This window comes from Microcaecilia unicolor, chromosome 6 (genome assembly GCF_901765095.1).
Source record: "Microcaecilia unicolor chromosome 6, aMicUni1.1, whole genome shotgun sequence".
NCBI lineage: Eukaryota > Metazoa > Chordata > Amphibia > Gymnophiona > Siphonopidae > Microcaecilia > Microcaecilia unicolor.
In genome coordinates, this window is record NC_044036.1 from 300,295,129 (window position 1) to 300,367,217 (window position 72,089).

Sequence of the window (72,089 nt, forward strand, 5' to 3'; positions counted from 1 at the left end):
CAGTCACTTCCCTTCTGCGTCAGCTTACTTGCCCTCTCTCATCACCCCTTACACCCCAACAAGTACACTATCAGGCTTACTTTCGAAAGAGAAGGACGTCCATCTTTCAACACAAATCAGAAGATGGGCATCCTTCTCCCAGGGTTACCCAAATCGGCATAATCGAAAGCCGATTTTGGGTGTCCCCAACTGCTTTCCATCGCAGGGACGACCAAAGCTCCCAGGGATATGTCAGAGGCATAGCAAAGGTGGGACTAGGGCATGCCTAACACATGGGCGTCCTCAACCAAGGCACAAAAAGGTGCCCGAACTGACCAGATGACCACCAGAGGGAATCGGGGATGACCTCTCCTTACTCCCCCAGTGGTCACTAACCCCCTCACACCCTCAAAAAAGAACTTTACAAATATTTTGTGCCAGCCTCTATGCCAGCCTCAAATGCAATACTCAGGTCCGTCACAGCAGTATGCAGGTCCCTGGAGCAGTTTTAGTGGGTGCAGTGCACTTCAGGCAGGCGGACCCAGGCCCACCCCCCCCCCCTACCTGTTACACTTGTGGTGGTAAATGTGAGCCCTCCAAAACCCACCACAAACCCACTGTACCCACATGTAGTTGACCCCCTTCACCCCTAAGGGCTATGGTGGTGGTGTACAGTTGTGGGTAGTGGGGTTTGGGGGGGGTCTTAGCACACAAGGTAAGGGAGCTGTGAACTTGGGAGCATTTTATGAAGTCCACTGCAGTGCCCCCTAGGGTGCCTGGTTGGTGTCCTGGCATGTGAGGGGGACCAGTGCACTATGAATGCAGGCTCCTCCCATGACCAAAGGGCTTGCATTCGGTCGTTTCTGAGATGGGCGTCCTTAGTTTCCATTATCGCCGAAAATCATAAACGACCAAGTCTAAGGACAACCATCTCTAGGGATGACCCAAATGTCAAGATTTGGGCATCCCCGACCGTATTATCAAAACGAAAGATGGACGCCCATCTTGTTTCGATAATACGGATTTCCTTGCCCCTTTGCTGGGACGTCCTGCGAGGGCGTCCTCAGGAAAACTTGGGCGCCCCTTTCGATTATGCCCCTCCAAGCTCTTCTCAGGCTACACTCCTGACTCTGCCACCATCCTCTCAAACTAGGCTTGACACCACTGATTCTAATATCTTTAGCTACTTGGAACTATCATCTAGAACACATCGGCTGCAAGCCTTTCTTCAAGAAATTCAAAACTGTTCTCAAAACCCGGCTGTTCTACTTATCCTTTTGTTGCAGATAACCCCCCTCTCCCCTTACTTACTTACTTACAGTCTCTTTTCCAACTACCACTAATTTTCTCCCAACTTTTTTCTCCGTTTCCTTTCTGATCTTTTGAATTATATTTTGATTGTAAACTGTTTAGCAGCATCGTGTATATCAAGCCTTTTAAAATTAAATAAATAAATAATAAATAAAATACCAACTCTAGGTGAAATGACATTTAACAGATATTTATTGATAAGTTATTCAGAAAACAATTACCGCAACCATGAGCTTTTACAGCACAGAAGCAGGTTTGCTACTTGTGGTTGAGATGAAACACTACAGAAATTCTCCAGATCTTAGCTGATCCTTTCCATCAGTCCATTGATCTGAGGGTAATATCCCTAAAAGAACTGGAGAGGAATATCCACAACTTTACAAAAGACCTTCCAGAACCTGGAGGTAAACTGTGGATTCCAGTCTGAAGTCCCATACAGGTAAATAATCTACTTGGAAAATACAATCGCAAATGCACTGTCTAAGAAAACTGAACAATCACTACCAAGATCAGAATGCAAGAATCAGAGGCTGTAAGGTCAGTGGTGAAATCCATGGGGAAGTGCATCCAGGATGATGGATGATGATGTTGGGAAGAATTTAGGGGATAGTGGACTATGAGTTCTCATTTCAGAAGGGCTTTGGGGGAGTTGGATACTGATATCTGGGGGGCCCAGAGGGTTTTATGGTGGTTTTTGCACCTGCCCCTTAGTTTAGACCCACGTCTAAACTAAGAGTGGGGATTTGTGAGTCCTTTGGGGCAGGTGCAAAGCCAGTGTGGGGATATTTTTGTTACTATAGATGTAGATTCCCAGTTTAAAACGAGAAGTACATGACTGTTTTTGAGGCATGGCCCCTTCAAATCTCTTTATCCTGGGGAATAAATACAGCTTTCCAAAACTGCTATTTGCACACATATTCAGTCTAGATGTATTACTGTTATGGTTATCACACATCTTGATAAACCATCATTCATTACACATCACAGTGTTTCACATACATAACATAGCCTCCCCAGCTGCAAGCCGGACCCAACAAGCTTCTCCAGGTTAAAAAGACTGCGGTAGCCATAGCACCAAGCACCCAACACAACACAAAAAAAGCCCACCAGAAAGTAGGGCAGCATCAAAGAACCTTTCATTTCTGTAGCAGTGATGGCACGGTCTCCCGTTCACCCTCCCCCCAACTCACACACTGCTGATAGCAGTCTGCACTATAGCGATTACAGCAGGCCTACCTCGGTGACTCAGAGAGAGAAAGAGAGAGAGAAGGGCAGGTGCTGTTCTGATGCACTGGGGTGGGGAAGGGACAAACAGGAAAAGATGCAAAAACATGGAGGGGGAGGGGAGTTATAGATGTGGACCTGCTGGGGAGGTGAGAGAATACGCTATGCTGGATGGAATGGAAGAGATATGGAAAGACACTGGACCCTGGGGGCTGGGAAGAGAGATGGAGAGATGCTGGCCTCAGAATAGGGGGGAGGGACAGACAGGAAGAGGTGCTGAATGCAGGAGGGAGATGAGAGTTATGATGGACTTGGGTGGAAGAGAAGCGGGGGAGGAGAGAGAGAGAGAGACAACTGGACTGGGGAGAGGAAGAGAGGGGAAAAGATGCTGGATGGAAAAGAGGGGAAGAGACACTGAACACAGGAGAGAGAAATAATAGACAGTAAAGGGGGTGGTGGAAACTGAGAGGGAGAGATACTGACTCCAGAGTAGGGGATGCAGCCGCAGGAAAAAGGGTAGAGTCACAGAGACTGAGAAGCAATGCTGGGCATGGAAGGAGCATAGGGACAGGGACACAGAGGGAAAATACACTTATATATATAGATACACACATACATATATATACATACATACACACACTGACATTGCCACTGTTTAATGTTCTTGCCACTTTATTCTTTGATGTATGACATATATCTAAATTTAATAAAAGGTATTACTTGCAATGATTTTATTGACCTTTCTTTCTGCATGTTGTCAGACAATTATGGATGTACGTCCTGCTCTGGCCTTTGACCCTGCTCCTGACTGCCTCTTTTAGCCTTCTCAAACAGCTAGGCCACCAACTAGTTATGATAACTGTGCTGCTATTTGCACAACTAAATGCTTCTAAAATGGCCTCCTCTATGTGCCTTGTATATTTGCACTGGCCCTTGGAAGAATCTAGTGAGGACTGGCATTTTTACCAATTCCTTTTTTGAAACGAATAAACAGAACTCTTCTGTGTACATTATAAATAGGGTAATGGAAGCGGTGACTTTTTTCTGAAAATCAAGGACTATTTAAAATCCTTTTATTTTGTCCTACTTTTTTTCCTCTTGTTTCTCTCAGTCTTCCTCTCACTCTCTCTCTTCTTCCCAAGAAGCTGACTGTCTGAAGTCAAGTTGTTGCCCATACTTGACTTGTTTATAGCTATCTCTAGTGCCCAATTAAGATGAGCTAATAGATTTGCGAGATCAGCACCTCTGTCTTGGCGAAAAGCCATATGCAGTGCCTCACACACACTAGAAATATGAGGCATGAAATAGTTTTGACGTTATCGGCAAGGCATAGAAAATGTGGACTGCCACTTCACCTGCCCTCCATGGCATGCCCATTGCTGAGCAATGTTTTTTGACAACTTAGATGTTTTAATGACAGTGTTAATGCATTATTTTATTTTGACAGTCTCAATAGCATTTGATAAATGTTAACACAGCGCAACTTGTTTGTCACAGATGGTGAAGGACAAGGTAGCAGATGTTTTGTCAGTTTTATAAAGGTGACCTTGGGAGGCCTGAGTTGGAAATCAGTTCTCCTATGAAGAGCAGGAATGCAATTTCTGTACTTTTTCAACTTTGTTTTTTGCAAGCAGAATATTTAGACTGGCAGCATATCACTGTGCAGTAGTACACTACACAGATGAAAAATTGGGAGACCACCGTTCTAATTTCACCACCATCATTTATTTTGAAATCTTCAGAAAATCAGTGGATTAATATCTTTCACTTGATCCAGCCAAATCCTTCATGGCTTCTAGAAAGGTGAAACACCCTTCTGCTGTATTGTCAGCTGCCATTTGGAGTAGATGTTAACAATACAACCTGTCTCTTTGTTCAGCTAAACATTCGTACTCATGAACTCTCTCAAATTATGCAGATGCATTCAGAAATTGTTCCATGTCCTCCTCTTACGATCCTGCACTAACTAATGTCTGAGTTTGATTTTCACCTGGCTATGCTCTGTCTTTTCTTAAATTCTGTTAGGTATGAAGCTATCCATTTCCCATCCAGTTTGCCCTTCACCTCTCAGTACACATCTTAGGGGTACAGTTTGCTTCACATCTCACTTTTGTCCCCCAAATCAACATTCTCATCTGTACCTCTTTTTTTGCACTGTGCTGTATCTTCACTATACAGCCATTTCTCCCATTTAACTTGATTTGTATTCTTGTCTTAGTCCCAGTAATTGCTAGACTGGAGTACTACAATTCACTTTATAATGGCCTTCCTCTAAAATCAATTAAATACAGCTTATACAATCTACTGCTGTCAAACTCCTCCATAATACAAGAAGATATGACATCACACCAGTTCTTTCTGCCAAGCACGGGTTACCAGTATCCGCAAGAATCAGATTTAAAACTTTGATCATTGTCTTCAACAGTCACTTCTCTTCTGCATCAGCTTACTTGCCCTCTCTCATCACCCCTTACACCTCAACAAGTATGCTATGCTCCTCTACTGCTACTCTCCTGACTCTGCCACCATCCTCTCAAACTGGGCTGACACCACTGATTCTAATATCTTTAGCTACTTAGAACTGTCATCCAGAGCACATCGGCTGCAAGCCTTTCTTCAAGAAATTCAAAACTGTTCTCAAAACCCGGTTGTTCTACTTATCCTTTGGTTAAAGTCCTTCTCTCTTAGGGTTGTAGGTAGCCCCCCCCCCCCCCCGCCCCCTTTACTTACTTCCAGTCTCTTTTCCAACTACAACTTTCTCCCCCCTTCTCCCAACTTTTCTCTCTGCTTCCTTGAGAACAATGTAGTTTCCTTTCTGATCTTTTGAATTATATTTGATTGTAAACTGCTTAGCAACACCATATCTAGCCTTTAATTAAGTAAATAAATAATAAATAACACACTAACTATAGGCAAAATTACATTTAAGAGATATTTATTGCTGTTATTCAGAAAAGCCTGATAAGAAAGATGATTGGGACTTGGAGAAGGAGGAGCCATCATAAACACTGTGCACAGTCCTGCCTACAAAGAACTAGGCCAAGGATTTCTAAATCTAAACCACAGCCAGTTGGTTTTTCAGGTTTGAGAAGCCTCTTGACTATAAATATCAGACTTTTTACATGGCCTCAAGAAGAAGGATGCTGTTTCAGAACTAGCACTGCTATTGTGTACCATAGGTACGGAAAGTGCAGAAAATTACAAAACTGAAGATTTTTGTGGGAATTTGAGGCAAGCACAGGGAAAGGCCATATATAAATAAATATTTGGAGCAGTTGCCATTATCACACCCTTGATCTTCTCATTATTAAAGCAGTGATTGTTGGAGTGAATGCAAAATTATATTGTGGGGCCGATTTCATTCACAGTAAAATCTGTTGTACCCTCACCCACTTTATCACAGAAGGAGTCTGTAAGGAATTATCAAATGAAATAATACATAAAGAGGGGCATTTTCGATATGATGTCTGAATCTGATTTTGAACGTTTTACAAAAAAACATCCAAAAATCCATTAGCAAACATGGCCTTTTTCAAACCAGAAAAGCGTCCAACATTTTGTTTCAAAAATGGCCGTTTGTTAGACGTCTCAATTCCAAGCTTTGAAAATCGTGAACTACTACTACTACTATTTAACATTTCTAAAGCGCTACCAGGGTTGGGCAGATTTCTGACTGGCTTACTACAAACAAACTGATCCTCAATTCCAAACAGTCAGAAGCCTTTTAGTTATAGAGAAAGAATAAACCTCTTCCTTTTCATTTGCAGATTAAAAATTGTTGTAGATTACAAAATCACTTTAGAAGTCATTTTTTGCCCCATTTGTTTCCATGGTAGAAAGGTAGCGTCTCTTCTCCCTTTGCAAAATTAGATCCCTGAGACCTTTTATTGATCACGAAGCTCTTACCATTCTTGTACACTCCTTGATTCTTAATTGGATAGATTATTGCAATTGATTGCTTTGTGGCCTTACCTGTATCAAAGTATTTGCAATTAGTGTAAAATACTTCAGCTTGATTGCTTTTCAATGCTAAACACTCAGATCATATTATCATTTTGCTTGTACAACTACATTGGCTTCCTATCTTAGCCAGAATCAGATTTCAGATTCTTATTCTAACTCATTTACTCCCCTGTTTATAAAGCCGCACTAGTGGTTGCCGGTGTGCTATTGCTGACACAGCCCAATCACTCTGAATGGGCTGTGTCGGCATTACCATGTGGCAGCCAGTAGTGCGGCTTTGTAAACAGGGGGGTTAGCCTTTTACACAGTTAAACCTGTTTATCTTGCATCTTTTAATATTCCATATAATCTGTTATGTACACTCAGATTCTCTCAGGCCAATTATCTTACAATGCCCGCTCCAACTAGACTTTGACTTGACTATTCACGTGATACAGATTTTTATTGTTCTGCTCCCATGTTATGGAACGCTTTCCTCCCAAATTTCCGCATTCCATAAAGGTTCATATAGGAAATTCAAAATTGGCTTGAAGACCTGGCTTTTGCACATTATCTATAACCCTTGTAAAGTGCAATTTATAGTGTGTTCTGACCTCTTTATCTGTACATAAGTACATAAGTATTGCCACACCGGGACACGCCAAAGGTCCATCAACCCAGCATCCTGTTTCCAACAGTGGCCAATCCGGGTCACAAATACCTGGCAAGATCCCGAAAAAGTTCAATACATTTTATGCTGCTTATCCCAGAAATAAGCAGTGGATTTTCCCCCCATTCATTTTAATAATGGTCTATAGACTTTTCCTTTAGGAAGCCGTCCAAACCTTTCTTAAACCCCACTAAACCAACTGCCTTTACCACATTCTCTGGCAACGAATTCCAGAGTGTAATTACATGTTGAGTGAAGAAACATTTTCTCCGATTCGTTTTAAAATTACTACTTTGCAGCTTCATCACATGCCCCCTAGTACTCCTGCTGCTATTACTTGTCTTATTTACCCTATTGTTCACTTGTGAATTGTTTGGCATGTTTTTCTGTCTATTAACATATATGGTATATAGAAACCATTGTCTTCTTTCACTTATTAATTCTTTTTTTCTTTTTTTCAATATGCTGTGATATACACGCTAAACTAGAATATTCTTAAAATATTATTCAAAGTGCTCAGTGGAGTGCATATTACTCAGGCGAGTCAACTGGAACTGTAATATGTACCTTTTATACATCATCACACTTCAGCCCTACCTTACCACCTATAGCTGTAGTGTGCTGCGTGTCCATTGCTGATACTATGCAAATCTTTAGTTGAAACTTGAATGTACTACCTGCACATTGTGCTAATTGAAATAAATACTTAACTGCAGGCAGAAGCAGTTCCGGCACATCACATTATGTCAATATCGTCCATTGGTCACCCAAGTGTTTTTCTGTCTGCCATAATTGTCTGACTTGTATGTTGCCTTGATGTTTTTCTAATGAAGGGTGGTTTCATTAAATACTAAATAAATGTGGTAAATAAAATAAATAAAATCTAAGGGCTTCTTTTGAAAAGCTGTGCTACCGAGTCTCGGTGCGGCAAGCGAGGGAAGACCTAAATCTCAGTAGGGATGTGCATTCATTCAAAATGATTTGTTTTTTTTGTGATTTTTCACCCAAACCAACAGGAAAAAGCTTGAAATTTCAGGTGTTTTCCTGTGTTGGTAATAGTGCACACTCTTTTCAACATTGTCCCCAGAACAATAAACAAATAGAAAAAACAAAAAAAGTGTATAAACGGCATGGTCCTTTTATTAAGCTGCAGTAAAAAGTGGCCTTAGTGTATGTACCCTTATTCAGGTTTTTCCCGTGTACCAGGTGTGTAGCCAGACCTTAATTTTGGGGGGAGGCCTGAGCCCAAAGTGAGGAGCACATTTTGCCCTGCTTTCCCGCTGCTCTTCGCCCCCTGATGCAACTCCACATATGTGGGCTGGCAGGGATCCCCAAGCGCTGTTTGCTGTCACACCACCTGCCCTGCTTCCTCCCATGTGCATGCACAGATTTAGTGAAATTGAGCATGCATGAAGCTTGACGCATGCTCAATCTCATTAAAACTGAGTATTTCGCCCCAACAGGATATTTCTAAACAGGATAAACCGCCTGAAACATTGGATTTAACAGATTTTCTTGAACAGTCGATGGATAATACAGAGACTAGAGCAACCTTAATTGTATCATTTGTTTTCTTGCAAGATAAAGAATCTTTATTGACACTTTATTTTAAAAATATTCATCCAGAGTTTAAAGGAAGCAAAGTCTCTGTGTTCCCAGATATTGCTCGATGGACTCAATAGAGGCGGAAAAAATTCCTGGATATAAAGCAGGAATCTCTGAACATTGGGGCTGTTTTCCAATTACGATTCACCTGTAAATGTGTTTTGATACTCAAGGAGAAGAAATATGTATTTTTTGAACCTGAACATTTGTGCTCATTCCTTGATATGAAGAAACTCCAGGGTTAAATCCAAATATTGAGTTCCGTTAAGTAAGGGGAACCTCTGCTTGTTTCTTTAAACTTTGATGTTTTGTACCACCAACTTCCTTTGGTATAATACCATCTTGAATCCACCTTAATTGTGGACTATCGCAACCAGCTTAGAAGAATTTGCTTGTATAGTTTAGTTTCTTAATTTGAAGTGTTTCTTAAAACTGGTGTATCTTTTCAAAGAATTATCTTTGTATTATTACTCAAAATAATAAATAAATTATAAAAAAAACAAAACTGAGTATTTCGTGAGGAGTGGGGAAGCAGGGTATGAAGCACAGCGGCAAACAGTACTGGAGGAAGGCTTCTGCTGGCAAGGCTTAGGGACTCCTGCCAGCCAAACCAGCAGACCTAGGGGGACCTGAAGCCCCCAAGACCCCCTGCTGCTATGCAACTGCCTTACACTAAGTCTGTTCTTACCTCAGCTAGAAAATGGCCAATTTTCAATTTTCAGAATTAATGGCCGTGTGCTAATATTGCTCTCATAAAAAGTAAAGGACTATAGGAAATACAATTTCTTGCTCTTATGGAAACTGATCCCAAATCAGGAATATGCCACCCTAAATCACCATCAGTTCATAAGGATCTTCACTATTTTCTCATCTCATTTTATATATTCTTGTACCCTTTTTCTTATATTTTTATCTATTTCAATAGCTTTAAATTATAGAATATTTTATATCAATTCCATATGATTTCAACAATTTTTACAAATACTTATCTTAAAAAGCAAAGGGGACTCTGTGCAGCCATAATCATGTTTTGCCTTAACTGTTTCAGCATGCCATCATTTGTACCAGGTTTCAGCAGGCGTAAGTCTGGTGTTAAATGTTTTGCGTGGCGATCGATACTAAGTGATTAGATTGTAAGCTCTGTTGAGCAGGGACTGTCTTTTACATGTTTAGTGTACAGCGCTGAGTATGTCTAGTAACGCTATAGAAATGATAAGTAGTAGTAGTCTTTGGGATTCCGGAATCTTGCTACTCTTTGTCCTTATCCCTTATTTGTCCTGTTTGTCTTGATTAGATTGTAAGCTCTGTCGAGCAGGGACTGTCTCTTACATGTTTAGTGTACAGCGCTGCCAGGGCCGCCGAGAGGAGGGGCAGGGGGGACAAAATTCTCCGGGCCTCCAAGGGGGGCCCGGCGCCAGGGTCAGGCCACCAGCGCTGTAGTCCCCGGTCTAACCTGCCTGCTCTCGGCTCCGTCTGCCACCGGGCCCCCTGCATTAAAATCGGCAGTGCCTCAGCTCCATTTGGAAAGGCAGATCGCCTCCCTTCGGGCCCTCCCTGTGACCCGCCCTCGCGGAAACCAGAAGTTACATCAGACGAGGGCAGGACACAGTGAGGGAAGGCCCGAAGGGAGGCGATCTGCCTTTCCAAACAGAGCTGAGGCGCTGTCAATTTTAATGCAGGGGGCGTGGTGGCGGACGGAGCCGAGGGCAGGCAGGTGAGAACGGGACTGCACTGTCGGTGGGGGGGGGGGCACTGGCAGGGGGGTAGCCTTGCCCCGGGCCCGGCTTAGTCTCTCGGCGGCCCTGAGCGCTGCATATTTCTAGTAACGCTATAGAAATGATAGGTAATACTAATAGTAGTCTTTGGGATTCCGGAATCTTGATACTCTTTGTCCTTATCTGTTATTTGTCCTGTCTGTCCTAATTAGGTTGTAAGCTCTGTCGAGCAAGGACTGTCTCTTTCATGTTCAGTGTACAGCGCTGTGTATGTCTAGTAGCACTATAGAAAGTAAGTAGTAGTAGTAAGTGCTACATGCACCCTTTATAGAATAGCTCTTAGGGCCTTATTCCACAAAGTTTATGCTCCTAAATTACTAGCATAATCTATTCTCATTCATACATTTAGGAGTATAAATTACGGTCCTAAATATAGCCGCTAAAGTGGGGTTGAAATATGGTGGATAGCTGGCTATATTGATGGTGTGCCTCAGGGTTCTGTCCTTGGACCCCTCTTTTTCTCCATCTATACCTCTTCCCTTGGTACCCTGATTTCATCCCATGGCTTTCAATACCATCTTTACACTGATGACTCTCAGATCTACATTTCCACCCCTGAAATCTCAACCTTGATCCAGGACAAAATCTCAGCCTGCTTGTCCGACATTGCTGCTTGGATGTCTCAACGCCATCTAAAGCTCAACTTGACCAAAACTGAACTTCTCGTTTTTCCCCCTAAACCCACCTCCCCTCTTCCCCCTTTCTCTATCTCTGTTAATGGCTCTCACATTCTCCCTGTCTCCTCAGCTCATAACCTTGGAGTCATCTTTGATTCCTCTCTCTCCTTCTCTGCGCATATTCAACAGATTGCCAAAACCTGTCGTTTCTTTATCTACAATATTAGCAAAATTTGCCCTTTCCTTTCTGAATACCTTGCTCTGTTCCCTCTCCTTATCCCCATGGCATACTCACTTTGTTGTCCCCCTCCATCCCCATGGCACACTCACCTTTGCTGTGCCCCCCTCTCATTCCCATGGTATACATTCAGCAGCTGTACAGAGGCCTGTGCAGTTCACATAAACAGTCAGGTTTAGGCTGGTAGAAAAGGAAGTGACCCGATGTGCAGCAGTTCACTTCCTCCTCCTCCTCGTGCCATGCAATCTCTGCAGGGGAGGAGGAGAGAGATCAAGGAGAGACCTGATTCTGGCACCTTTCCAGAATTCTGCATGTTCTGCAGAGGTGGGGAATTCTGTGTAAATTCTGCACTGTGCAATTGTGCAGAATTCCCCAAGGATCAATGTTTCAGATGCAGCAAAGGAGGCTCAGGGAAATGGTTGTACTGTATATACAGTTGGATATTTGGAAATATTTTGTACCATTGTGCTTTTGCTACCATGAAAATTTTAAAAAAATAAACACATAAATAAATGAAAAAAGAGGCACAGAGAGATATGACTCTGCAGCCATCTTGGTTTTTCTCCCTTTACACCTTTAAGTATTTGTCCCGAACCAAACAACCAAAGTAATCAATGTGGCAATGTCAATTTTATGTGACATTCATAATTGCCACGTGATGAGACACTAACCTTTCTGCTCTTAGCCATAAAATTCCAAAGGTTTAATACTTATACTTTTTTTTTTAATGTAAAAAGCAAGTTCCTTCCATGTCCCTGTTCCTTGTAGATGTGCTCTGAATAATGGAGTTTGATAGGGCAGTGAGGGGGCAGTTCAGATAATTGCTTTTCTTATGTAGCTGTGAAGGTCTTTGTGCTGATTAAGATTCAGAAGCTGGTCTGGCTCGTCATGGCCTTCTCTGATGTCCTAACTATCGACCAGTACCTTAATTACTTAACTATTACTTTGACGTAAAAGCTAGTTTGTTTTCTACTTTCTTTACCTGCAAAATAGTTTTCTTTCATCCTGTTCTCATCAGGAAACCGTGAGACTACCATCCATATGACCTCTCTTACTTCTTACTTTTATTATTTATTTGAGGGATTTCATATACCACTTTTCATATAATACATGTTACAGCTTAGTATTGTAAAGAAGGAATGCTTTGAAGATACATTTCATGTACACAATTGCACCTAGGTAATTCCTAGTAAAACCCAGTTCTTGATTTGAAACATAAGTGCTTCTAGACTGTTTTTTAACTGAGAGAGCAGGGTGGTGTCAGTCAATTACCATATATACTCATCTATAAGTTGAGAAATTTAGACTAAAAAATGCCTTTTTAAAAGAACAGGGTTGTCACATGTACAAGACTGAAAAAATTAAGCGTCCCCCAACCCCTTCAGATGCAAAATCCTGCATCTCTTCCCCACCAGCCCACGGGTACAGCATCTCAATCCCCACCTCCTTCACTATGTATCTTGAAAAGTATCTTCCATAGAGACACGGCAGAGCAGCAATCCTCCTATGCTGCCTGCGGGTTGCTCTGGAACACTCTCTCTCCCTCTCTCTCTCTCTCTCTCTCTCTCTCTGCTCCGTCCCACTCCCTTCTCTTCATGGGCAGGATGGATTAGATAGAATACTCTAGAGCAGGCCACAGGTAGTCTAGGAGGATCACTGCACTGTGGCAGCTCTGTAGAAGATTCTTTTGAAGGTGCACAGCAAGGGAGTGAGGATTGAGATGCTAAACCCTCAGGCTGGCAGAGGGAAGAGAGGGAGAGAGGGGAGCAATTCTGGACCCCAGAGGTAGAAAGGTGCTGGCCCAGCTGAGGGAGGAAGGGCTGGAGGGGAGCCTTGACTTACACTTGGGTCACAGCATTTTTGTCTGCTTTTAGTTCTAAAACTGCCCTTGACTTATACATGAAATCAACTTGTACTCAAGTATATATGGGTGCCAGCTGCTCTCCTAGTTTTACCAGGCCTGGCCCTGACCTTCAATCAGTCCACTAAAATAAATATATTTTGTAGCCCATCTGATGCTCATACCCAACCTGTCATCCCTCTATCATATTTCCCATCCCTTCTTTCTCTTGAATTGACATCATTGTACTGCCTCCTGGTGGAATAGCGGAAAAAGTATAAAGTAGTTTGGATGGTTTTCAAAGCTGAATGGCTGGCTATATGACTTTATCTGAAGGCTGTACTGACATTTCATCATCCAATTAAGACACTGTAGCTTCAAATTTGGGGTTTATTACAGATTCTGTCACTGAGGACTGCATTTAATTCTGGAATAGATAATTGTGCTCTGTCATTTGCAGGGCCTAAAGTTTGGAATCCTTTAGTTTCAGTTCATGGCTGATTGTTGGGGTTTACAAAAAAAAAAAAAAAAGGTAAACACCTTTCTGTTTGGAAAGATTTTTATTTTCTGAGGATAAGTCTGTTTCAGGTATATTAGTGAAATGAGAATGACTAAAAAGGGAATTGTGAGACTAAAAGATACTGCAAACCGCTATGTAGATAATGATGAAGAAAAGGCAAATTTGCTAAATAGATACTTTTGTTCTGTTTTTACTGAAGAAAATCCGGGAGAAGGACCACGATGGACTGGCAAAAGTTCATTTGAGAATGGAGTGGATATAGCACCATTCACGGAAGAGAGTGTGTATCAACAACTAGAAAAACTAAAGGTGGACAAAGCCATGGGACCGGATGGGATCCACCCCAGGATATTGAGGGAGCTCAGAGAGGTTCTGGCGGGTCCTCTTAAAGATTTGTTTAATAAATCCTTAGAAATGGGAGAGGTTCCGAGGGATTGGAGAACGGCGGAGGTGGTCCCTCTTCACAAAAGTGATGATAGGGAAGAAGCTGGAAACTACAGGCCGGTAAGCCTCACTTCGGTTATTGGAAAAGTAATGGAAGCGATGCTGAAGGAAAGGATAGTGAATTTCCTGGAAGAAAATGAGTTGCAAGATCCGAGACAACATGGTTTTACCAAAGGAAAATCGTGCCAAACGAATCTCATTGAATTCTTTGATTGGGTGACCGTAGAATTGAACTGTGGACGTGCTATAGACGTAATCTACTTAGATTTCAGCAAGGCTTTTGACACGGTTCCCCACAGGAGGCTCTTAAATAAACTGGATGGGCTGAAGATAGGACCCAAAGTGGTGAACTGGATTAGGAACTGGTTGACGGACAGGCGCCAGAGGGTGGTGGTGAATGGAGTTCGCTCGGAGGAGGGAAAGGTGAGTAGTGGAGTGCCTCAGGGATCGGTGCTGGGGCCGATTCTGTTCAATATATTTGTGAGTGACATTGCCGAAGGGTTAGAAGGTAAAGTTTGCCTATTTGCAGATGATACTAAGATTTGTAACACAGTGGACACCCCGGAGGGAGTGGAAAACATGAAAAAGGATCTGAAAAAGCTAGAAGAATGGTCTACGGTTTGGCAATTAAAATTCAATGCGAAGAAATGCAAAGTGATGCACTTAGGGAGTAGAAATCCAAGAGAGGCGTATGTGTTAGGCGGTGAGAGTCTGCTAGGTACGGATGGGGAGAGGGATCTTGGGGTGATAGTATCTGAGGATCTGAAGGCGATGAAACAGTGTGACAAGGCGGTGGCCATAGCTAGAAGGTTACTAGGCTGTATAGAGAGAGGTGTGACCAGCAGAAGAAAAGAGGTGTTGATGCCCCTGTACAAGTCGTTGGTGAGGCCCCACCTGGAGTATTGTGTTCAGTTTTGGAGGCCGTATCTTGCTAAGGATGTAAAAAGAATTGAAGCGGTGCAAAGAAAAGCTACGAGGATGGTATGGGATTTGCGTTACAAGATGTATGAGGAGAGACTTGCGGACCTGAACATGTATACCCTGGAGGAAAGGCGGAACAGGGGTGATATGATACAGACGTTCAAATATTTGAAAGGTATTAATCCGCAAACGAACCTTTTCCAGAGATGGGAAGGTGGTAGAACGAGAGGGCTTGAAATGAGATTGAAGGGGGGCAGACTCAAGAAGAATGTCAAGAAGTATTTTTTCACGGAGAGGGTGGTGGATGCTTGGAATGCCCTCCCGCAGGAGGTGGTGGAGATGAAAACGGTAACGGAATTCAAACATGCGTGGGATAAACATAAAGGAATCCTGTGCAGAAGAAAGGGATCCTCAGGAACTTAGCTTAGAATGGGTGGCAGAGCTGATGGTTGGGAGGCGGGGCTAGTGTGGGCAGACATATACGGTCTGTGCTGGGGCTGGTGGTTGGGAGGCGGGACTAGTGCTGGGCAGATTTATTCGGTCTGTGCCGGGGATGGTGGTGGGTGGCAGGGATAGTGCTGGGCAGACTTATACGGTCTGTGCCAGAGCCGGTGGTGGGTGGCAGGGATAGTGCTGGTCAGACTTATACGGTCTGTGCCAGAGCTGGTGGTTTGGAGGCGGGGTTGGTGGTTGGGAGGCGGGGATAGGGCTGGCCAGACTTATACGGTCTGTGCACTGAAGAGGACAGTACAAATAAAAAAAGTAGCACATATGAATTTATCTTCTTGGGCAGACTGGATGGACCGTGCAGGTCTTTTTCTGCCATCATCTACTATGTTACTATGTTACTATGTATCGGGCTCAGTTTTCATATTTTGATGATGTTAGTGTCATTATGAGTAGTAGGGATCTGCAGACTGCATTCATTTGAAAGGACACGGGGAATGTAAAAGACATGACTGTTATATCATTTCTAACCAAACCCAAAATGGCAGGTTTTTTTCCCCCCCAGTGTCTTTGAATTTCTGGTGTTGTTTTTCTAATACTTTAATAGCTGCCATGCATAAGCAAGCGCTACCAGTGACCCTTGGATTGAAAGTACTTGTCTTCCAGGGGGAGCTATCCTGCCTCTTGAGACTGGCTCTAGCCTGCCCAATCCTAGCTGTGTCTTGTAATTCTGGTAATCGTATTTCCTGCTTCCTGAAAAGCCCAGTAGAGACCAGACCAAGGTACGCCCTGTTTCTGGAGGCTCAGGTTGGCTTCATTTGCCTGCTTCTCAAAGGAAAAACTGCATGCTTGGTTAACATCCACATCTATGCAATATGAAAGACTTTGTAACTGCCATGATCCTCAGGTTTGTGGTCCCTTTACCTGTTCCGATGATTCCTAAATATATGGCCTTGATCTGCAGGGGCATAGCCAGAGAACAGATTTTGGGTGAGCCTAGGCAAGAAGTGGGTGGACACCAAGTGTTCTCCTCCCCCCCCCCCCAAAAAAAAAAAAAAAACAATATCTCATCTGACGGGAAAAAACTTCTTTCCACCTTGGCAGTCTGCAGCAGGCATGCGCAGATGCCGGTATGGGGGAGAGTAGCGTTTTCATTACCATTGGGGGAAGACTTCAGCTGGCGGAGCTTGGGATCCCCACCAGCTACCGCTAAAACGTATGGTACTGTTGGGTGGGCCTGAGCCTTAAGTGGATGGACCCCAGTCCACCCAGGCCCACCTGTGGCTACGCCACTGTTGATCTGTATTTCAAAGCCACCTGCTTCTAAGATGCCAACAATTGGTATTCTACTCCAGGTTGTACCTGTCTTTGCTTTAGTGTTTCCAGCTTCCTAGAATCTAGCTGGCTAGGAATGGGCTGGCTAGAGCCAGTAGTCCCCCAAGTATAGAGTGTAAGCAGCATCTTAACCAATAGAAACAAACCAGGAACTTAAAAAAAAAGGTAAACGGTATTGAGACCAAAGTGTAAAAAAAAATCCAAAACATTCCTTTTGAGCAAAAAGTAATACCAATCCAGTACCCTCATGAGTCTGCACAGAATCCATACAGAATTAAAAAAAAACCCACTGCTATTTCAACCTTACAAACCAAGAAATTACAAGTAAAAACAAATTTGACAATTCAGAACACCAATATTACAATGTAGCTTTGATTATAAACAAATAGTTACATCAATATTATGTCAAAATAAATAAATACATTGATAATATATGAAAAATACTGATTAAACAGACATTAATAAAACTTGAAAAATCATACAAATACAGACAATTCAAGCTCTTGAAAAAGACCATTAGGTGAAACAGTATTAAACTTGAATATAAACCTCTGCTCTTACCTCAATAACAGTTTGTCCATATCTCTACCTCTCCATGAAGGTCTCGATTTTGCCTTTCCTTCCATACCACACTGAATATCGACACCAGAATTTTTTTTCCTACTCTAAGTTATATGGGGAAATGACTTAGTTTTGCTCTGCATAATAGCTAGGGGGAGGGGGGCAGCAGCAGTTCTTTGGATGTAGAATATATAATTGATTTTAGTACTATATGAGGGAAGATATGTGTACTGAGGGACTGAGGAGGAGACTGGCTTAATGGGAGCTGAAGAGTTTAGTCTCTTCAGTCTCTTGTATCACCCACCCCCCCCCCCCCCCCCCCCCCATCGATGTGACACCTGCACTGTTGTCCTCCCTATTATTATTTTGGAGGGCAAGGCATGGGTAGAAGGTGGTTGATGTTTCTCTTTCAACATTTTGTCAACCCTAATTTCACAGTTATGCAGAATTCCCCTAGGAGTACACAGGGTTCACTCCCTCCCCTTTACCCTGCTCAGCTATCGCTTCCTAGCTTCTTTTCCCCACAGCTTCAGCCCAATGACCTTTGAGGTTTTTGGTTTCCCCCCTCCCGCCCCCCTTTTGTGACTGCTCTACACTCATGAATAACTACAGCAGAAGAAATAGAAAAGCCCAATTCAGTGTGAGGTTGGAACCAATGTGTATTGCTCTGGCATGGATTTTCTTGATTACAGGAAGCCTAGGCAGAAGGAAAGGATGAAGCAATGAGCATTTGCCAGAGTACAAACACCAGCTCTGATTCTATCCTCATCATCTAAGCCGCAGTGAACCCCAATTGCAAGCTTTTCTGGAGTTTTTTTTTTTTTACTTCTGCTGGCATCTTGCCAGGCCAGCTGACACCTGACCAGTTGGAAACCTTTTTGTTTGCACTGTGCTTAACCTATAGCACAGAAAAATTGGACAGTTTTTGTTTAAAAGGCTGTCTCATCTCTTCACCACAAATGAAAACAAACTCATGCAACAAAATTTGTAATTTAAAATATATTAATGGAAAGGCAATTGTACTTCAGTCATGCTGAAAAGTTTACATCAGGAGCCAAGAAGTAAATAAAAGAAAACCAAAAACATCAAAGGTCATTGATTCACAAGAGTAGGCAGAAAGTGACAAATGAAATTGATATTGTAGAGGCCTTAAATGAGTTTTCCCTTCCATGTTCAAGAAAGCTACAGAAGGTGATATTCCAGTGACCATGAAGCATTCCCTGAGGGAAGCACTAGTGAGGGGAGACACGGTAAGAGGTTTTCCTATTACACCTGACTAGATTATCCTGTAATTCAAATTATAAAAAATTGACATAGCACCAGGACCAGATGAAATATCTCTGGATTGCAAGGTAGGTTCCAAGGGGAGCAGAAAGCCTCTGGCAAGGTTCTTTCATTGCTCAGCAAGTATGGGAGAAACAGTAGAGGTCTCTGTGGCTAGCAGCATTATACCATAACAGCATTATATCAAAAAATAAAGTTCCCTGAGCAATACTGAGCACTTGCATGGTAAACAACTTCCCCCTACCCTCAATATTCAGACAGCGGCAGGCAACGCAGTTAGCTATCGCTATTGCCGCTGACCACGAATATTCAATGCCTGGCTATATCCGGCGACTGACATTGAATATCTGGTTTCAGTTTTGTCTGCAGCAACTTATCCAGTTAAGCCGTTATTCAGCACTAACTGGTTAAGTGATTTTTGATGGATTCTATATAGCACACCTAGAGATCTGCGCCGAAATCCAGGTATATTCTATAAGAACGCAAGTAACTTAATTAGCTTAACAACCTAATTAACATTGATAACAAGCAATAATAAGCACTAATTGGCATTAATTAGAATTTACGTGCACAACTCAATGAGCTGCACCTAAATTCTAATGTGCACAGTTCAAAAGGGGCATGCCCATGAGCGGGGAAATGGGTGTTCCATGGGCGTTCCCAAATTTACGTGCATAGTTATAGAATATGGCCCAGTGCACCTAAATCTACACGCAGGGATTTATGCCACATTTTCATTGGTGTAAATGGAGGCACGTAGTTTTAGGCACTGGGATATCAACTAAGCATAGTCTATATACTGCACCTAAATATAGGTGCCACTTATAGAATACACTTAGGCAGAAATGTTTATCATGCAGATTTTTGGCACCTTATATAGAATCTGTCCCTTAGCATTTAAAGATAGGCCTGCTATTTATGTGCTCTATTTTAATCACTAAACCTAGCAAACTTGTAAAGAGTGTTAAAAGCTGGGCACCACAAATTGAGAAAAAGCTAGTCTTCTATAACAGCAAATTTGTGTGCCAAATCTATGACAGAATACTAGTATAAACTGACAATGATGCATTATATGTAGGTACAAATGCTTGTGCCTGCTCTATGGCAGGCACAAATGTTCGTGACTAAGTGAGGCACCATGCATGCGCAACTGACTGTTATATAAAGTGTGTGCTGGAATGGTCATACACCCATGACCCACCCATGCCCCTCCCATGTGACTGCCTCCCTTGCAGTTATGCGCTAGTTGGCCCTTTTACCAAGCCATATTCTCCTGAATTCTATATAGTGCACTTAGATTAAGGCGCCAAAATTGGTGTGGATTCTATAACACCGTGCGTAATTCAAATGGCTTAACAAGCTAATGAGTGCTGATAATAGCACTTAACAACCAACAAGGAGCACTAATTGGCACTGATTAGAATTTAGGCACACAACTTGCTAAGCATATTCTACAACAATGTGCACCGAACTTCTAATGTGGAGACAAAAAGGAGCTTGGTTATGGGTGGGGAAATGGGCAATCCATGTGCGTTCCAAAATGTAGGCGCCTATTTATAAAATATGGCCCAGAGCACTTAAATCTACGTGCTGAGATTTATATCAGGTTTTCGTTGGTGTAAATGATGTACACAGATATCAGCGCTGAAATATCAGCTAAGCATATTCTATAATCGGCGCCTAAATCTAGGTTCTGATCATAGAATATGATTAGTCAGCACTGATTTCACCACCAATTTTATAAGCGCCATATATAGAATTTCCTTCATTAAGGCTATCTTGGGCTTGGCACGTGGCAATTTGGCCCTACCATGGGAACCCAGCAGTAGTGCCAACTCCCACTGCACGACATTTCCGGTGCCAAAAAATTATTTTTAATTTTTTATAACCAGGGGCCTATCCAGCGGTAATCAGGCAGCGCCATACGCTGCTCAATTACAGCTGAGTTAGTGCGGGACCCCTTACCACCTTCTAAATATGAGGCAGTATGGGCATCCCCCAGAAATGACCATGCATCAAGTGTTACACTTACCACACTTCCATATCCATTAAAAAAAAAAGTCCTTTTGCTGACCGTGGTAAAAGAAGGCCTCGGTGCGCAGCAAACCTGCGAGCTTATGCCACCACAGGGGTCCTTTTACTACTACTTGGTAAAAGGACCCCAAGACCACTTAGGCACCAAGTTATAGAATAGCACTTAAGTGCACTTGTGTGCATACCTGCCATAACACCCCCATTTTGGCACAAAACTGCCATAGTAGCGCGGAAGCTACATGCCGAATTGGTGCCTGACTTTGGGTACACTATATAGAATTAGGGGGATAGTGTTCTGATTCACCTGGACAGGGCACCTGCTGCTCAGGCTGGGAGTGTTGCAGAGGCAGCTGTCACGTTTTCAAAGCTGGAAACTAGGTTGTGAGCCCTTGGGCCACTGCCGAGGAGGAGCAAAGGCAAGCAGAGAGATTTCAGAATGGCTAATAAGCCCTGCAGCAGCTGAGGCTTCAGCTGCAGCAATCACCAGGCAGCTACGAGTGCTGTGCAGAGCCAAACAAGACAGACAAATCTGGCAGCCTGGAAGATCCGGACTGAACTGCCCTAAAGTCTGGACCGGGTAGGAACAGCAAGACAGTCTAAGGCAGCTCATAGCAGCCATCGGTTCTGGCCACCAGAGGGCAAGGTGAGCACAGACGTGACAGCAGCCTTATAGTCCCAGGAGGGAACAAACTCCTTGATACTAATTTTGCAGCATAAGCGGGAATTTAAGAGTCTAAATGTATTCAGTAAGATACACATTGTCAATTAATATTGGCTAGTGGTTAGTGCAGCAGCCTGAAATTAGGGAGGCTAATAAACAGAGTAACACAATAATAATGGGTGATTTCAATTACCCTGCAATTATCCGGAATAGGTAGAATAAAATATCAATAATACATAAACAATTCTACCTCTTACACAATAAGATTGAGGGGCACTCTGGCAGGCACACCATAAAAAAGTGGAGAAAAAAAGACTTCAGAACAATCGGTTCCACCTCGTTTTTAAAGGACACACCTTAGATATAATGAGGGAGCCGTTTACAATCATATGTCTTCACAAAAAAAACTCCACGTAAACTTTCAAGGGAACACTGTCATGTGCCACCACAAACCTTGTAGGAGACTTAATTCACTTATCCAAGCTTGGAAAATGTACTTAGCTCAATATGCTGATGTCCTCGCCATTCATCATTCAATCCAGATCCCAATGCTGTACATTCTCAAAATTCCTCAAATCCCGACAGGGAAACCCTGTTTCGCTATTTCATAGCTGCCTCAGGGGAATATTTTCTTTCTTTCTCCTCCAAGCATCTTGGAGACGGACGGAAATTTAAAATGCTTGGAGGAGAAAGAAAGAAAATATTCCCCTGAGGCAGCTATTTTTGAGAATGTACAGCATTGGGATCTGGATTGAATGATGAATGATGAATGGCGAGGACATCAGCATATTGAGCTAAGTACATTTTCCAAGCTTGGATAAGTGAATTAAGTCTCCTACAAGGTTTGTGGTGGCACATGACAGTGTTCCCTTGAAAGTTTACGTGGAGTTTTTTTTTGTGAAGACATATGATTGTAAACGGCTCCCTCATTATATCTAAGGTGTGTCCTTTAAAAACGAGGTGGAACCGATTGTTCTGAAGTCTTTTTTTCTCCACTTTTTTATGGTGTGCCTGCCAGAGTGCCCCTCAATCTTATTGTGTAAGAGGTAGAATTGTTTATGTATTATTGATTTCAATTACCCCAATATTGGCTGGGTAAATGTAACAGATCATTCAAGGGTGGTCTATCAAATTCTGTGTGGAGTGGAATGGGTAGGTATGACTTGCTTGTTTACTCTTTCCAAAAATACTAGGACTAGGGTGCACACAATGAAGCTACTAAGTAGTAAATTTAAAACAAACCAAATAAAATAGTTCTTCACTCAACATGTGATTAAACTGTTGCCAGAGAATGTGGTACTATCAGTTAGCTTAGTAGGGTTTGAAAAAGGTTTGGATAATTTCCTAAAAGAAAAGTCCATAAGCCATTATTAAGGTGGACTTGGGAAAATCCACTTATTATTTCTAGGATAAGCAGCATAAAATCTGTTTTGCACTTTTGGGATCTAGATAGGTACTTGTGACCAGGATTGGCCACTGTTGGAATTGGAAACAGGATACTGGGCTTGATGGACCTTCGGTCTGCCCCAGTATAACAATGCTTATATTCTTATGTTAACCTAGCAAACATGGTTAGATTCCCACTGTAGTTTCTTGTGACTCTGGGCAAGTCACTTAACCCTCCATTGCCCCAGGTACAAAATAAGTACCCGTATATAACCTGTAAACAGCTTTGATTGTAACCACAGAAAGGCTGTGTATCAAATCCCATTCCCTTTCCTAAAAGCGGTCCTTTATTTAATCACCAATGAAACAAGATAGCAAGATGGTAGCTCAACTTGAACCAACCAATAGGTACATTATATAAAACATAACAATATAACAAAATCTCTACCCAAGTACAATAAAATGTTGCTCGAGAAATGCCAAAAAAATCATCTCGCACATTCCTTAATCTTCATTTCCCCAACTGCAAAGGCTTAAAATACAAACTAATGCACGCATCAACCTTTTCCTATATGAGCACACAATTCTGGAACGCGCTGCCGCGTAACCTAAAAACGATCTACGAAGTAGCCAGCTTCCGCAAACTATTGAAGACCCATCTCTTCAACAAGACATATAACAAAGATCAAGACATGTGAAATTCCCCACATGCACCTAGAACTGTCTTATAATGTATATCTTGTTTATCGCTACTATGCTTTATCATTATCATGTAACCCAAAATCCTTCTGTAATACCAAAATCCTTCTTTAATGCCAAATGTCTAAACTGTCCTATCTCCACTATTCATGATGTATTGTAAGCCACTTTGAGCCTGCAAAGAGGTGGGAAAATGTGGGATACAAATGCAACAAATAAATAAATAAATAAATTCAATTGGATATTTTAGCCAACGTAACCTCTAATTTATTTACTCCTCTGCCATGTTTGCAAAAATTGTATAAAGGTTGTAAAGTTCAATGTGAATGATTATTTGTAAATATTGAAATGATCAAATGCCAGTTAAATGAGATTTTAATGAGATGTGAGATGTTTCAATAAAATATAGTAGATGCAATAGAATAAATAAGTTGATATTTGTGATAATGGGGAAATTAATAAAGCTATATTCTGGAATGGATTTAAAGTGATTTTGAAAGCAAAACTAATTGCAAAAGCACCTTGCAGGAAAAAGAAAACAAAGTTAAGTATAGGAACTTAAGTAGGAACGCTGAAAAAAAATAGGAAAATTGCATGCTTTCCTTCTGAAATAAAATTCTTCAGAAATTACATTACAAGTATCATTTATAGGTCGCCTATACCAAGGGATTTAGATCAAAGCGGTTTACAGACTAAAAAGTAGAGCAAACCCTAAATCATGTAACAAGTATACTTCAATAGGAATTATACAATTTATAAATCATCAGCTTATAAATTTGTTAAATAACCAAGTTTTTTACAATTTTCAAAGCCATAAGTAGCTAGGTTCAGATCGTAAATGCATGGGTAGGTTGTAGCAGAGTATGAAAATAGCCATGAGAATTCCAGTTTGTAGGTCTTATCCTGGGGAGAAGGGAATTATAAAGACAGGTAATGCCTTGAGTTACTTGCATAATTCTTTCTATGCAGAGCAATAAACAATGTCATATAGTTTGGTGCTCGACCATATAAAATTAAAAACACCAATCTGATTACTTTAGAGGATACATTTCAAGCAATTATGGTAGAAGAAATGAACTTTGATCTCAAGAGAGTGAATCAAAGAAAGGCAATAAAAGGTAGCCTTATACTAAGATAAAAGCTTCAAGTTTGGTACATTTAAAGTCAATGAATAAAATAAAACTTAGAAAGCCAGCTCAGTTGCTCAGTAGCAGTGCTCTTGCAGGACCATTTGGAGAAACTTGAATTTGATTCCTAAAGCAGGATAAGCCATAGCATGGATGCTGAAGACACAATATTCATCATCATCATGGCTGGCCAGGTTGTGCCGTATCCAGGTAAGTGAAACCGACATTTTAGCCATTGTGTTTCAGAAATCTACAGCATAATGGCTGGAATGGCGGTTTCACTTACCTGGACATGACACAACCCAAATAGGTGCAATGATCATGACACCAGCCATTGGAAGCCTAAGATTACACAGTATTCACTGTTCCTGAGGAGAAAGACCTCCTAGTCGTTGCATAGCAGCTGAATTTAGGGTTCATCATTGCAGAATTCTCCAAGGATCCCTAAAGTAATGGTCATGGCCAAGGATTTTAATGGAAGTGACTGGTCTAAAAGTTAAAAGAGTAATTGCATAGGGGAAATTATCAAGGGACCCAATATTGAACCTGCAGCAGCAAGTAGCTTGCAAGCCGCTTCCAGCCATGAATTGACCTAACCTCAGATATTCAACGCCAGGACATGCAAGGCTCCCAGCATTGGCCAATATTCAGACCAGCGCCAAGTTAACTTTATGCATAAAGTGATCCTTTCATTAAGCTGCAGTAAATTAAGTTAATATTTGTGAATATATATATATATATATATATATATATATATATATATATATAAAATGAATATACACCAATCCTTTAATAAGCAAATATGCAAAAAGTGCACCCAAATGCTTTCGAATAAAGACGATATGATTGTTCCTTGTTGTAAAAGTAACTACAAAAGTGGATAGTAATAGGCATGTATGAATGAAAAAGATAAACCCAAATCCTCTGTATATGTGTGTACAAAAACACCCGTACCCTCTAATGGATAGAAGGTGAGTGAATAATGCTAACAGTGACTGAGATAATCAATATCAATTGTGTATTTATTTGTAAAAAGTGATTCATAGCTGTGCTATTTCTGTAATGCTGTAGTGAAAATGATGAACATTAATGTGCAAGCAAGTGGAACGGCAGAATATAACCAGTACCTGCTGTTATGAACTGTGATAAAAATGTCACAAATCTCGGGTGACAAGAAAGGGAGAAAAGTCCTAAAAGAATAAAGTTTAAGCCGACAAAAAAAAAATGGATATTCAATGCTGGGCTCAGCACTGATCACGTCACTTAGCCGGCCTGCCTCCCACGGGCTGAATATCGGCCGGTATGTGTTTTTAGGGTCATACATATTCATATTTAGACTTTCTACGGAGCAGGACTAAATTTATTTATTTATTTATTTATTGTATTTGTACCCCACATTTTCTCACCTTTTTGCAGGCTCAATGTGGCTTACAGAGTATAGATATGATAACGTTGTTACATGATGTAAAAACAGTCGATCATAAGCAGAGGTGAAAGAGGATTTAGATGGAAGGTGTTAGGTAAGGTCGTGTGAGAGGTGTTTTTTGGTGTACTTGGGTGGTTTAAGGAATGATAAATGTGTATCAGCATGTGAATTTGGGTGCTTCTGGGAGTATATTATAATTAAGTGCACATAGATGTCTACATTGCATTTAATAATAAGCGAGTTCTTGAACTTTCAACAAATATCCCCATAAATTCTATTATAGTTCCCCAATTTTCATGTCTCCAGGTAATTTTTTTGATCACTTTATAAATGTTTCCTTAACTATTGAGTGGTTTGTCTATAGGTTTCATCTACTTAGAGTATAGTTTATGCCAGTCAACCTTGGGTTTTCTGCTACTCTTTCTTCTTTCTAAAGTGAAAAACTACAATTTTATGAGCAGAGAACAGGACCCCAAGGCAGTGCAATTAACAGACTGTTTGAACTGTGTCAGTTTCACGAGTGCATTTATGCCTCCAGTTTCTTTAATATTGCAGCTTGGCAAGGTCAGTGCAGAGAAACTTTTAGTTATTGTCATGCTTATATTTTGACCAAGGCAAGCCTGGAAGGATTCCAGAAAGTTTTCAAGGCTAGTTCACTTTCAGTTCAAACCTCAGAAGCAAGTAGCTTATTTCATGAGATGACTCTAATTACTGGAAGAAAAATAAACATTGGGATCAATATTCAAAAGCAATTCTGTTTAAGGTTCTTCCTCGAATAAGGGACCCTTTACTAAGGCGTGCTGAAAAATGGCCTGTTCTGGTGTAGGCGTATGTTTTGAATGCACGCAGGTCCATTTTTCGACGTGCCTGGAAAAAAGACTTTTTTTGTGGTCGAAAATGGACGTGTGGCAAAATTAAAACCAGTGCGTGTCCATTTTTGGCCTGAGACCTTACCGCCACCCATTGAGTTAGTGGTAAGGTGTCACACACTAACCAGGTAGTAATCGTCAGTGTGTGTAAACTGCCAATTAGCACCTGGTAAGCACCATGTGGTAGAAAATCAAAAATATTTTCTACCACATCTTTTGGATGCGCATCAAAAATGGAATTGCCACCCAGGGCACGCAGTAGCCGGGCAGTAGTTCCAATTTGACGCATGTTGGACATGCATAGGTGCCTTTGCACCTTAGTAAAAGGGTCCCTAAATATGATGAGAGAGATATTCAGTGGCACAAAGGGAAAAATGTTATAAATGGCATGCAAATTTTGGTGCCAGGAAAAATCAGTGCTAAGCATGATTCTGTAAAGGGCACACATCCTTTATAGAATCACACATGGAGGGGCATAACTGAAAGGGACATCCAAGTTTTGTTGAGGACGTCCTCGCAAAACATCCTGATGGAGGGGCAGGGAAACCCATATTATCGAAACAAGATGGACGTCCATCTTTCTTTCGATAATACGGTCGGGGATGCCCAAATCTTGAAATTTAGGGTCGTCCTTAGAGATGGTCGTCCCTAGACTTGGTCATTTCTGCTTTTCGGCAATAATGGAAACTAAGGACGCCCATCTCAGAAACAACGAAATGCAAGCCATTTGGTCATGGGAGGAGCCAGCATTCGTAGTGCACTGGTCCCCCTGACATGCCAGGACACCAACCAGGCACCCTAGGGGGCACTGCAGTGGACTTCAAAAAATGCTCCCAGGAACATAGCTCCCTTACCTTGTATGCTGAGCCCCCCAAACCCCCATAAAACCCACTACCCACAACTGTCCACCACTACCATAGCCCTTACGGGTGAATGAGGGCACCTAGATGTGGGTACAGTGGGTTTCTGGAGGGTTTTGGAGGGCTCGCTGTTTCCTCCACAAATGTAACAGGTAGGGAGGGGGATGGGCCTGGGTCCGCCTGCCTGAAGTGCATTGCACCCACTAAAACTGCTCCAGGGACCTGCATACTGCTTTGATGGACCTGAGTATAACATCTGAGGCTGGCATAGAGGCTGGCAAAAAATATTTTAAATATATTTTTTGAGGGTGGGAGGGGGTTAGTGACCACTGGGGAAGTAGGAGGAGGTCATCCCCAAATGTCTCCGGTGGTCATCTGGTCATTTCAGCCACCTTTTGTGCCTTGGTCATAAGAAAAACAGGACCAGGTAAAGTCGTCCAAGTGCTAGTCAGGGATGCCTTTTTTTCCCATTATGGGTCGAGGACGTCCATGTGTTAGGCACGCCCAAGTCCCGCCTTCGCTACGCCTCCGATATGCCCCTTGAACTTTGCCTGTCACTGCGACAGAAAGCAGTTGGGGATGTCCAAAATCGGCTTTCAATTATACCGATTTGGATGACCCTGTGAGAAGGACGCCCATCTTCCGATTTGTGTCGAAAGATGGGCGTCCTTCTCTTTCGAAAATGAGCCTGATAGTGCCAATTCTTGTGCCTAACTTTAGGCAGCAGATTTACACCTGCTGAAACCTAGTGTAAATGCTGGCGCCCAAGTTAGGTACACTAAGGCCATATTTTGTAACAATGTGTGTGATGTTTTAGAATGCCCCTGTCATGCCCATTGCCACGCCCCCTTTTGAGTTACATGCTATTAGGCACTATGCCTTATAAAATAGCACACAGCTAGATGCATGTACAGATTTTAATGAGTGCCAATTAACTTCAATAATTGGTTGTTAACACCAAATAATTGATGTTAATTAGCTTGTTAGCCAATCAGTTTGCGTGCACATCTTGGGAGTGGCGCCATATATAAAATCTGGGGGGATACGTAAATGGTGCTGCACATTCAGTGTTGAAAATCACTAGCTAGAACAACTGATTAACTCTGATCATTTGGCGAGCAGTTAGAAATAACCTGTACCTTGGTATTTGGTGGCATTAACCCCGATATATGTTGCCATCTTCTCGGGTATATAGTGGCATACACCCGACATATGCTTCCACATTCTAGGATAATAGAAGTTGTATCTGATTGGTTCCATATCTTGTCTAGTGCTCTCTGAGGCTAGTAACCAGTTACATCCATCATGGCACCTCCCAAATGGCTAGACAACTTTTTTCAGAGCAGGAAGCGGAGCTTCTGTGCAGGCTTGTCCTACAGAAGGAGGCAGAGCTGTACCTGACCACTCTGCAGGCATCTGCTGCCATCTGGTGACAGATACGGAAGAGGCTGCACAGGTAAAAGGACTTCTTCTGGCCAATATCACCTTAATGTGTGCAGTCCCCAGTATCCTGTGCTATAGTGTTCCCTGTGATTTATGTAATTTTTAGTTAGATGCCTATTTGTACATCATCAGATAGGACTAAATCTTCATGTGCTCCCATGGTAATCCAGTGGTAACCGGGCATCACCGTGTGCTGCCCAATTACCACCGAATTAGAACCACGCTAGACAAAAAAATTACGGATAGCACCAGAAATGGTGCACACTCAACCCAGAACTTACCACCTCTTTGTAAAAGGGCCCCTCTATGAGAACGATTAGTGTTCTCTAGCATTCATTCCTGGAATGGCTAAGTGAGGCATGGCTGTATCCTGGGAAGATGTCATTGGCCCCTTGATCCTACAAGCATAGTTATTTAAAGCACAGAGCATCCCTCAAGGCCATCCTAGAAAGGAATGTTCTTTCAGTGCATTCTAAATAAGCAATAAAAATGTTCCCTTTGAGATTTCAGGGTACCATGTTGACAAGTCTCATAGTCTGGGCCTTTATGAGAAATGACCAAGAAAGGAAATGTTGTCACCTTGTAATTAGGTTGTTAATGTTCCATCATAATAGCCCAGAAGCTCCATCCCGTAATATGTGCAAATATTACTTTTTCATGGCTATAATTCTAGGGGAAGTATCTCCAAGCACTTAAGCTATTTTGTTGTAATATAACTTGCTTTACTTATGTAATTAATATTAATATCAAATATAGTCACAAATAAAACATGAAATATAGCAAGTCAAAATATTTATAGCTTGGGAAGATCTCATAACTGAGGAATGGGAACCAAATGCAGCCATATATCATGTGGTGACCCCCTCTGGCTGAATGTTTTTCTGCCTGAGATTTATTTGTCTTCAAATACTGAAAGGACATATCCCATGGTCTGGATGGTAGAACTCTGAGAAACCCAATTACCAGGTTAAAAAGATTGTCTTTATATGCCTGGGGCCTCTACAATCAAATATCTGTTGGACACAAATAGCATAGTAAATAGTTATTGTAGGAACATGTATCCAGTCTACTTGTGCCTACTGCCTGTGCTATCATGGGTTTTGGCTTGCGTTGGTCTTGCTCTTTCCCACTCACCAAAGACTAACCTCAAAAGTACCTTTGTGAATTTTGCTGCTGTTTGGTTCATATCACTGCTACTGACTTTCTCTTTTAGGCGATCTGAATCCTCACAGTACAAAGGTATTTTCACCACTGTCCTTTCCAGTTTCACTTCCTTCAGTTTGTAAACGGCGTGTTCTTGACTTATTCATTCTGTGGAAAATGCTTCCTTCTCTTATTGAAGTCTGATAGTTGAATGTTTGCATAAAATCAACACTTTTTTTTTTCAAAGACTGAGTATTTTTATTGAAAGATTGCATAATATCAAAAATAAGACAAATTTAAGAGGTGAACATTGTTTCTTCACTGCATTTCTTAATTCACACATTGCCAAATTTGGTGGTCTATGTTCAAAGATACAAGCAACCGTTTGTCTTTAAATTTGTGTAAAAGATTAGATTTATCTAGCAATATAAGCCTCAAACCTATAGGTAATGCAAATTAAATTCCACCAATTATTAAAATGAACATTAGACAAATTTGTCCAAGAACTAATATTACTTTTAAAGCTATAGCCAGTAACCTATCTAAGAGAGAACAATGTTGAGGAGGAAGAACATTTTGGAAACAATTCAATCTTACAATGATATGTTTAAATTGAAGCGCAGAGGAGAGGCAATTTTAACTGTGCTTTACCTAAAGAAATAGATTTTTAGGAAATTATTAACCCAGTGTCCCCCTAATTTTATAACATTGCATGTCCAATTAAGGCCAGATTCTATATAAGACGCCTTAAAATCTGCGCGGTAAACATTTCCGTCTAAGTGTATTCTATAAGTGGCACATAGATTTAGGTGTAGAATATAGAACATGCTTAGTTGATATCCCAGTACCTAAAACTACACGCTTCCCAGTGGCGTAGCTAGGTGGAGCGCCTGGGGAGGGGTCACTCCCCCAAACAGATTCTGCTGGTGTCGGCGCCTATTTTTTCGTTGTGCAGCACTGAAAATGTGCACTGGCGGAAGTCCACTCGCGCGCCGTCAACCTGGCTGAACCTGGCTACACTTCTGATGCTTCCATTTACACTACAACAACATGGAGTAAATCCCTGCACGTAGATTTACACGCACTGGGCCATATTCTATAACTACACGCGTACATTTTGAACTGTCCATAAAATGTCCATTCCCTATCCATAGTCACACCCCTTTTAAACTGCGTGAATTAGAATTTTACCGAGTTGTGCACATAAATTCTAATTATTACCAATTAGTTTTTATTATTGCTTGTTAAGTGCTGTTATCAACGCTGATTAGCTTGTTAAGCCAATTAAGTTATGTGCGCTATTTAGAATACGCCTGGATTTCAGCGCAGATCTCTAGGGGGCCCTTTTACCAAGCTGTGGTAAAAAGAGCCCTGCGACAGTGGCAGCGGCCCTTTTTGCCGCATGCCAGGGCCCTTTTTACTGCCCAGCGGTAAAAAGCCCGAAAAAAAAACACATGGCCATGCGGTAAGCCTGCACTTACCTCAAGGGCCATGTGGGGACGAACACTTACCACCACCCACTGAGGGTGATTACCACCGGTAACCCGCTGCAGTGTATTTTTTTTTAATCCAGCAGCACCAGAAATGGGGTGCAATGTAGGTGGAACTACCACCGGTGGTCACGTTGGACAGGCATAGTTCCAGTTTGCCGCACAGCAACCCTTTAGTAAAAGGACCCTTAGGCCGATACATAGGAATCCGGGGCTTAGTGTGCCAAAGGTGCATTCACCCCCCCAATTTATAAAATAGAATCAGTTACCCTGGTAACTAAGGAGCCCTTTTACTAAGGCTGTGCAACATGCACCTAACATAGCTTAAAAGGGCTTACGTGGGATGCGCTCAGGCATTCTGCTGGGAAGGTGGACATTTGCACACTGCACACCGCATGCAAAAGAATTTCTACATTTCCTTTTCTACAGATGAGACATATTGAGGCAACAGAAGGGCATTTCTATTCATAATAGTTAGCACCTCTACATTACCATGTGCTAAACTGATAAGCGCTAGGATCCCAGTTGTGTGAGCACTACGCCTACAAAATGGGTGATAGTAAGGGCTCACGTGGTAATTGTTTTTCATATGGCCACATGCTAATGGCAACATGAGCTCATGGCCATTAACTGAATGAATGGAAAATTAGCCATTTTACTGCTGTGGTAAAAATAGCCATAGAGCTGGGGAAAACCAGCAGCATGGTGTAACTAAGCCCTCTTTTTTCCTATAGCTTAGCAAAATGGCTCCTTAGTAAGCTAACACACTGCTAGTTGGCATTAGTGACCAATTATTGTCTACAATTGGTGCTAATTGGCTGGAATTAGCAGTTATGCATGTAACTGCCCCTTTGTCCGTATTCTATAAATTGTGCAAGCAAATTCCAGAGAATGCAACTGCAAGAGATATGGACCTGGGAGGGGCATGGGTGGGTCAGGAGTGTATCTGGCAGTTTCATACGTGGATTATAGAATACCTACCTTATATGCCTAATTGCCATTTGGCTAGCATAAGTGCTCAAACCTAGAGATAGATGCATAACGTGTGGACTTAAACTAGCACCCTATAATGCAACCTGTGCATGTAATTGCCTTATAGAATCCACCCTCAGCATGCAGGATCCTGACACTCAATTTTAGGTGAGCTTCTGAGAGATTATCCCCTATGTGGGTAAAAAGTATACACTGTAGGTTTCACTAACTGTGGATTCTGCAACCTGTCAGGCCATTCTAAAGTTACTCCCTAAAATAATCATAGTCAACATTAATACAAATTTCTTATCAGTCTAATTATGAATTTTTAAAAAAATGTTTTACTGTGTTTTTTTTTTTTTAGTTTAAGGAACACTTTTTAAAAACTATGAGGCAGATGCAGCAACCAAACGTAAAAAAAATCTAAATCGTTACAAGTCCCTAACGATTTTAAAATAACGAAAAATGCACCAAAAAAAAAAGTCACACATGCTGAGATCGGTATTGAAACGTACAATGTATCAAAGAATCACAATACACATCGTTTAATCGGCCCCAAATCATGATCAGAGCAGCCAAGCGTTATGTTAGCTGCTCTGCGCATAGCCACAAACAGTCAAAACATAGTCAAATCACAAGACACATGGCTCCCAAATCAAAACAAAAATAAAAAAAAAGGGTTGGGAGGGGGCAAGGGCGCTCATCAGGAGCGTCCTGTACGGGCGGCCTTGCCCACCCCCCCCGCTGCTCCCCACTTTCCGCCCGCTCCCCCCCCCCCCGAAAAGCAAAATTCTAGCAGCCCCTGCCCCCCCCCTTCCTCACTACTCTGTCTCACCTCAGCTCCGCCTCCCGAAATCCTCCGCCCTGTGCCCCGCCCACTTTTGGGTCGTCGCCGCCATTCCCCTCCTCCATCGGGCCCCCCCTCCCTCTTAACGGGCCGTGCAGCGCCTCTCTCCTCTGTCCGAAGGCGCTGCACGGCAAGAAGAAAGCTGAGCCTGCTTCGCCCAGCTTCTGTCGCGCGTCTCTCTCTTCCTGGGCCCGCCCCTGTCTGACGTCGGTACCCTGCGTAGGTTTACTGACGTCCAGACAGGGGCGGGCGCAGCAGGAGAGAGACGCGTGACAGAAGCTGGCGAAGGCAGGCATCAGCTTTCTTCTTGCCGTGCAGCGCCTTCGACAGAGGAGAGAGGCGCTGCACGGGCCCGGTAAGAGGAGGGGGGCCCGATGGAGGAGGGGAAATGGCGGGGCGACGACCCAAGAGGGGGCGGGGCACAGGGCGGGAGGATGTCGGGAGGCGGAGCTGAGGTGTGAGACAGAAGTAGCGAGGAAGGGAGGGGGCCAGGGGCTGCTAGAATTTTGCTTTTTCGGGGTTGGGGGGAGCGGCGGAAGTGGGGAAGCAGCGGGGGGGGGGGGGGCAAGGCCGTCCGTACAGGACGCTCCTGATGAGAGCCCTTGCCCCCTCCCGATCCTTTTTTTTATTTTTATTTTTTATGTGTTTCTGACGTCCTTTGGACCCAATCACAGCGCTTTTAGCTCTGCTAATGCGCGGGATTGGCTCAAGTTTGTTTATTTTTTCACTTAATGATTTTTCCTGGCACAGAGCTGTCCTAACGAGAGGTCCAGACCTCTCGTAGATTTCCTGCCTTTTTCCTGCGTAAAGGCAATCGGAAACGGTTAGTGCATGTTGTTTCAATGGGGTTTTCACACTAATTGCTCATCTCCATTCCGTTTTCGTTAGCTGCTGGCTTCCCTCGGTAAAAGCCCTTTGATGCATGCAACGGATCAAATTTCCTCATTGGAGAGTCATTAAAGGCTCATTTAGCTTTAGTGCATCTGCATCATAGTTGTCTGAACAACTATGCCTAGAATTGTATGCTAGGGGGCCAATATTCAGACCACAGGAGACAGCACGGCTAACTCCCGCGGTCAGTGGTAAGAGTGGATATTCAATGCCAGGCCATTTCAGGTGATGGACATTGAATAACTAGCTTAAAGTTAATCGGCCAAGCCCCCAGAATTCCCATGGGTCATACAAATGCAAGACCTGTTTCTTGAAGATTTGGACTCCCTACTTACAGTCGCTGTCTCAGAAGAGAAGTTTGACTCTGAACACCTTTGTGATTAGCTCTCAGTTGTGCATCCTGTTTTCAGTTTATAAGTCAGATTTATGGGTATTTATTTATTTATTTATTGTTCGCTTATATCCCACATTTTCCCACTCATGCAGGCACAATGTGGCTTACAAAACATTAAATGACATTAATTAAACATTATTCTAGTATTCAGTCTCTATTGAGGTGTGTTTTCTTTTTTTTTTGGGGGGGGGGCGGTGTAGTCTGGAGTGGCCATAAGAGTCCAGGCCTCCCTAGATAATGGATTTAACTGTATTGTCTTTATATACCGGGGCCAGGGGTTTGGAGGGTGTAGGCTTAGGGACTGTATGGGGGTGGGATGATTAAGTATTTTGCACCACTGATGGGAGTTGTTATGCCTTCTTGTTCTGGTTTTTGCTCCTCTTTTGGGGAGTATATTTGTTGGTTTGAAAACTCAATAAAATCCATTTTAAGATAAAGTTAGACGGCCAATCCAATATTCAGTACTGGTTGGTTAAGTTTAAACTGGCCAAGATAGGCCTGCTATTTTCGCACCTCAATTTGGCTGCCAAACGTAGCTGGCAATATGCTGAATATGTGGATAGCTGGTTAAGCTCTATTTAACCGGCAGGAGCTGTTCCTGGCCGGTTAAATGGCACTAAATATCTAGGGGTTAGGCTATAAATATTTGTTCATTCCAAAAGCAAATCTCCTAGTCCTAATGCATTTATTACCTTCATAAGATATTGGTAGTGTTGCTAAATTAGGCCTACATCTTCCAGAAACCGTAGTCCAATCTTTGCTTTATATCTTCTGCCTCTTGTAGTTCTGTTCTTCTACAATAAGGAGTAGAATATAATAAACTAACACTACTGTAAGGAAAAACCTCACTAAGGGGCCCTTTTATTAAAGTGTGTTAAGTTTTTGCATTTACTATGTCTTAACATTGTTTGAAATGTCTGTGCAAATGCCAGAATCCTAAGGAATAAGATAGGGGAGTTAGAATATATTGCGCTAAATGAAAAGATATAACAGGCATCTCTGAGATCTGGTGGAAGGAAGATAACCAATGGGACACTGTCATATTAGGGTACAGATTATATCACAGTGATAGGGTGGACCAAATTGATAAAGGAGTAGCAATATACATTAAGAAGGGCCTTGAATTGAATAGATTAAAAATTCTGCAGGATACAAAACACATCTTGGAATTCCTATGGATTGAAATTCCATGTGTAAAGGGGAAAAGGATTGTGATAGGAACGTACTACTGTCCACCTGACCAGGGTGAAAAGACAGATGCAGAAATGTTATCAGAAATTAGAGAAGTTAATAAATTGGATAACACAATAATAATGGATAATTACAATTACCTCAATATTGACTGGGTAAATGTAACATCATGTCATGCTAGGAGGTACAGTTAGGACTGCTTTATCAAGCACTTGGTTCAGGAACCAACAAGAGAGGGAACAATTCTCGATCTAGTCCTTAGTGGAGCACATGATCTGGTGCAGGAGGTGATGGTGCCTGGACGACATGATAACAGTGATCCTAACATGATCAGATTTGGAAATCCAATGTATTATCATTTAACTATCAAAAAAGAGACTATGATAAAATGAGAAGAATGGTTGAAAAAAACACTTAGAGGCACACTTTCAAAGTACTTAGACTTACAAAGTTACGTGGAGGGGCATAATCGAACGGGGCACCCAAGTTTTCCTGAAGGCGTCCTCGCAGGACGTCCCGCGAAGGGGCAGGGAAACCCGTATTATCGAAGCAAGATGGGCGGTAAAAGAATCAGTTGATGACTAAGGGGTGAAGTGGCACTCAGGGAAGACAAGGCCATAGCTGAGAGATTAAATTAATTCTTTTTTCAGTCTTCACTGAGGAAGAGGTGGGAGAGATACCAGTGCCAGAAATGGTATTCAATACTGATGAGTCTGAGAAACTGAAACAAATCTCTGTAAACCTGGAAGATGTAATGGGCAATTTGACAAACTGAAGAGTAGCAAATCATCTGGACCAGATGGTATATATCCAGAGTACTGATAGAATTGAAAATGAACTTGCAGAGCTATTGTTAGTAATATATATTATCTTTAAAATCAAGCATTGTACCGGAAGATTAGAGAGTGTCCAATATAATGCCAATTTTTAAAAAGGGTTCCAGAAGTGATCTGTGAAATTATAGACCAGTAAGCTTGATGTCAGTGCCAGGCAAAATAGTAGAGACTATTAAAAAGAACAAAATTACAGAACATATATATAAGCATGGATTAATGAGACAAAGCCAACATGGATTTAGTGAAGGGAAATCTTGCTTCACCAATCTACTACATTTCTTTGAAGAGGTGAACAAACATGTGGATAAAGGTGAGATGGTTAATATTGTGTATCTGGAATTTGACAAAGTACCTCATAAAATACTCCTGAGGAAATTAGAAAGTCATGGGATAAGAGGTAATGTCTGTGCTGGGACCATTGTGTTTTAACATATGTATAGTGATCTCGAGATGGGAGCAACTAGTAAGATAATTTGCTGATGACACAAAGTTATTCAAAGTTGTTAAATCACAAGAGGATTGTGAAATTTACAAGAGGACCTTATGAGACTGGGGAAACTGGGCATCCAAATGGCAGATGATGTTTAATGTGAGCAAGTGCAAGTGATGCATCTGGGAAAGAGGAAACCTGAACTATAGCTATGTGTTGCAAGTTCAACATTAGGAGTCACAAACCAGGAAAGGGATCTAGGTGTCATCATTGATGATACTTTGAAACCCTCAGTGTGCGGCGCCAGCTAAGAAAGCAAATAGAATTAAAATTTTGCACAGAAAAAAATACACCTAGGCGTAATCTGCAAAGTACGCTTAAGTTTTATAGAATAGGCTAGACAGTCACCCAACTTAAAACAGAAACTAATGAAAAGAAGCTCCCAATATAACTCAAAAGGAAGAGAGTGGCACACATTCTTGCAATATATCTAACTGCAAACTGTGCCAACACATTTCACAGGATCCTCCAGTCATTCACAAAAGTAAAACATTCAACATAAAGGAATCCTTCACATGCTCATCTTCAAATGTGGTATATGTCATTCAATGTAAAAAGTGTGTAGAAGGGTGCTATATTGGAGAAACAAGCCAGATGCTAAAGATGAGATTTAACCTACATAGACATCATATGAAAATGCAATGCCAACCAGGATGTCATTGTCACCTCTGTAGGACAGCACTTTAAAAACCAGAACACTGCATCAATGATTTTATGGTGAGAGTACTAAAAGGAAACTTTAAGACAATCTAGGAACGTAAGACCTTTGAAGTCAAATGATTAAATATTTTGACACCCACCAGACCGGACTTAACAAAGATCTGGATTTTCTAGCCCATTATAAACCATAAGATTCTACTGCTTTGTCACCCTCTTATCTACCATCCTTCTCCTCTGTCTCTCATCCATCTAGCTCCCCCTGTTTCTCCCCTAACCCACCCCACTGTCATTGAAATGCTTTTGTGTTTCACTTATATATACTGATATTTGCCAACATTTGCTTAATTCTGATCTGAAGAAGAAGGTTACCTTCAAAAGCTAATCAAAAATGTATTGTTAGTCCAATAAAAGGTACCATCTTATTTTTTTTTTCTCTGTTTTGTTTTATTTCTATTTATTACCTTTAAAAGTGGACTAACATGGCTACCACACCACTTTACTTATAGAAGAGGCTTAAATAACACCAAGTGCCTCTCCATGCGACCAAATGTAGTCATGTCCATTTATGCCATGTTTTACTTGGTGTAAATCCCAATGCCTAAATTAGGCACAGAGCAAGCGTATTCTATAACAATGGGCATAGATTTTAGAAACACCCATGCCCCATCCATGGCTATGCCCTCTTTTCAACTGTTACTTAGAATTTACGTGCACCACGTTACAAAAAAGTGAGTTGTGACCGTAAATCTTAAATAATGCCAATTATTGCTGATAATGCTTGCTAACATCCAATTATCAGCACTGATTAGCTTGTTAACCAATTAAGTTATGTGTATTGTTATAGAATATGCTTTGATTTCCACACAGAAATTAAGGCGTTATATATAGATCCGGGGGGAGGGGTGTAAAAGCTGTGCTAAGATCAGCTAATTGTTGGGTGTGTACCTAGCATGTCCCCAGCAATTACCACATAGAAAACTGCACTAGCACACATAAAACTCACTACAGTTAGCATAGGTGCACTTAGCCCCTCCTATTGAGGAGGCACGTGGAGGGGGATAATCGAATAGGGACGACCATCTCTTTGGGCGCCCATATCTGAGAGCGTCCCCGCGAAGGGGCAGGGCATCCCATATTATCGAAACAAAATGGGCGTCCATCTTTTGTTTTGATAATACGGTCGGGGACACCCAAATCTCAACACTTAGGTCAACCTAAATGTTGAGATAGTCGACCTTAGAGATGGGCGACCTTGGTTTTCGCCAATAATGGAAAACGAGGACGCCCATCTCGAAACAACCAAATCCAAGGCATTTGGTCATGGGAGGAGCCAGCATTCATAGTGCACTGGTCCCCCTCACATGCCAGGACACCAACGGGCACCCTAGGGGGCACTGCAGTGGACTTCACAAATTGCTCCCAGGTGCATAGCTCCCTTACCTTGGGTGCTCAGCCCCCCCCCCAAAAAACCCACTCCCCACAACTATACAACACTACCATAGCCCTTAGGGATGAAGGGGGCACTTAGATGTGGGTACAGTGGGTTTGTGGTGGGTTTTGGCGGGCTCACATTTACCACAACAAGTGTAACAGGTAGGAGGGGGATGGGCCTGGGTCCGCCTGCCTGAAGTGCACTGCACCCACTAAAAACTGCTCCAGGGACCTGAATACTGCTGTGATGGAGCTGGGTATGACATTTGAGGCTGGCAAAGAGGCTGGAAAAAAATGTTTTTTAATTTTGGGGGGGAGTGGGAGGGGGTTGGTGACCACTGGGGGGAGTAAGGGAGGTCATCCCTGATTCCCTCCAGTGGTCATCTGGTCAGTTCGGGCACCTATTTGAGACTTGGTTGTGAAAAAAAGGGACCAAGTAAAGTCAGCCAAATTCTCGTCAGGGACGCCTTTCTTTTTTTCCATTATTGGCCGAGGACACACATCTCTTAAGCACGCCCCGGTCCCACCTTCGGTATGCTGCCGACACACCCCTGTGAACTTGTTCCCCCCCCCCCCACAGGGAAAGCAGTTGAGGCGAGGGAAAGCAGTTGAGGACCCTCAATATCGACTTTTGATTATGCTGATTTGGGTGACCCTGGGAGAAGGACGCCCATCTCCCGATTGTGTCGAAAGATGGGCGCCCTTCTCTTTCGAAAATGCCCCTGCAGTGTACCAGCGCTATTGCTAAAGTAAGCAGTCTACAGCCATTCTCCTACCATTACCCTCCTAGGTTCGACCCCTAACACAATATGCAATTAACGCTAACCATCATGTCACTTGCAAGTTACAGTGTGATTGTGTGCAAGCAGTTTACGCTCGATAAAAATGACAAATATCTTCATTGTTTTCTTTTTTAGATGTGAAGCCCCCCCCCCCCTTTATATAGTATGGCATTCAGCAGCATAGAAAACACCAATAAACATAATACATTTCACAAAATGAATTAAAATGTGTAATCCTACAAATTAATCTACATTCAGTTGATTCATGTATCCTAAAAGCTTTGGGTGCTCATTAAAAGTCATAAAAGCCAAAAACATCAAAGACAATTAAAGAAAAAAAACTAAAAAGAACAAAAAAAGGAAACAAAATTCTTTGCTGTGCCCATCCCTACATAAACAAATTTGGTGCCCAAACAGTACATCATAAATGCATAGAGGTATGTTTTTCATTTCAAACAAAATAAGAAATTTCAACAAAACCTTTATTTTGTCTAGTTTTGTTTTCAATAAAGCAGCCATCATACCCAGCCCTCCAGTCCACTGCCTCCCTGACAAAACAAACACTGTTGACACATCAAAATTTCATATTTGAAGCCTCGGGCTTTCATCACTCTCAAATCACCCCTTTACAGTGAAGACACTGGAGATGGGTTACATATGAGTGCATCTTACTTTATATACATGGCTTCCTGTGATTCCAAGATGGCTCAGTTCCATTCTCAGAAAATGAAGTATATGTTCAATCTAATATATAAAGAAAACAGGCAGGTACAAATTGAAAGCAGAGTTAATTAGTTTTACACTAACTCAAACAGTAGATCAAATTATTCCCAAGTGTGATCTAACTGTGAAGTGTGATCAAGCTGTATCAGCACATAAACTCAGAGAAAAAGACTGAGTAGATGGAAAGGGAAAAGAATATCACATAGAAACATCTTCAGGCAAGTGAGCAAGTGGTAGGGCAGATAGAGAAGTGTCAGTGTCTTCCCATGTGGAGCCATGAGGAGGCAGGACTGCACATTCCAGCAATCAGAGGTGAGAGAAGAGAGAGAGCGAGAGAAAAAAAAAGAAAACAAACTGAAAAGGACACACCTGTACAGTAGTAAGACAAAATGCACCACTTGATTTTCAGCTTACATATACCGAGGTGACATTTTCCCTTCCCTGACACAGCAAAACAGGAAGAACCTCTACGAAAACAGCACACAGAAGAAGTAGAGACTGGCCAAAAGGACGATCCACCACAGGAAATGTTGCTTAAAGATATTTCATTCACAGCACCAGTTTAAGGACCTAACCGGTCCGTGTTTCAGCGGAATAAACTGCCTGCGTCAGGGGTCCCAATCAAGCTCTGAATGGCAAAATACATACACATAAGAATATCATTAAAAATTCAAAACTCAGTAAATGCCACTAACCTAAAGACACTTGGCTGTGGTGTGCAACTTGGCCCTGTAACGGGGGCAAGAGAAAAGGGAAAGTGTGATACTGTCTCTCTTCAAGCCATGACCCCTCTGCTTTGCCAGACAAAGCTTGAAGGGCTTAGGGATTTGGCGGCTCCCGAAGCAGCTTTCCTTTAGCCTCCACGGCGGGGATTGAGTTCCTGTAGCAGTATAGTGGGATTTCCCTGAACCTCATTGAAAGAACAGTGTTTCTGCAACCTATGTGTGCTTTCCCAGTGGAGGAGCAAAGTTTGATATGCATCTAGGAATACACTGCTTGCTTTCATCATTATCAGAGGGCCCTCCAATTACAATTTCCTCACCCCTGGACTTAGCTCTTGTAGTTCTGGCCCCAGTGCAAGAACAACAAACTATGAATAACAATTGTCAAGTGAGAGGGAGTGTTACAGTCCAGTCTAGAGTTGCAGGAGTTTGTTAGGCCTTCTGTTATCACCTTGGACTCATTATGGGATCTTATAAATACTATTATGAAGAAAGCTGGGAGATTGTATGTGAAGTTGCTGATTTATCCAGGATAATTGGGACTCAGGCTTTGCTCTCTAATAGGTTTTGCCCTCTGGAGAATAAGGCCTCAGGAGTTCAGATGATGAATGAAACCCTTGTAAGAGAAACCAATTTTGTTCACAGGCAAATGGAATGTCTGGAGAACCAATTAAAGAGGAAGGATTTTATTTTCAAATTTCCCACAATTCCACTGACAGAGATGGTGTCCAGGTAATTTTTTGAGGTGTTTGATTCCTTTTTTCTGTGATTATGTGCTGTAACTCTAACTCACTTGTATTTGCCTCCTCAACAGAAACAGTGTTGCCTCTCTCTCTCTCTCAAAGCTTTTGCATGTTCTATCTGACTGTGCAGTCTGTTTCTTTGATTCAAGAGGCACAAAGCTGAGAGGTGATGCTGTTTCTCACTTTCTTAGAGTCTTATCTTGATCTTTGGACAATTTCTCTATTTGATCAATTTTCAAAGTAATTTGATTGATTGATCTATTTTTAGACCTTTTGGACATCAGCAAAGTAACACTCTTTAGCCACCAATTTTCAGCCAATTTCTCTCTCTGATGCATATGAGAAAATGCTGGTGAATTCCTTGTCCTTCTGTTCATTAAAGCTGCTGCCATCAGCCTTGAGACTGGGACAAGTGAAGCAGGGATAGTCTTGTTTGCCTGCTTGTCAGGAAATTTCATCTTGACTAATGAAGTGCCTTGAACTGCTGCCTTCTCTGACTTACTCTGTCTGGCTGCACAGACTACAGTGTTGCTGAAACTGAATGGCATGAATGAGCGTTCTGCTCATTCTATGGCTATAGTCATTTATTTCATTTAAATGTACGTGAACTGAAAATAGCCTTAATAGTTGGAATTTAATTCATATCCCTATTATCCACAATTGCTTTGGCAGACTTTAAAAGCTGATCCAGAGAATGTTGTGTTTCAAGGTGATTTATGGTTTATTAAGTATTTGATATACTGCTTTTAGTACACAATACAGCAAAGTGGTTTACAATTGCAATGAAAATAAAATTGAAAAGCAGGAATAAATGAAAGGAACACTATAGTTTAGATAGGAAATGAAGAAAGCACATCAAAATGAAATAGTACAAAGAAATAGTCTGATAGTAAGAAGAAATAGCACGGAAGTCTGAATAAACTCACATCCCTTGCCTACTCTTTGTTTAGGAAAGTCAACTTTGTCAGTTACCAACTTCATTCGTGTTGGGGGTCACATTGGCCTCCAAGCTGTCATTTCAGTCGCATGTGTTAATAGTAATTAAGGTCTGTTTTTTTCACCTGAGACATATTTGGTCTGTTTGCCATCTATTTAATCAGAATGTCTTACGTATCTCCTTCACTCTAGGTCCCGCACCGAGGGCACTCAATTTATTTAGCAGTCGCCTGTGCGGAACCGTGTCAAAGGCTTTGCTGAAATCCAAGTATACCACATCAAGCGCCCCTCCGACATCCAACTGTTTGGTCACCCAGTTGAAGACTTGTGATTTGTTTTTCTCTATTTTATTATGTAACCACTTTGATGGTCTGGCACTAAGGTGGGGGGATTCTATATATGGCACCTAAAAAATGCACTAAGAAAACATTTCCACATAAGCGTATCCTATCAGCGGCACCTAGATTTAGGTGCGGTATATAGAATATGCCTAAACTGTGTGCATCCATTTACACTAGTGAAAACATGGCATAAATCTTGGCGCACAGATTTAGGCGCACTGAGCCATATTCTATAATTATATTCATAAATTTTGGAATGCCCATGAAATGCCCATTTCCATGCCTATAACCATGCCCCTTTTTGCCTGCGTACCTCAAAATTTAGGCACAGTGCATTACAGAATACACTTAGGGCCTCTTTTACAAAGCAGCGGTAAGCCTGCCACAACTTGGTAAAAGGGACCCTTAGTGATTTGCGTGCATAAAATCTAATTATTGACAGTTAGTGCTCATTATTGCTTGATAAGTGCTGTTAACGCTGATTGGCTTGTTAAGCCAATTAAGTTACGTGTGTAGTTATAGAATCCACTTGCATTTCAGTGCGGAATGCCACGCATGCTATATAGAATCCAGGTGTAAGTGGATAATCAAATAAATGCAATCCTTTAACCTTATTATCCACAATTGTTTTATACAGACTTTAAAAGATGTTCCAGAAAATATTGTGTTTTTTAGTGATGTATGTCTACAATGTTAGTGTTATGGTATTGCAGGGGACAGACCTTACAACTAGACAAACATGGGTAAATTCAGGAAAGTTTGGCTACAGTAAGCCGCCAAACGTTTTGACACTAAGCAAGAATTTTATAACAGCAATTCTGTGTAGAGCTGCCTTTATAGAATACTAGTGTAAGTCCGCATTTAACACTTACGCCAGCTTAAGGCTGGTGTAAATACTAGCGCCTAAGTACTGGCAGTTAGACACATAAATGACTATTCTATAACATCATGCCCAATTGCTTGGCATGCCCCTGACCCACCCATGCCCCTCCCAGGTCAACACCCCCTTGGAATTGCATGCCGTAGACATTAGATGCTCAGTCTATAGAATGAGACATAATTCTGTTACATTAGTAAGTACAAATGTTTGTCCATTAGCACTTGTTAAAGCCAATTATCGATATTTATCACCAAGTTTCAATTTATTGCTAATTAACAAATTAAGTTATGCATCTAACTGACCCAATTCCATACCTTACTTTGTGCACTATTTATAGAATTTGGGGAACAGTTTCTCAGAATGAATTGTTGAGAACATAATAAATGATAAGAGAAAAACATTAAATTGGTTCATCCAGTCTATCCACTTGCAATTCTTCCATTTTGGATAGATGAACATGTGAGGAGGGGCCTCACTAAAAGTAGGTTCCATCCCCTCTGAGCTTACAAAAGAACTAAGGTTCTGGTGTTATTTTTCACTGGTTAAAATGAAACCTGAAACAAAGCCAGTGCTGCTTGCTGGAGGACTAAAAGAAACCCTGCAGGCTACACTGGATTCATGTATACTGTGCAGCAGGAATAAACAGGAAGCTGATTCAGTCTGCATAGCCAGTAAGGACTAGGTTATTTCTATGCATTACTAGGAATTATTGTATGCCATCTAGTGGAGATGGAGGCCAGAGAGGCACAAAGACAGAGCCGGGGTATATGATATTAGGGTCCTTTAACTAAGTTGTGCTTAAAAATGGCCTGTGCTAGTGTAGGTGCGTCTTTTGGATGCACGCAGATTCATTTTCAGCACACCTCTAAAAAAGGCCTTTTTGGGGGCCGAAAATAGACATGCGACAAAATAAAATTGGGGCACGTCCATTTTTGGGTCTGAGACCTTACCGCCACCACTGACTTAGCGGTAAGGTCTCACACATTAACCAGGCAGTGAATCATCAGCATGCATACAATGCCGATTACTGCCCGGTTAGCACAGCATGTTAGAAAAGAAAAAATATTTTCTACCGCTTGTAGCGGACGTGCGTAAAAAATGGAATTACCACCTGGCCAAGTGGTAGCCGGGCGATAGTTCCAAATTGATGTGCAATGTCTGCACGTAGGCGCCTACTGTTTTTAGGCCCCTTGTACCCCTTTCCCAAATTAGCATGTACCAGCTATCCACAATTTGGGAGGATAAAAGAACCAGGGGTACGTGCATATGAGAAAGTCAATTTTTTATTTACTTACCAAGTACAGATACAATTAATAGTTTCTCATGAGAGATCAGGTACAGTTACATAAAGAGATGTTCACTGGGACTGCATCTCTAAATATTGTTCTGATACGGCTGTTATATCGTTTTGTTTCAGACAATTATTTACATGACTTTTTCTGCAAATTATCCTTCTCATAGATTATTATCTGGTTCTCACCATCTGATTTCCTTAACATGTTAAACCACATTCTTCCTGTTGTTTATACTAGTTTCTTTCCCAAGCCTGCTTGCCCGTAAGTGTATCATAATAGATCATAAATTCCAGAGATCATAAATTCCAGAGTCATGCAGGCTCATCAATCTCTGATAGATTCCAGAGTCACACAGGCTTATCAATCTCTGGCCTTTTGACCTATTCCATAGTGCATGACTGTGCTCATAATTCTACACTACACGGCTTAGTAAAAGGGCCTTTAGAATTACAGAGAAGCTGCAGGACTTCAGAGGATTTCAGAGGCGGGCTAGACAGACAACAGACCCATCTGGAATATTTACAGTTGTTCCAGACTTGAGATACAGAGTGCCTGAGATGAATACAAAAGGTAGAATAAAAACAAAATCCATCTGGACAGCTAAAGGGAATCCACATAGATCATACATATTGACAGAGAGGTTTTTAAGCAGAATTTGAGACTCGGAGCAAACCAGAGCAGTGCTGGAGAAAACACAGTCACAGTTGCAAATACGGTCTTTTCCTTCTAAACTCTAAGAAGGTTTGTAAAATGTACAGTACAAAGAAAAAACAGCCGTTTTGTGCTGGGAAGTTGCTCCAGTCACCCAAAGTGCTCAGGGAACATTGTAGTTGAGAATTAAAAGCAAGAATTGCACCCATGGTTGACACCTTGCAGAGTGTTCTTTTCTTTCTTTCTTTCTTTTAATATTTCTTTCTTAACGTATCTCATTTACTAAACCTAGGACTGTAACTTTAGTTATATTCCAATTACCTGGCAAGGATCCCATTTGATACATTGATTGAGATAGAAGTCACCACACAAGAAAATGATCTTGGAGTGAAATTTTCATCCCAGTGTGCCTTGGCAGTTAAAAACAAAGAAGCAAAAAAAAAGCAAATAGAATGGTATGTATTATCTGAAAGAGATAGAAAACAAAACTGAGAATACCATTATGTCTCTTATAGGTCCCTGGTGCCCCATCTCAAAAAGGATATAGTGCAGCTAGAACAGGTTCAGATGAGGGTGAGAAAAACAGTAAAGCAGATGGAATCTCTAATATGAAGAGAGGCTAAACAGGTTAGGGTTTTTCATCTTGGAGAAAAGATGACTGAAAGGGAAAATGATAGAAGTTTCTAACTTTATGAATGGAGTGGGACAGATAAGTAGGGATTCATGTTTAACCAGTCAAACAACACAAAAACTGGAAGACATTCCATGAAGGTTTGGACAAGTTCCTGGAGGAAAGGTCCATAGTCCTGTTATTGAGATGAAAAATGTAGGAAGCCACTGCTTTCCCTAGGATTGGTAGCATAGAATGTTGCTACAATTTGGGATTCTAGAATCTTACTAGGGAAAGGGAAGGGGAAATGGGACTTGATATACTGATACACTGATGGAAGCAGGAAACTGGACTGGATGGACCATTGGTCTCACCCGGTATAGTTCTTATGTTATTCTCCACTCTTTTTACTGTTTTGCTGGCTATTTTACCATGTCTCCCTCTTGCAATTTTTTCTCCTCTGCATTGACATTAGTCTTTTCCTCTTCTCTTGTTTCTGCAGCTTTGTTCGTACCTTTAGCCACGCAACTTGTATGTTTACCATTCATTAGCCTTTTTAAAGGTATGTATCTTCTCTTAACTCTGTATTTTTACCCCCATCTATAGTATATAACTCTCACTCTTAGCATACTCCATATTATTGTATTCTTATGTTTTTACACGTTTTATTTCTTCTTTTTGCACACTTCTCTTTCACTTCTGTATTATTTCTTCTCACACTAGCAGACTGCTCTTTCACCATATAACTTTACTGCATTTTTACTCACTCTAGGCTTGATTTGGTTTGCTTACTCTTTAGCTGCATCTCCATATACAGGTTAGCACCATGTGATGTACCATTGGATGGCTCTGTTTTCAGTTGATTTTGCCTTTATTTGTTGTTTGTTTTAATATCGTTTTTTATGCTTTGTTCTCACATTTTATGTATCTATAAGATGTATATGACAATTTTACACAATGTTATGTATTTACGTTTACAATTTATATAATTTTATTTTATATAATTATGTATTTATAATTTATGTATTTACATTTATGATTTATATAATTTTAGTTTACATAATTCTATGTATTTATAATTTTGTGTTTTATTTTAACCCGTAGACTCCTGAGGCAGGTGTTGTTCGCCAAAACAGGGTGCCGTGTCGAGTCTTACCTACTGTATCTTATTCACTATTAAAGGATATTCTTTCCATCTCTCATCTCCTTGGGCATACTTGGAATGTCCTGATGATTAAGCTACTCCCTTGTCTCAGCATTCCCCTCGTAGCGGATCCAGTTTCTCCATTTCCGTGGTTGCTTGCTCTTAAGTTATAACCCTCATTTTCAGCATCACTTAACTGGATAGTGTCACTGAAAATGTCCAGTTAGTGCTCAACAAAAAACGGCTATTTTGGGGGCATTCTGGGATGGAGTCACTACTTGGCCAGTTAAGTGCTGATATTCAGCATTTAACTAGGGTAACCGCATAAATAGGACCACAGAAAAGTCTGTCTATCTTTATGCGGTGCCCCATAGCCGGTTAAGCGTTGACTATCGTATTTCACTGGATATATCTTAGCGAGCTCCACAAATCCAGAAATTCAATGCTAAAACCCAGACATTACCCGGCATTGGATTACCGGGCATAAAACTGGTGGTGGTCAGCAAAAGGCTGAGCACTGCCAGCTGAATATCGACCCCAAATTTCATAATTTTTTTTATGCAACATGTTATGATGCTGTGGAACCTGTTGCCAGAGAATGAGGTCAAGATGAGCAGAGTGGAATTCAAAAAAGGATTAGACAAGTTCCTGGAGGAGATGTCCATGAAAAATTGTTAGCCAAATAGAATTGGGGAGAGACATTGTTCATCCCTGGCAAGGAATAATGGGGAAAGACAGTAGATCTACTTTTTTGGGATCTTCTGGGTACTTGCAATTTGGACCTGCCAGTGTGAAAGACGGGGTATAGAGATGATGGCTCTTGGTCTGACTCAACATGGCTTTTCTTATGTTATTGTTAGGTAATTGCTGCCCAATATCTAAGCTTCTATTTTATATTTCTGTGAATAATCTATGCTGTCACGTTCAACGTGGTTAACCAATAGATGCTAGTAAAGTGTTTAAGTGCTGCTTGTGGCTGGTGATTCTTGTTTTCACAGAGAAAACATCCTATATAATAATTCTCACCTCCAACTTTCTGTGCCTGGGACCGTAGCTCCTAGGCTGGAGGTGGTCTGCTAGGCAGACACGCACTGACGTCACTGATGTCACTGACGTCATGACAGCTGATTCCAAGGCAAGGGGAGGAGTAGGGAAACACGTGCAGCGTGTTTCCCTACTCCTCCCCCTGCCTCTGAATCAGCTGTCACCCCCAGCGCTACGGCCCCTCAACCCCCCCTCTGCGAACCTGTTGCCCCCCCCCGGACCGCCGAAAACCGCCCCCACCGTCGTTGTGTACTACCTGTGCTGACGGGGGACCCAAACCCCCGACAGCCAAAGTGTTGTTGTGCCCTTCGCGTTCCTTCCTTATCTTCTCTGGAAGTTCCTCTGCGTGCATCTGACTGCGTGTGTCTGACGTCAGACGCACGCAGAGGAACTTCCAGAGAAGATGAGGAAGGAACGCGAAGGGCACAACAACACTTTGGCTGATGAGGGTTTGGGTCCCCCGTCAGCACAGGTAGTACACAACGGCGGCGGGGGGCGGTTTTCAGTGGTCCAGGGCGGGGGCAACAGGTTCGACGAAGGGGGGCGAGGGGGCTGTAGCATAGGGGGGGGGGGAGGAATTGCCTGCCTAAGGCCCGTTTCCTTGCCTTCAGAAATGGGCCTTTTTTTACTAGTAAGAGGATAAAAGAGCACATTGCTCATAGAGGCATACCACTGGAATATCCCAGCTTCATCTAACTCAAGTTCCAGAATTCTGATTCTAGGCCCTGGTGTCTAATCTAAATGAGTTCTAAGGGCCCTGTCTCTCAGTGGGGTTGCAGCTGATAGGCAAATAGAGCCGTCCGTTGAACCTGATCCCAGTACCCGGTGTGCTTAATCGAAGCCTTCTAGGGCCCTGAAAGTGTATGAGTCCCGTCTCTGACAGCGGCGTTGCTGCTGATAGGTGGATAGGAACCCTGGCTACACACATATGAATTCCTATGCTAACCCCAACACCAGCTGCCATCTCCATTTCTTTTACATCAAGACACTGCACTGAAAAGTTATGTAACTTTGCCACAGATTTATCTTGGCATAACCACACTCAGGGGGTCTTGTAGAAAGCATTGATAAGCCCAACGTGGGCTTACCAAATGCTAAATGGGGCTACTATCAGCCCAATGCAGCCACCGGCGGTAGTTCTGCCCTGAGTGCACACCATTTCCAGGGGAAAAAGAAATACCTCAGAAATGGCTTGTGCGGTGGTAGCCTGGCAGTAATCGGGCATCACCACATGCTGCCCTTACCGCCAGGTTACCGTAGAAGCCCTTATTGCCACCTGAATGAGTGGCAGTAAGGGCTCCCTGCCACATGGCCATGCGGTAAGAGTTCTCTTACCGCATGGTCATATTTGTCTGGGGGCTTTTTACCTGATACAGTAAAAAGGGCACTGCTGCCTGGGGAAAAATGTCTCCTGCCACTAGCACAGGACCCTTTTTCCCGCAGCTTGGTAAAAGGACCCCTCAGTATCTTTCTGCCTCTGTTTAGTGAGCTCTAGTGTGCTTCTCCTATTCCTCTTGCAATCATAATCTGGACTTTCTCATTTATGCTGGATGATTCTAATGTTGTCTGATATACAACGTTGGTGACCTATGCAGAGCTTATCTTTCAGAACTTCTACTCCCATAAATGTAATGATTGTGAGAATTAAGCCCATCCCTTCGCTCTTAATCATGTTTGCAGCTCTATTCAGTGCCTCTTTGCCTGCTGAAGCATTTTGAGATTATGCAAATAGTCTTTGAACACTATCTAAACATGCAACGGTTCAGTGAGAATCTTCCAGGACTTTGAAGAAAGCTCTAATTTATTTCAGCATCACTTCATTTGCATATCTTCTGCAGGCTTTAAACAGCATCAAGCAATCGGATTTTAATTGTAAAACTAATGATGTTTAAATAACTGTGAAAGTCATACAACAAATCTGAGCAGCTTTCAGGACTAGTGAAAGCGTTTCTGTAAAATTAAAGGGAAGACTTACTGTCTGCTGTGTGGAAGCACAATCCAGTCCTCATGCAATCGAAAAACAACTTTAGTTTTTATTCAAGGAGGTAATAGATTTTGACTTGCTTTCTCCAGTATTTATGGTAGTGGGTGTCAGGTCCGTCCCCCCCCCCCCCCCCCCCCCCCCCCCCCGGCCTTCTTCTCTTGTTTTTTTTTTTTTTTTTTAATTATTTAGGGCAGTTACTTAAGGGGTCCTTTTATTAAGCTGCGGTAAGCACTAACACGTGCTTACTTCAGCAAAAAGGGCTTGCTGCGGGATGCAGAGTCAGCATGTTTTGCACTGTTTGTGCAGCCATATTGCTGTGTGCTAACTGACCAGTGTGTGGTTGCCACAAGAACCTTTGTAGTGGTAGTGGATCATGCTCTAATGGCCACATGCTAATGAGAAAATTAGCACATGGCCATTAATGGGGAACATAGAAGGCTCAGGTATTTTTACCCCTGTGGTAAAAATGGCCTTAACGTTCAGGAATGACCTGCACAAGGACACGCTAAGGCCACTTTTTACCGTGGTTTGGAAAAAGGGTCCTTAAATAAGGGAACAAAGTTCAGGTTGTCCACTTTTGGAGAAAGTCCATGGTGCCTCTTATCCACTGATTTTGCAGTAGTTTAAACAAAAATAGTATGTGACTGCAAGTCACCATCACAGGGAAAAGAAGAACAGAGTGGAATTGTAGCATGATATGAGTTTGGTTGTCAGAATTATTGAAATATGTAGCATGATGTGAGTTAGTTGTCAGAATTATTGATTTTGCTAGATCAGATAAACTGCAGCAGATCAACTGGTCTGGTTTTCATCTCCCCTTCCCCCCCCCCCCACCCCCACCCCGGGAAACTACTGAGACCTAAAGCCATTACCCTTAACACCTACACACCTATTGACAAAAGGACTCATAACATAAACATAACATAAACAAGACCATTTGCCAGTAGAAATCCAGACCTAGGGTTTGCTACAATAAACCATCAACCCCAGACAACTGGACGCCAGCCCATGTGTAGAAAGAAGGCTTTTTAGCATATGATGTAATCATGTTCCTCTACAAACTACATTACCCAGTGCACCCGAGACCATGATCCTTTGCAAATTACCCACAACTCAGTGGACCCTAAGACCATAATGCTTTGCAATTATCCAGGACCCAGTGCAACCAGGAAGCAAATGATCAGGACATACGATCATGTTTCCCTGTAAACTAACAGTATAAAGCAGAAGCTGTTCCCCACAGAAAAAGACTTCTCCTCTGCTGATCTCCTCTTCTCCTGACTGCTGTGAGGATCTCTCCTCCTGTCACCATGTGCTCATCGCTCAGCTGCATGGCAGGCACCTCCCTGCAGATTCCCTCTCTGCTTCAATAACAAAGACTTTTGAAAGTTAACTTTTGATTTAAACTTGTTATCTTGTATTACAGCACAAATTCTCCTGTACCAAGATCCTTTTAAAAGACTACCTCTTGCTTGCAACATTGATTACATTAACTGTATTATAAATAAACCCTTTTGAAGCTAAACATATGGTCTTTATGTTCTGAGCACAAGTTCTTAAACCTTGCAGTGCAGTTTAATGTAACTCAACAAATATAATAGTCAATTCCTTTTTATTCTTGCAATTGTCAATCTTATTACCTTATAGGTAATTGGTGGAGAATTAATCAAAATATATCTTAAACTTAGAAATACAGCACATGCTGTGACCACATGCTCTGGGCAATTCCCCCTGTTCTTAAATATCATATTAGAACTGTAACATTTTTGTAACATTTTAATGGATATTAAGAACTGTGAATATTAATTGTAATAGAATGATGACCTCTACATAACTTCATTGACAAATCCCAGTACTGAAGTCAAAAATCAAACATAGCCCTTATTGCCTCCTAAATAGGTGGCAATAAGGGTTCCCCTGGGAAATGGCTGCACAGCAAGTGGTTAACTCACCACACAGCCATTTCCTTTTTTTTTAAAGGCCATTTGCCTAATGCAGTAAAAAGGAGCCTTGATATGAGGCAAACCCAAGCACTGATGCCATCACAGGAGTCCTTTTACTGAAGCTTGGTGAAAGGATCCCTTAGTGAGTGGCAGTGCCCAGGCACTAACCAATTAGCATAGCCATGCCCATTCTCTGCCCCCAGGCACGCCTTGAGTGCTAAAAAATCATTTTTATTTTTATCATGTGGGTAGCCTGCATACATGGAAAAACTACCGTGGTATGCCTGAGCATGCCCCACAGTAGTGCATTTTAACATAGCACAGCTTAGTGAAAGGGCCCCCAAATGAGGCAGCAATGCATAATAGACTATGATCATGTTGAGCTTTATAAATTAAAGGATTTGGACCTTAGCTTCCACGGTTTTCAGTTGCTTTAACCAAAAGGCTACTTTGATAAAGGGGATGGGACGACTTCCCTATGAGGAAAGGCTGAAGTGGCAAGGGCTCTTCAGCTTGGAGAAAAGATGGCTGAGGGGAGATATGATAGAGGTCTATAAAATAATGAGTGGAATGGAATGAGTAGACATGAATCGTTTTGTTTACTCTTTCCAAAAATGCTAGGACTAGGGGGCATGCGATGAAACTACAAAGTAGTAAATTTAAAACGAATCTGAGAAACTTTTTCTTCACTCAATGTGTAATTAAACTCTGGAATTCGTTGCCAGAGAATGTGGTAAAGTCAGTTAGCTTAGCGGGGTTTATAAAAGGTTTGGATGGCGTCCTAAAGGAAAAGTCCATAAGCCATTATTAAAATGGACTTGGGGAAAATCCACTGGTTATTTCTCGGATAAGCAGCATAAAATGTACTGTTTTAGGATCTTGCCAGGTACTTGTAACCTGGATTGGCCACTGTTGGAAACAGGATGCTGGACTTGATGGACCTTTGGTCTGTCCCAGTGTGGCAATACTTATGTACTTATGTCTTATGTACGTATGTACTTCTTGTCCATGACATAAATAAAATAAAATTAAAATAATAATGATAATAATAATAAAAATGATAAATGTTTGAAAACATCCCAACACATTCTCTCAAGAGTATTCCCTGTAACCCAGTGAAAAGTGTACATGCTGTGGAACTCCCCACATACTTTTATCTGAATTGAAGGAGGGCAATTTTAAGACAGCTGGTTTAGCAGGGTAAATTGCGTTATATCTACATATATGGCTTTTAAAATTAACTTCTTACTGCCCAATCTTTAAAGAAGATGCATTACTGCCCATTACACTGACCTACAGTTCCCTTCTGGTTCTTATCAGGCACTTATCATGCTCATCAAGGAGTAATAATGCATTGCACCAATCAGTTTCTTGATAGCAACCGAGTGGCAAGGAATGAAGAATGACAGGTCCCCGCAGGGTGACTGATGAGAGGGAAATTCATTCATGGCTTCTGCTGTATTCCTTCTTAACTGACCATCATGAAGGAGCCATCACTTACAGCCTCCCTTTATCCATTCCTATTGTATCTTCATGAAGAATCCTCCATACTGTCAACTGAAGGTTCTTTCTGATAGATTAAGAAATGTCGTAATCTATACTAATAGGGAAGGTACCAAAGAGATAATGTACAAATGATGGTGACTGCCGTGTACATAAATGGGCTAATATTCAAAAGAAGTTATAGATCCATCTTCAGTTGGTGAAGATATAACTTCTCTATCCTTGTATTTTAAAACTTACATGGTAGTATCAGGCTGAAAACTCAAACTGAACAGTGATGCTATCTGTGCAACATGGGGCCAGGTTTGGTGCAAAATGAAGATGAGCCAAAAAAACTATCTGGATAACGGTGATACCCCTCTATCTAGATAAAACATATATTTAGTTTAGGCTTGCTGACCAGTAGGTCCAAACTAAATGAATAGTGCTTGCATGATGATTGCACTATCTATATATTCAGCACCACCACCTATATAAAGTGTGGTACTGACCCACCCCACCCCCCCAAGTATACTTCATCTCCCCTATCCTACCCCTCATCTCTCTCCCTTTCCTTCCCCACACCACTACTGCTGTGGCCACCCTATTTCTGTGCTGTAGTCCAGAGCCCACTGTTCAGTCAGTTGACAGTGATTTCACTCTACCAAGTTGTCTTTAGCACAGTAGCAGGATGGTGGAAGAGGAGCCTGAGAGGAAGGTGGGGGGGGGGGGGGGGGGGAGAGGTTGGAGATGGCCATGCATGGTTGTCTGGGAGCCAGGCCTCCAGCCTATAGGCTAGGCTTAGATTCCTACAGGGCAAAAGACACCACAACTTGTACTCAGTTTGGGAGGCTCTCTAAGGGGAGGGTGGAAGGTGGTGTCACCATATAGGCTGTCATTGCACAGAGCATTCTCTTCCTCCTCTTTCTTTTCTGGCTCTGCCTCTTCTTTCACTGCTGTACCATGTGAGCAGGTGCCTGCTGACTCCAAGATTCATCCCTAAAATTGTACTCCCCCTCCCCCCCACAAATGGCTTCCTAATCTAATACTTGAGCCAGCCCTGAAATGGATTCACTTCCAGCACAGATGAATAAATTAATACGATCACCATGCCAGCTGAAAATTCAACTCAGAGTTATTACCCTTAAGACAACTGATGGATGAAAGTTCCAAGGTCATTACGATAGCCTTAATGTTTTCTTTAACATCCACAATAGGTCAGATCAGTATGCATTTTTTTTCTGTTAGTGATGTGTGTGTAGTTCATTGATTGATCATGAGGTGTCACTCTAGGGATTGGACATTCTTAGAGAGCTGAGATGCCACTCTAACTATCATGCAGTTTGTACCATACAAGGCCAGAAATTCCACAAGAAAATAGATCCTGTCAGATTAAAAATACAATAAGACTGAAGTAGAACCTTGCAGGTGGAAGGAAGACGATGGTTCCTTAATTAGGGTAGTGGAAAAATTGGTCAAAATGTGGCAGGGAGTCCAAGTCTCTTACTTGGCAAAGTAAAGTGAACTAAAAGACATCCTGTGGCTGATGCAGTAGAGATAGTATTTTTATGGCACTAAAGATCACTATTGTAGAGATACATAAAGAAAGTACACTTGGAATGGATGCTTCATGTATGGAGATGGAAGTTAAATGTGCCAAGTGGGCATTCTGTTTGCAGCATGGTTTCAAGGAAGCTGATATAAACCAAAGGCAATGTTAGACTTTCAAGCATACTGAGAAAAAACCGACATATGCCACAGAAAGATTTTAGCAAGAAGCTCATGTAGAAGGTCACCATATGATGCACAAATATTTCACACTTTTAGAAACTGAAATGGAAGGGGAAACCAACAAATGCAGACCACATATGGTTTGATTTAAGAGACGTAGTAAGAAAGAGGTACTGCAACAGTCTTCAGTGGGTGGTTTGCTAATTGCTACAGTGCTGAAGACAAGCTTAAACATATGTACATCGCTCTCTTTCTATATATAGAGATAGAAACACAGACAGAGACGGGGGCCTATGCAATAAACTTGCACGTGCATATAAAGGCCCTGGTACAGTGGAGGAAATAAGTATTTGATCCCTTGCTGATTTTGTAAGTTTGCCCACTGACAAAGACATGAGCAGCCCATAATTGAAGGGTAGGTTATTGGTAACAGTGAGAGATAGCACATCACAAATTAAATCCGGAAAATCACATTGTGGAAAGTATATGAATTTATTTGCATTCTGCAGAGGGAAATAAGTATTTGATCCCCCACCAACCAGTAAGAGATCTGGCCCCTACAGACCAGGTAGATGCTCCAAATCAACTCGTTACCTGCATGACAGACAGCTGTCGGCAATGGTCACCTGTATGAAAGACACCTGTCCACAGACTCAGTGAATCAGTCAGACTCTAACCTCTACAAAATGGCCAAGAGCAAGGAGCTGTCTAAGGATGTCAGGGACAAGATCATACACCTGCACAAGGCTGGAATGGGCTACAAAACCATCAGTAAGACGCTGGGCGAGAAGGAGACAACTGTTGGTGCCATAGTAAGAAAATGGAAGAAGTACAAAATGACTGTCAATCGACAAAGATCTGGGGCTCCATGCAAAATCTCACCTCGTGGGGTATCCTTGATCATGAGGAAGGTTAGAAATCAGCCTACAACTACAAGGGGGGAACTTGTCAATGATCTCAAGGCAGCTGGGACCACTGTCACCACGAAAACCATTGGTAACACATTACGACATAACGGATTGCAATCCTGCAGTGCCCGCAAGGTCCCCCTGCTCCGGAAGGCACATGTGACGGCCCGTCTGAAGTTTGCCAGTGAACACCTGGATGATGCCGAGAGTGATTGGGAGAAGGTGCTGTGGTCAGATGAGACAAAAATTGAGCTCTTTGGCATGAACTCAACTCGCCGTGTTTGGAGGAAGAGAAATGCTGCCTATGACCCAAAGAACACCGTCCCCACTGTCAAGCATGGAGGTGGAAATGTTATGTTTTGGGGGTGTTTCTCTGCTAAGGGCACAGGACTACTTCACCGCATCAATGGGAGAATGGATGGGGCCATGTACCGTACAATTCTGAGTGACAACCTCCTTCCCTCCGCCAGGGCCTTAAAAATGGGTCGTGGCTGGGTCTTCCAGCACGACAATGACCCAAAACATACAGCTAAGGCAACAAAGGAGTGGCTCAGGAAGAAGCACATTAGGGTCATGGAGTGGCCTAGCCAGTCACCAGACCTTAATCCCATTGAAAACTTATGGAGGGAGCTGAAGCTGCGAGTTGCCAAGCGACAGCCCAGAACTCTTAATGATTTAGAGATGATCTGCAAAGAGGAGTGGACCAAAATTCCTCCTGACATGTGTGCAAACCTCATCATCAACTACAGAAGACGTCTGACCGCTGTGCTTGCCAACAAGGGTTTTGCCACCAAGTATTAGGTCTTGTTTGCTAGAGGGATTAAATACTTATTTCCCTCTGCAGAATGCAAATAAATTCATATACTTTCCACAATGTGATTTTCCGGATTTAATTTGTGATGTGCTATCTCTCACTGTTACCAATAACCTACCCTTCAATTATGGGCTGCTCATGTCTTTGTCAGTGGGCAAACTTACAAAATCAGCAAGGGATCAAATACTTATTTCCTCCACTGTATACATACTAAAAGTAGTGAGCTATGCATGAAAACCCGACCATGTATGTTGAAAGAGTCAAGTAAAATGTTAATTTAATTGCACAAAAATTTGATTGTACATGGACATGAAAGAGAATCATTTGCATTTGAAGGGTTAGCACTGCTCAGAGGAAAGCAATTTTGCACCTCTAAAAGTGACATTTACTATCCATTTTAATTAAACTTGCTTAAAATTTATTGGAAGGCAAGAGAACTCCAAGAGTGGCATGAAGACCCTATGGAACCAAGAGAGGGCCAGAGGCACTAGCAGTGGCATGAGAAAGTGACACAAATAATGGAATTAACACCCAAGGGCATAGGAAGATGGGCAACATATCACCGATATTGGTATGAAGAGAGGCAAAGCAGCACTGACATTGGCAGGAAGATTCCAATGCATCAGGACAGAGATACAGCAACACCAACATTGGAAGGAAGACCTCAATGTTCTGGGAGAGGAGAGCAGCAGCACCATTATGGACATAAACAACCCAAAGCACCAGAAGAAAGGAGCACTAACATAGTCAGAAAGGCCAGCGGTACCAGGAGAGGGGTAAAGCAGTACCTCAGGCTATCCAGTGCCTTACTGCAGCGACTTTTGTATTCTGTGACCTGGAAATGGCAATCGCCATTACGGCAAATGTAAGCCACATTGAGCCTGCGAATTGGTGGGAAAATGTGGGATACAAATGCTAATAATAATAATAATAATAATTTTGAAAAACAGCAGAGGCTAGACAGGAGTGACAGATGATCTCCATTGCCCACACTGAGTCAGACCAAAGGACCATCAAGCCCAGCATCCTGTTTCTGAAATTAGACAATCCAGGTCACAAGTACTTGGCAGGATCTCAAAAAACAGATCTAATCCTTCTGGCTAATACCCAGGGATACAAAGTAGTTTCACATTTCTACCTGGTCCATGTTTTTTTTGTTGGGAACTTGTGCATGTCCTTTTTACCCAACTTGGCTATATTCTGGTATCAAATTTCACCTTTTAACTGTGTGCTGAGTGACAAACAAATCTCATTTGTTGTAAAAGTGAATTTCATGGAGTGACCCCTTGTTTTAGTACTATTTGAAAGAGTAAATGTTATCTATCGACCCAGTCTACCCCCTACTGATTTTATAGACTTAGGACTCATCCCAGCCATGTCTTCTAAGGAGCCCTAAACTATTTAGCCTTTCCTTATAGGGGAGCTGTCCCATCCCTTTGTCAATTTGTTTACACTTCGTGCAAGCTTTTTATATCCATTATATCTTATTTTTTAACGGGGGCATTCAAAGTGCAGTTGCACCATAGGTACAGAGGCATTTTGATCCTCTGTATTATTTTCCACTCCTTTCCTAATAATTCCTAACATTCTATTTGCTTTTTTTTTTTTTTACCATTGCTGTACACTGAGCTGAGAATTTTAGGGGTCCTTTTACAAAGGCACACTGAAAAATGGCTTGCGGTAGTGTAGGCATGGGTTTTGGACACGCGCCAATCCATTTTTCAGCACACCTGTGAAAAAAGGCCTTTTTTTTGGCCAAAAATGGACATGCGGCAAAATCAAAATTGCCGTGCATCCATTTTGGGGTATGAGACCTTACTGACAGCCATTGACCTAGTGGTAAAGAATCTGGGCGGTAATGACCTACGCGTGTCAAATGCCACTTGGTGCACATCCGTTATGTGCGTCCAAAAATAAAAAATATTTTTCAGACACACGTATTGGATGTGCACCAAAAATGAAATTACCACAAGAGCCATGCGGTAGTTGAGCGTGTTGGATTATTTGTAGTAAATAATTAGCAGATTTTAGTACACACAGCTTCAGCTTTAGAAATGTTAATTTCTTTCTTCATCTCTCTCTCATTCACCCCAGAATAATTCACTGCTGAGTCACTTTAAAGTTGAAGTAACAAAACATCTGTTTACTCACAGTTTGTAGTTAGATTATAATCAGACAGGCTTATATATACATATTACTATACATTTGTCTTATCAGCTCCTTCCATGTGCTTAGATGGTAATGGATGCTCACACCACCATAGATCCTCTCAGGTTAGGAGAGATCATGAGCTCCATGTGCTCCATGTGCTGTGTCTAAACCCCCACAGGAAGTTGCATAGCTGTGTGACCTCTCTAAGTAATTCACATCAGAGGTCACAGAGTAATCACAGAGAAATAATAGGTGACAGGCAATGCATGTAAAATACAATTACATTCCAACAAACCCCTTCTCATGCATAACTGTCATGCAATTATTTATTCATACAAAGTCCAAGCTTTATACGCAGATTCACAAAATGTTCTCTGGGTAACGGTTTGGTCATGATGTCAGCTGTCATCTCACTGGTGTGACAATAGTGTAGACTGATGACCCCTTCTTTCACCAACTCTCGCACGTTGTGGTATTTCGTTGCGATGTGCTTGGTGCGTGACTGAACCTTGTCATTCTGTGACAGTCGGATGCAGCTCTGATTATCTTCCATTATCTGGATTGGTCTCTGTTCAGCTATTCCAAAATCCAGCAAAAGTTTTTCAATCCACATCAGTTCTCTGCATGCTTCCGATACGGCCACGTATTCAGCTTCTGTAGAAGACAAACTCACAATACTTTGTTTATGACTGGCCCATGAAATTTGTACATTTCCATACATAAACACATATCCACTTGTGGATTTATAATTAGAATGATCCCCTGCCCAATCTGAATCACAGTAACATATTAGTTTTGGATTACTATTGGCTGAAATCTTTAATTTACAATCAATGGTACCTTTTAAATACCTTACCATCCTTTTAACTGCAGTCCAATCTGATTTGGTAGGTGAGCTGACCCTTCTGCTCAAAATTCCTACTGCATTTGCTATATCAGCCCTGTATGTGGTAGCTAGATATAAAAGCTTACCTATGGCTGATCTATATTGGATGTTATCTGGTAAAGGTTCTCTTACTGTTTCATCCTTCAGAAAATCAGTGATCATGGGAGTGCTTACAACTTGGGCATCTTGCATACCTAAACTTTCAATAAGCTCATTTATTTTCTGCTTCTGGCTTAGAAGATAAGAACCATCATTTTGTTTCTCAATTTCTATACCAAGATAGTATGACACATTACCAAGTTCTTTTATCTCAACATTGAGGTTTAAACACTTTACAATGTCCTTGTACTCTTGCTCACTTTTGCTTGCAATGAGCAGATCATCAACAAAAGCTAAAATGTATGCATATTGTCCATTTCTGCACCTAGTGTACAAGCATTTATCTGCTTCACCTTGCTTAAATCCTAAATTTGTCAATATTTCATGCAATTTTTCATTCCAACATTTTGCACTTTGCTTTAATCCATAAAGACCTTTGTTTAATTTACACACTAGCTGTCTTTGTTTTGTATTTATGAAACCTGTTGGCTGTTCCATGTACAAGTCTTCAGTTATATCTCCGTGAAGAAACGCTGTTTTCACATCAATGTGGTTGACTTGCATGCCTTTTGAGACTGCAATGCTCAGAAGTGTTCTTATTGTCGTGTGTTTCACTACAGGTGCAAACACTTCATCAAAATCTTCTCCATATTTTTGAAGATATCCCTTTGCCACTAATCTGGCTTTATACCTTTCCACTTTTCCTTGTGCATTCCTTTTTAACTTGAATACCCATTTGCATCCTATAGCTTTCTTGCCAGGAGGTAATTTTGTAAGAATCCAAGTATTATTTTTATCCAATGCATCAATTTCTTCTTGTGCAGCTTTACGCCATTCAGCAGCTTCTTCTGCTGACATTTTCTCAATCTCATCCCATGTTAAGGGCTCTTGAGCTTCTGCTGACTTTGTTAGGTAAGACAGTCTTGGGGGTGGAACACCTTTGTTTTCCCTGGATGAGCGTCTGACAACAGGTTGGTCTGACCTTTCCGCATCCTCTAAATCTGAGAGTTCTTCTCCAATTGATTCCCCTTCTCCAACTGTACTGTCTTCTTCAATGATCCTTTCTGTGTCTGCTTCCTCTGCCTGTTCCTCGTTAGATACAGATGAGTTGCTTTCAGACATCTGCCTTGGTATGGCATTTATATACACTGGCATGTCTATTATGGTTCTAGTTTCATATTCTGGATGATAAGGCTCATCTGGGATAATCCAGCCTTTATCAACCCTTTTGTTTTCATCAAAATATGTAACATGTCTTATGCCAACAATGCCAGTTTTCAGATTCAAAATTCTATATCCTTTGTGTCCTGGAGTATAGCCAACTAAAATGCCCCTTTCTGTTGTGGAATCCAGCTTATGCCTTCTTTGCTTTGGTATATGAGCATATGCTGTACTTCCAAATGTTCTTATGTGTGACAGGTTTGGCTTCCTACCATGCCATGTCTCATGTGGTGTGCGCTCAGCGCCTTTAGTTGGCATTCTGTTTTGTAGGTACACTGCTGTGAGAATGGCTTCCCCCCATAGTCTTTTAGGGAGATTGCTATCTGACAGCATACACCTGGTCATTTCCACAAGTGACCTAAATTTTCTCTCTGCAACAGAATTTTGCTCTGGTGTATAAGCTACTGTTGTGATATGTTGAATGCCTTCTTGTTCTAGAAATGTGCGCATGCTTTGTGAAGTGAACTCACCACCATTGTCAGTCTGAAGAACCTTTGGTTTTCTTTCAAATTTATTGCTCACCATGGCTACGTATTTCTTCAGCATGTCTGTGACTTGACTTTTCTCTTTCAGCAAATAGGCCACACAATATCTAGAGAAATCATCCAAGAATATTAGCACAAATCTGTTATTTCCCAATGATGGGATATTAAACGGTCCACATAAGTCACTGTGTATTAAGTCCAGCACTTTATTACTCCTATTTCCTGTGTATGCAGGAAATGAGGGTCTCACACCTTTTTGAGTAACACAGTCTATGCATTTCTCCATTTTACCAGCATCTGCACTTATCTGAATGCCGGTGGCCAGTTGCTTACTGTAAAGATCCTGGATCACCTTAGAATCACGATGTCCCAGGCGGCGATGCCAGATTTCCAGACTACATTTACCATCATTCTTCCTTACTTGCGCCATATGTGAGGCTTCACCTGAAATGTTCAGCTTATAAACATCATTATGCATAAAAGCTTCAGCATACACTTCATCATTTTTAGAGATTGTGCACTTACTGTTTTCAAAATGAATCACAAATCCCTTCTTATCTAATGTAGATACACTAAGCATATTGCAAACTGCTTGGGGAATATACAAGACATCACTTACAGGAATTTCTTTAACTTCATTAGACACTTTGCATTTTAAGAATCCAATACCTTTTGCTTGGATCTTAGCAGTCCCTGCGTTTGCAGTTTTAAGAATACCTTCCTCTGGACACATTTCCTGAAAGAAATCTTTACAATTGGTTAAATGGCATGTGCTCCCTGAATCCAAAATCCAAGTACTTTCATTTGAATTATTATTTACCATAGTCAAAGATTTTTCTGCCATTAGAAAGCCCTTGTGTTTATCTTTGTCCTTCATACATTTCCTGGTTTGAAAATTCTTTAGTTCCATTGGCTTAGGTGAGCTAGAGGGAGTGTTTTGTGTTTCCTTACACCATTTAGATACATGTCCCTCCTCTCCACATGAGTAGCAAATCAGCTTGCCCTTGGGTGGAGTTTTCCCATAGCTCCGCCTTCCTCTGTTCTTTGCCAAGAAATTTGTTTCATTTCTCTCTGACTTGCTTTGAGAACACATCTCCTCAGAATCATTTACTATGCATTCCTGCCTTAGTTTTGATGTTGCCTGTTCAAAAGATTGCCCTTCAATGGCCTCATTTACAGACCTAAAAACATCAAACTTCTTTGATAGTGAGGTAAAAAGAAATGCTCTTTTCAATGCATCACACATGGGAATTCCAGAAAGTTCTAGCTTTTGAAATGAAGACATAAGATGCATAATGTGATCATTACATTTACTTTTATCCCTTAATTTGGTTTCATTCAACTCTGCCAACCAAATTGGTTGCTGCTTTGCATATGTAGTTGCATACATAGTTCTCAGTTATATAAAATGTCCTTTGGTGTATCTTTTCCCTCCACTAATATGGCTTGTTTCTCTGAGAGAGCTTCCAAAAGCATGCACTTCACATAATAGTTTGCACTGTCCCATTCAGCCATATTTTCAGCTGTTCTGTCTTGGTCTAAGCATATATCTAATCTTTTTGCTCGAAGGAGACATATGAATCTTAATTCCCACTGCTGATAATTAAACTCAGTTAATTTAGGCACCTTGAGAGAATAGAACAATGGTGAATTTCTTCCCTCAGCCATTTTCTTAGCCTTCTGTCTGCTGTGTGGGGGGAGAGAGAGACAGACTGAATCTTTCCTTTAAAACTTAAGAGAAAAATGTGGCCTTTTTTTCTGCCTGGTAATATTTCTCTTCTTTTTCAATTCCTGGCCCTGGGCCCATAACCCTTTTGTTGGATTATTTGTAGTAAATAATTAGCAGATTTTAGTACACACAGCTTCAGCTTTAGAAATGTTAATTTCTTTCTTCATCTCTCTCTCATTCACCCCAGAATAATTCACTGCTGAGTCACTTTAAAGTTGAAGTAACAAAACATCTGTTTACTCACAGTTTGTAGTTAGATTATAATCAGACAGGCTTATATATACATATTACTATACATTTGTCTTATCAGCTCCTTCCATGTGCTTAGATGGTAATGGATGCTCACACCACCATAGATCCTCTCAGGTTAGGAGAGATCATGAGCTCCATGTGCTCCATGTGCTGCATGTAACCCCCACAGGAAGTTGCATAGCTGTGTGACCTCTCTAAGTAATTCACATCAGAGGTCACAGAGTAATCACAGAGAAATAATAGGTGACAGGCAATGCATGTAAAATACAATTACATTCCAACAGAGCGGTAGCTCCATTTTGGCATGCGTTGGGCATGTATAGACGCTTACGCGGCTTAATAAAAGGACCTCTTAATGTATTGTCCAAAATGACCCCAATATCCTTTTCTTGGGTGATAACACTTAATAGGGAACCCAGTATCATGTACCTATGGTTTGGATTGTTTTCCCATGTATGCATCATATTTTTCACAATCATTTTACTCTGCTATTTAGACATCTGGTCTCCTGCAATTTCTTGCAATCAGCTCATGCTTTAACTACTTTGAACATTTTGTGTCATCAGCAAATTTGATCACTTCACTTATCGCTACCTTTTTCAGCTCACTTATAAATACATTAAAAAGCACTTGTCCTACTACTGATCCTTGGTGTACTTCACTATTTACTTTTCTCTACTGAGAATGACTAGCTCCACTCTCTGCTCTGTTTCCTGTCTTTAATCCGTTACCAATCCACGATGGAATTTTCTGACAAGTATTTTGTGAGAGACACATCAAATGTCTTCTGAAATTCTAGCTACACTATCGTCCACTAACTCACCCATGTCTAGTAGCCCCTTAAAAATAAAACAGAATTATAAAACAAGACTTCTTTTTGCAACCTCCGTGTTGGAGTGACCCAATTAATAATCTGTGTCTATCCATGTGACCAGTAATTTTGCTTCTCAGAATAACTACTACCATTCTGCTAGGCATTAATGCCAGGCTCACTTGTCTGTAGTTTCCTAGCCATAGCCCGTTTTTTTTTTTGTTACATTTGTACCCCGCGCTTTCCCACTCATGGCAGGCTCAATACAGCTTACATGGGGCAATGGAGGGTTAAGTGACTTGCCCAGAGTCACAAGGAGCTGCCTGTGCCTGAGGTGGAAATTGAACTCAGTTCCTCAGGACCAAAGTCCACCACCCTAACCACTAGGCCACTCCAGTGAGTGTTAACATTGGCCATCCTACAGTGCTTAGGTACTATAGCCAATTTGAGTGAAATTTTCTGCAGATTCTAGTAATAATTCTAAAATTTCTACTTTCTTTTTTTTTTTAATACTTCCAGTTCCATTGCTATCCAGTCCCAGTGGTTTGTTACTCTTTGGTTTGTCATTTCTAGTACATCTTTGTGGTTCACTGTGATTTGTTTCATTTCCTCTGGGTTATCACCTCAAAGAATATTTCTGGTACAGGTATCTCCTAATACCCTCCTCACTCAAGTCTGAAGCAAAGGATCTAGCTAAAATGTTTTTGCTATGGCCTTGTCTTCTTTGAGCATCCCTTTTATTTCTCAGTCATGTAGCGGCTCCCTCACAGGCTTCTTACATATTTGAGTTTCTGTCTTTCTGTCAAGCTTAAAGCTTCCTTTGAAATTCTCTATTGGTCTGCCTAATTGAAGCTTTACATCTAACTTGCCAGTATTTATACTACTACTACCTATCATTTCTGTAGCACTACTAGGCATACACAGCACTGTACACAGACATATAAGAGACAGTCCCTGCTTGACAGAGTTTACAATCTGTTCATTACAAACAAGACCAATAAGAAATTATGAAGTCATTTGTTATGGTAATGATAAAACATCATAGGTATTAAATAGACAAATAAGGGGTTAAGATTTAAGTGCAGTCTCAAAAAGGTGGGTTTATAGCCTGGATCTGAATAGTGGAAAAGAAGGAGCATGAGACACCAACTCAAGTTGTCTATTTCAGACATTATGGTGCAGCGCATGTGCTAAAATGAGACTACTGCTAGGCTACCATGTCCCCCTGGCGATAATTTCAGATTTGCTGTCTGCCCTTAACACTTGGATGATTTATTTATTTATTGCCTCCCACACATGACATTTCCGGCGGTAATCGGCAGTTGGTGCATACCAACCCGTCAATGGAAAAGTAGAGAAGAAGTGGAGGAAGTGGGCTCTTTCCAAACAGAGTGACAGATGTGTTGGTTAAAAATAGTTGACTCAACACAGCTGTGTTTCGGTGCCATAGCGCCTTTTCAGGAGTCTTATGAGGTACTATGATGTCAAAGTCCACTTGTACAATATATTTAGTTGGACTTTGACATCATAGTACCTCATAAAACTCCTGAGGAAGGCGCTACGGCACTGAAACACAGCTGTGTTGAGTCATATATTTGATGTTACTAATAAACTATTTTTAACCAACACGTCTGTCACTCTGGAAAGAGCCCACTTCCCCCACTTCTCTGCTTTTCCATTGGACTTCTTTCGTGGGGATTCAGCACACCTCCACACTTCGTGTGGTCTCCCTCTTGCATACCAACCGGTCACCACGTGTGTAGCACAAGAGCCCTTATTGCTAAATCAATGGGTGGCATTAAGGGCTCAGGCCGGTTTTAGGCGCACACTGGTTTCATTTTTATCGCATGCCCTTTTCCCATCCCATTTTGAAAAAGCCCTATGGAGGGTCACGTGATACAGTGAAGAGGACAGACATGTTTCAGTCCTTCTCCAGGGTCCTGCACCTCTCCACCTGTATTATCAAGTTTTTCCTGCCGCCTTACTCCTTCCCGTCTCTCACACATCATTTCCAATCTCATGGACAAATATATCTGTAAGATGGCAGGGAAAACACACAGAAAAGACACATTGAAAGCAAGGAACAATGCTGATAAGATGGTGGCGGTAAAGGAAGTTGGGTCCTCCATTTTCACCGAACAGCAACTAGCTCAACTCACCACTGCTGTGGTGAATGCGATAGAAGGCAAGCTTACCCAGATTTCTACTCAGCTTTCCGCCCTTAAGACTTTGATGGCAGAAACAACTCGTCAAATGGGAGATTTAGAGCAATGGGTGGCCGGAGTGGAGGATGACGCAGGCAAAGCAACACTCGAGTAGAGAGTGCAAGATCAGGCAGACAATCTAGATAATCTCGAAAACAGATCTAGCTGTAATAATCTAAGGATTATTGGCCTGCCCAAATCAACCCCTGAGAGAAATTTGGGGTCTGTTCTAGAAAGCTGGCTGTCTAAAGAATTGGCATTATCAGATAGCATTGGTTCCCTCTGCTTAGAGCGCGCAGATAGGCTGGGACATACGCAACCTACAAGGCAAAAATCACGAGCATAACTACAAGCATAAAGTGGAGATATTATGTGGGTTTAAACAGAAGAGAGATACACTTAAATTTGAAGGAGACTTGATTTTGATTTTCCAGGACTACTCGGTGGTGCTTCAGGAAAGGTGCTGAAAAGTTCAACAAGTCTGTTCCTTGTGTCACTCTAAAGGATTGCACTTCATGTTGCTATACCCAGCACTACTTAAAATTCATGCCGAGGGTCAATGGCACACTTTTGACTCATCCATCACTGCACAGAATTATCTTAATAGACAGTTGCCATCAGAGTAATTGGTATGTTTAGACATGACTTAAAACAATACTATGTTATATAACTACTATAATGCCTCTGTATCACTCCATGGTATGACCTCACCTTGAGTATTGTGTTCAGTTCTCGTCACCATATCTCAAAAGAGATATAGCAGAATTAGAAAAGGTTCAAAGAAAAGAGACCAACATGATAAAGGGGATGGAACTCCTCCCATATGAGGAAAAGCTAAAAAGGTTAGGTCTCTTCAGCTTGGAAAAGAGATGGCTGAGGGGAGATGTGATTGAGGTCTACAAATTCCTGAGTGGTGTAGAACGAGTAGAAGTGAATTGATTTTTTACTCTTTCAAAGACTAGGGGACACTCAATGAAGTTAAATGGAAATAAATTTACAAGAAAAGGAGGAAATATTTTTTTCACTCTACAAATAGTAAAGGATATAGTAAAGTGGTTAGTGAATCTGGGTTTAAAAAAGGTTTAGACAAGATCCTGGAGGAAAAGTCCATAGTCTGCTATTGAGACAGACATGGGAAAGCCACTGCATGCCCTGAGATTGGTAGCACAGAATCTTGCTACTATTTGGGTTTCTGCCAGGTACTTGTAACCTGGCTTGGCCACTGTTGGAAACAGGATACTGGGCTAGATGGACCATTGGTCTGACCCAGTAACCAGCTTATAATCGAAAGTGATCGCTGGCCATTTCCTGACACAAATCGGGAGATGGCCGGCGATCTGGGAAAAGCGGCGAAATCGGTATAATCAAAAGTTGCTTTTTTTGACAGCATCGCCGCTTTCCCGTCGCCTCGCCGGCGAAAGTTCAAAGGGGTGTGTCGGCGGCGAAGCGAAGGCGGGACATGGGCGAGTATGGGCGTGGCTACCCGATAGCCGGCTTTCGCCAATAATGGAAAAAAAATACGGCGTTAAGCAGTATTTTGCCGGCTTTACTTGGTCCTTTTATTTTCACGACCAAGCCTCAAAAAGGTGCCCAAACTGACCAGATGACCACCGGAAGGAAGCAGAGATGACCTCCCCATACTCCCCCAGTGGTCACTAACTCCCTCCCACCAAAACAAACCCACTTTAAACACTTTTCTTTCGAGCCTGTATGCCAGCCTCAAATGCCGTACCAACCTCCATGACAGCAGAATGTGTTCTGTCCTCCGACAGCCTTTTCCTACTTGTGATGTGGCTCTGGGGTGAGTGTGACACCTTTTCTGTTATTTGCACTGCAGAGTCACATCAGCAATGCATTGTGGTGGGTGTAGGTATTGGTAGTTGGTAGGCTCTACTCCCCTGGTGCTTTCCCCCTGCTTACTGGGTCAGAGTGTGCCCTGTTTTGTTTCCTGTTGTAGTCCATGCGGTAGTGGCCATTTTTGTAAGCCACTTTTAGTTCCCTTTCCTGTGTTACCCACATTAGAGAACTTAGTTATTACCTTGAATGGTACTGAAAGAGGGCATTGTACACCATTGTGCCAGCTGTGACCTACTGCTAATCTTAGTACCAGGGGACTCTTTGCCAGTGGGGCACAACCTCTGATCTGCAGTTAACTGTGAGTAAACGTGTTTATTTCAAGGACTTTTTCAGAGAGATTAGTCTTCAGGTGTGAACTGGTGTGCCAAAGTTATACAGCAGCAATAAGTCCTAGAGGCTGTATGCAGGTCCCTGGAGCAGTTTTAGTGGATGCAGTACATTTGTGGGTAGTGGGTTTTGGGGGGGTGGGGTTGGGGGGCTCAGCTCCCCAAGTAAGGGAGTTATGCACGTGGGAGCTTTTCTGAAGTCCACTGCAGTGACCCCTAGGGAGCCCGGTTGGTGTCCTGGCATGTCAGGGGGGCCAGTGCACTAAAAATGCTGGCTCCTCCCATGGCCAAATGCCTTGGATTTGGCCGGGGTTTGAGATGGCCGACATAACTTTCCATTATCGCTAAAAAACGAAGCCGGCCATCTCAAGCCCCGGCCAAATCCAAGGCATTTGCCTGGCCGGAACTGTATTATCAAAACAAAAGATGGCCGGCCATCTTTTTCGAAAATACGGGTCTGGCCAGCTGTTTGCGGCACCACCAAAATACATCGCCGGCCATGTATTTCGCCGGCGCCGTTCGATTATTCCCCTCTATGGCTATTCTTATGTTCTTATGTGAAGGTACGTATTTTTTTGAACATGACTGGCATTTAAATAAATTTGCTGACCACTGTTGTTAAAAATCACTTCCAAAAGACTTTAAAATTCATCAACATGCTAAAAATTGTACTTCAAACATGCTGAACAAATATCCAGGTCTTTAACTTCTTGCAAAAAGGGCAATGCATTTCAGAGGAAAGGCACACTCAGAAAAAGATCAATTTTGAGCAGAAGAAAACACTCTTGCTGAAAGCAAAGACAATTTAAAGTTTTGACCTGAGCTCAATATTTGAACTATAATGAACATGCCATTCAAGGTACTTTAAAACCATGCTTCTTAAAATTCCGAAAATGACTGCAAAGATTTTACACTGAATATACACATGGGGAAGGCCCTATCCCATAGTTTATGGCCAATGGTAAGTTTTGCAGTTGTGTTTTACGCTTCTTGTAACTGGGGCTCCAAGTTTATTGCAGTTAACTCTGTGATTAATGCATTCATTATTAATTGTGGTTTTAAAAATTAATTGAGTTGCAGCATCTCCTGTTTCCTCCAAACATCTCTTCTGCTGTCTTCCACTCACAACCCCTGTTCTCAGTGCGATCTGGCATATTTCTTCCCACTCGTGATCCAATATCCCCCCCCCCCCCCCCCAGACAGTCTACCTTAAAGTGACTTTCTATTGGTCCATGGCAGCAGTAATGTTTCATATATGCTGCCTGATGCTTGGTCCAAAGATTTCCCCCTGAATAGTTCTGAGAGAAAAGGACTTTTCTCTGGGTAAATGAACATTATTTTGCTTTGATGATTTAAAGATTAGGGATTAAAATAGAAATTGTAGGTTTATTGATAAAGACAGTTTGAAGTTAAAAAAGCAAACTTTATTAAGTAGTGTAGTCCCCCTTTATATGGGGATTACTGATGAGAGAAGGTCCTCTTGAGAGTCAGTGAGGTGAGTGATTAGGAGGTCCCTGGGTGAGAGAAGGCCCAGCCTATGAGGAGTGGTTTTGAAATAGAATGTGGGGGAAAAAAGTTACCCTGGGAGAGAATAACAAGGCGTTACCAGAGGGATAAAGATTGGAATTATGCCCAAGAGGGGGTCTTTGGTTGCCTGAAAGTCTCCTGCCAAGAGACCAGGAGGAGAAAAGGGGAATCCTAAGTGAGGAGCATGACTTCTTTATGGCTCCTGAAATAGCAACCGACAAACTGTGTGAGCTAAGGATTGGCAT